This window comes from Mytilus galloprovincialis, chromosome 5 (genome assembly GCF_965363235.1).
Source record: "Mytilus galloprovincialis chromosome 5, xbMytGall1.hap1.1, whole genome shotgun sequence".
NCBI lineage: Eukaryota > Metazoa > Mollusca > Bivalvia > Mytilida > Mytilidae > Mytilus > Mytilus galloprovincialis.
Window position 1 is genome coordinate 16958432 of NC_134842.1, and position 72089 is coordinate 17030520.

The following is a 72089-nucleotide window of genomic DNA, read 5'->3' on the forward strand; positions in this document are numbered from 1 at the left end:
AACTTCGCTTCGTTTTTTCGTAAATGTCTTGTTACTACACTTCGGATCGGTTTCTAATGGATTTCAGCTTATTCAAATCCATTTGGCATGGCACCAAAATGTCGGGAGTACGTGAATTCAGTTAGAAACGTTGCATGTTCTAAATATGTGTAATCAATCTATAGATGTCCAAGTATACAAGTGACACGTCACAAATTTTTGACGTTACAATATAAGACATTAGTGACTTTCCCGTTGTGTTCGCGCCGTATTTACAACATATATATCTTCCAATTGATACAATATTCCCAGGCTTGTATGTCCTATCATGATTTCCGTGATAGAGAGTTTCTGCTCACAGGAAAGATTTAAAAAAAAATTCTAAATAGTGAAGTTGATATCATCCCTTCGTAATTGTTTTATGGATGCGATCACGAGTAAGTTAACCGTTAGAGAATATCCGTTTCACATATAATGTTTGATAAGTTTCTTAAATCGCAAATACAATCCATTTATTTTCTGGCATGTGACCTACTGAATTAGACTGATTATCGTGTTTGTAAAATATGAGTAACAGGACAGATGCCACATGTAGAGCAGAATCTGTTTAACCTTACGGAGCCACTGAATTCATGTTTTTGGTGGAGTTCGTGTTGATAAGATTTTATTATTTTTATGTTTAGTTTGGTTAACTATTATTTATCTAGGTTTTTTGACAAAGCGTTGTCAGTTTATTTTTGAACTATGAGTTCCTCTGGTATCATGTTTTTATTTATTGATTGAAGTTCTGGTTAAAAAAAATTGGCCTGAATTGAAGAAAAGATAGTAATCAAATGCAATATATTTTTTGTTTTGTTTTTGATTAATTAAATCATAGATTTTTTTATGTTTTTCAAAATTTAATAAAACTATTTATTGTCTTATTTTATAAAAAACGAACTTGATACTGCCTTTTATCTATTCAAAGGAATGTCAAAAAGGGGTACAGCAGTCAACATTGTGTACTCTTAATCCCCATAAAACAAAGAAATATGTAAAAAAGAAAAACGAAAAGGCATATAGACAAAGTATACATGTAACAATAAGAGACAAAATACAAAACATTAACCATAGCGCAATAATACAAAGACGGGATGTCGTTTCCACGTCCAACGAATAGTATCAAAAGTTGTCTTAACAGTAAAATTAATACTTTATAGACACATCAACGACCACCTTAATGTAGATGATAAACAACGTCAGTTCCCAGACAATAAACTTCAAGACCGTATTTTTAAAATATAACATGGTCTTTTTATCTTCCGATGAACTTTTTTGGAGTTAGAACGAGACTTTCATTGACATAACCCTGATTCATTTTCTTTCTGCTCAGACTCTGATGACGTTTTACAATGTTTATAAAATCGATGTGCAATCTTTCAAACTCATGCCCTATAATCATACAAATGTATTTATATGAGTATTTGTTTTCTTTTCGGTTTTCATATTTACCTTTTTACATCCGATTTTATATATTTCAGACAGTAAAAATCCCAACACATCAATAGCACTGTATCGTTATCTTTGTCAAAATATAGTAGGAACAGAAGATCATGTTAAACAAATCAGGACAATGAACGCTGTTAGAGACAATGTACAAAGTAACGAGAATGGAACATTTATAACAAGTGGAAGCTTTGGGGAAGGACTTGAGATGCGAGGCAGTGACTTAGATATAATGATTGTTCTAAAGCAGCATGACGTTTGTGAAGAATTAAAATCCCGTTATCAACCCAAAATAACATATTTGTTAATGGAAAGAGATGATGTGAAACCTTGTTATACTCTGCTGAGACTTGTATATGGTAGAATTCCTGGAGTTTATAAACATAATGGTCAACAATATCTTTCAAGTACATTGCATAAACAAGGTTTATTAAATAATGATTTTAATATAATTCATGGTCCGTGTGTATCAGACAAACAAGGAGATATTGACTCTGCAGCGTGTTTACATTGTAAAACGTGGGTATCACCTGCAATTCAGTGGATAACAAGATCACGTTATTCGTGGCCGAGTGATGATGTCAAACAAAGTATTGTAAAACACGGAGTACTTTTTGTACCTATCGGAGTTAAAGGATCACCAAAAGAAGATCTAGAATGGCGAGTATCTTTTTCGGTTGGAGAAAAACTTCTTATCAATACCTTTACACATACTCAAGGTTTTACAGACCATTAAAAAACAAAATATGTAGTCAAGTAATCAAAAAAGGAATATAACGAATGTATAACAATACATATTTCTGTCTGATGTTGCTCCCTTTTAAAGCCGTGCCAATGGTATTTTGCTTCTTTCTATAAATGACTGCTAAGGCAAAGTTTTGATTTCAAAGGGTTAAACTATTTTCATGATAATGTTTTCTTTCTTTCCTTTACGTGGCAATATAATTAACTATTCAATAAGAAAATAAAGTTGAAATGTGTTTGAACCACGAAAGGACCCCTCCCCGGGCCATACCAATTGTCTCCCCTTTTGCATGTTTCCTTTCGATTAAGACCTTTAAATGGACTTGGCTTACATAAGCACCATGAAGGATGCCACGAATAGAATAGGATCTGCTTACCCTTTCGGATTAAGGAGTTCATTCCGTTTTGGTAGGTTTGGATGCTCAATCTACAGTAGTATCCTGTGTTGTGTTTTGTATACTGTTGTTTGTCTTTTTTTTTCTTTGCCATGGCGTTGTCAGTTTGTTTTCGATTTATGAGATGGAATGTTCCTTTTGGTATTTTTAGAATCTCTTTTACACCATACAATCGACCTTTGTAATTTTTCAAAACTCGATTACCACGATCACGCACCGCTGTATACTTACAGAAAGTCAGTTTGAATTTCATTTGATTTTCTCCTACTCAATTTCTTTAATTGATTAGAGTTCTTGTTTACTTGACTCTAAATAGAAGTATGGATAGCGCTTCAATGAAATATACTTTTGTTTTTGATTTTAAATTATATTATCTTTCGTAAAAAAAAGGTATTTTGTTTCAATTAATATTAGGTTAACATCATTGTATTTTTATGTAGTAGACAGAAAGTTAGTTACTACCTTACAAATATTCAATTAAAAAGCATTCCCCAAAATGAAACTGCTTCAATTTTGTATATTATTTATGCAAGTCTTTTTCTTCTAAATTATCAACAGACTTTATTTGTTGTCAAATTAAAACTTTATTGAGCTTAGCAAATTGAAAACAAGCAAACATCATGAAACCCAAAATACACAGTAAAAGTTACTTATTGATATGATATTTTTCGTTACTAATCGTGTAATTCCTCAAATGAAAACTTCTTTTCTTCGAAGAAAAGTGCGAGACAAAGTGCGATATATGACAACAACAGTATATTAATGTTTTCGTCGAGTTTCAAACAAAACGATAAGGATTGGTTGTTCGTTGGAAGCTTAAAGTAATGTTCTAATATAACCCATGTGACTGTTAAATAGATAATATGACTAATCACATCAAACAATGATCAATCAAAGTGAATACTAGTTTGATAATTTTTCATTCATGCTTTACATCTTCTTATCTTTATATTGTCTATCAAAAACTATTTACAAAATTTGTAATCAGCAAGTAATAATATGAATGTAATCTTAAAATAATCTAAAAGTAATCATGATTGCACCTGTATTTCACAATGTAATTGACTGCATTACGATTACTTGTTATCAGATATTGCATGATTACATTGCAAAATGTAATCGATTACTGATTATGATTACCCCATGACTGACAAGAAAAGATCAAATGGTGATTGAGGGTCTCAAAAAATTAAAATTTGGTTGAAATCGTGTCCAAATTACCTGGACGCACTTTAAACAATATACATTTAAAAAACAAATTTACTTAATTACTTAACCCAAGACATATGCATTATGTATCTTTACCATCCATTCAGGATTCCTGTTACTGAATAAAGTATTGTTTTATGGCATGAAAATAGAATATATAATGTGAAAAAATAATGGAAATCGCCTCTCTGAACATAATTCGAGTGCATTACAGTGTATATAAAAAAAATGAGAATGGAAATGATGAAAGTGTCAAAGAGACAACAACCCGACCAAAAATGAGAATGGAAATGATGAAAGTGTCAAAGAGACAACAACCCGACCAAAGAGCAGAAAACAGCCGAAGCCACCAATGGGTCTTCAACAAAGCGAGAAAATCCCACACCTGGAGCCGGCCGTCAGCTGTTTCCTAAACAAAATGTGTACTAGTTCAATTAAAATGGCCGTCACACTAAACTCCATAACATATAAATGAACTAAAAATTAAAAAAAAAAAACACACCAGACTAACAAAGGCACCTGACTTGGGACAGTCGCAAAAATGCAGCGGGGTAAAACATGTTTTGTGAGATCTCAACCCTCCCCTATACCCTTAGCCAACGTAGAATAAACAAACACACATCAATACGCACAGTAAAACTCAGTTTAAAAGAAGCCCGATTCCGATGTCAGAATAGGTAACAAAGAAACTAAGCATGATGACAATGATACATAAATTAACAAGGGACTACTAGCAGCTACTGACATTTGTTTGTGCTTTGTACATGTTGTATATAATATTGCCATAAAAGATTGAATGTGAAATACCTAAACGTATATCAGACAAAGAAGGAAATTTTGACTATGCTATTTATTTACATTGTAAAACGTGGGTAACACCTGCACTTCAGTGGATAAAAAGATCAAGTAACTCGTGGCCGAGTCATGATGCCAAACAAAGTATTTTAAATCATGGAGTACTTTTTGTACCGATCGGAGTAGTTAAAGGATCACAAAAAGAAGATATGGAATGGCGAGGAAAAACTTCTGATTAATACCTTTACACACACTCGATTAGTTTGCAATGCTCTATTTAAAATTATTTTGAAAGATGTAATATATACTTATTCCGAATGTAAAGATTTACTCTGTTCATATTTCCTGAAAAGAGTTAGTTTGCGGATATCTGAAGAACTGCCACAATCCATATGGAAACCTGATAATATTATAGTTTGTTTCATGAGATGTTATAAACGGCTTATTTATTGTATTCAACACTCAGTTTGTTTGCATTACTTCATTCCAGAGAACAACATGTTTGAGAACAAAATAGAGGGTCGTGCACGTAAAATACCTTTGTAAAAACTATATACATTGTATAGCTATGGATGTTTACTATTTTCAGATCAAATATCTAACGTTTGTGTATCAATGTGGAATTTCTACATCGAACCACATACTGTATATGCAGATGACGTAAAGAAAATACTAAACTCAAGGGTTTTTTTTATTTTTGCAAATAATAACTTTACATATCGTTCTGTAGACATGGAATCGATGCTCAACAATTGATTATTACAGACCGTGTTGCGTCAGCAATCTTCAATAAAAGACATATATAAGTACTACATGTCAATGTGTTGTAGTGCATTTTCGCAACTTATATCACTGGACAGTACAAAGAATAATAATAAATACCGATACAAACAGTACAAACACTGTCTTAGTACCCTGCTACAGAATGTATATCATGACGCTCTAACGGGATGGCTGATGGTAGCATCGCTTTTCTATAAGACAGAGCAATACAGTAAAGCTTTATACATCGTAAGGTATTCTATATCGAAATGTACTCCAGAAAAATTGTGCCACTTCATGACTATGTTGGATTACCATTTCAGAAGAAGAGTTTTGTTCATCTGGAAAAAAATAATGCTAGCAGATGATATACATTTCATGAGAAATTCTTGTGTAACACCCAATGAACTTCAAATGGTAGATTCAATTTCGAATGATTCACTTTGGTTTCCATCTACTGCGTATGCTGATGTCCTCGATTTACTTTATCACTATCATCTCAATAATGTCAGACAATGTCAGGATTCCCTTCAAGGTTTTCAACTGGTTAAAGAAGAAAATTATTTCACTTATTGGTTAAAAGAAATTAAAGATCAGAATGCTGTGAAGGATACGATGGCCATTGTTTTTATTGACACATGTAACATGTAATTTACGTTATATGAATGGTTACAAAATAGCCAATCCCGGATAAAAGTGTATGAACAATGTACTTAGGCCTATTGTGTTTTATTTTTGTACTATAAATTCCAAGTTTACTTTCCACAGCAGAGTGAGAGAAGGTATTTCACTTCGTATCTTAATTATCACCTATTGTCCTACGTAGGGGGAACCCCATTCCTAACTCTATAAATGTTTAATTTCCTTTGGGTCAGTTGTCATGACTGTGATGAAGTGATGTTTGATTGTCATGAATTATGAATGAACAACTATCTTTGAAAACTTTTTTATAAAATGTTAATGTTACATAAATAATATATGCATAGATCAAAAACGGACAAAAACATGTAAGACAAATAATTGTTAAAAGTAGACAACACTGTTAATTGGAGACTATCAATAATTATAATGGTTAAACTGCCAATTTTGTGTGACCACCTGGATGTTACATGCTCGCATTATTGGACCTTGACCATCATGATCTAGACACAATCCACTTTTGATATGTTTGAGATGTCCACTCTAAAAAAAAATTAAAAAAACCAATAAAGTAGAATTTATAGCTTTATAATGTGTACTCTAAAATATTTCAAATTTATAAAGAATGACTGTTCGACAAAATAAGTATTTTGATTGCTTAATTTTTTTTTTAAAATTGGATGACAGCGAGCAATTCGTACTAATGATACACTCCCCCTCTTTCCCGCTATACTAAAATATTCAGTAAACACGAAGCTAATAAGCGATGGATGTAAAAACGCCATGCGCAATCCCAGTCAGACAAAATATCACAATCGGGAACAGGACACTATCGCCAAACCCCAGACAAGGACTACAGTTCTATCTAAAGGGCCTGGACCGTAATACATGTCGCTTGTGCACCAGTCCATACACCGAAACATGTCAAATCAGTATAACAACTCCTTCATTCGAAGCTAGCCATACATATTGAGATACAAATTTAAGGACTGTTTGAGCTCTAAAAAGCATACATAACACGCCACATTCTGTGTATGGCTGTCCTAAGCCAGGAGCATGTAGTCCAGGGGTTGTCGCTTTTTGCCGTTTGTCATAACTGTTTCCGTTTTATTTGTTAAGCTTAAATAATGCTAATAGTTGTTTGTATATGATACATAACCGTATTAACAATCGTATAAACCCGACAATGCTTAAGAGTGTATGTTGACCTTTTCCGAGGTAGATGCTAACATCTACGTCATTCGGTCTCTACTGGATGGTTGTCTAATTAGCAATCATACTTTTATATTTAACATTTTCTCATTAACACACAAGTTTGGCATTTTCGTCTTATACAACAAAGAAACTAGTTAATTCATTCTTATACTATACAATTTAAGACCTTGTAATCATCGTCATTTTGGGAAATGTATCTCAAAGGACGTTCCCTAATTACGTATTTTACATTACAGTTAGTCCTGTAAATTACGAACAAGATAAATCAAGTGATGCATACCATGTACTAGGTAATTTTTTATTTATTTTTAGCACCTCATTTTTCTTTATTCTTTACATTTTTGTCCATTATTCTCTATTCGGTAAACCCCATCCACACCCTCATGAATCAAATATAATGCCAGAATGACAAAGCAGAGCAAAATGCCTTAACAAGTTCAATGTAATGATCAAACTATATATTTCTTTGTCATTTGGTCTCTTGTGGAGAGTTGTCTCATTGACAATCATACGACATCTTCTGATTGTTATATATAACCTTTAGCCTGATAGGTGTCTCAAGCTCTGGAAACCAGGCAAGCCATGATTAAACATATAGTACAGTCTTTTAACATTAAAACACAGACCTTTTTATGGTCCCATTTATCACGAGGACCTATAATACAGCCTTCTAACACCGGTCTGGTACCTTCATGCATGTCTTTTACAACCACACACTGTAAAGTTGTTCGAAGTAGCTTCTCTTTGGTCCATGAAAAACCCTTGATTTTAAATAAGAGGAGGACGTATTAAATATATATATATATATATATTTATATTGTATAACTCAATGAAACAGTAACCTAACGGCAAAAAAAAAAATAACTCAGGAGGTCAATGTATGGGTTTAAACAACAGGAAAGGGTCTTATATGTCAAGTGTTAACAATTTTAATACTTGACATATAAGTAGAAAATATATATATCCCGTAGCCATATGTGACATATGATATATAGATATTTCATCAAGGTCAATCAAACGGACGGCGTCCGTGATTGACCACACTCAACTCAAACGGTATTTCACGACAAGTACAATGTATAAGAATTTGAGAATAAATAGTCATTTAATAGATATGTAATTATCAATGGCGGATAAAACTGAGAATGTTTGTATTTGCCGATTTTGTTTTTCTGGAGGGAGTGTTCAAAATTAAATTGAACTTTTTATCTGCAAGCACGCACAACTATTGGCAAGGAACAAACATTGAATGAACCTTATCTAACTTCACTTTTCTGTTAAAACATCTCGCATATAGCATGGTGGGATGCACACTGTCGATATGTATTTTCAAATTCTTATAACCATTATTTTTTATCGTATCCCAGCCTATCTACGATGGTCTGAATGGAGGTCCTTCATTTCTGTATTCTTGGACTATAAGTCATTTTCTCTTTTCTTTATATTTGTTCTTTATGTTATTGTCCTATTTTCCTCTATTTTTTATATTTCATGTCTGTTAATATCTATTCTATAAAACCCATCCAGAACTTCATATAAGTTGATATATTTTTTTTCGATCTGGTATTGTCAAATCAAAACGTTAAGAAAACATTACATTGAAACCAAATTATTGATAACCTGTATTTACTGCATATAATGGTTTGTTCTGATAAAACACGATTCAGGAATATCCATGCAAGTTAAGGGATGAATTAGTTGAATATCTATTCAACATGATTACCTGAGTTTCCAGTTTGTAATGACATATTTCCAGATAAAGTGCTTTTGGGGCTGGATATAGATAACTATGAGTGTCTAAACATTGATTGTTTTGTATATTCCGTGCCTACAAAAGAAGTAAGTGACACTAACTAATTCTAGTTATATATTTATTTAAACAAAAACATTAATAACATAGTACACTAGGCTATTCAAATGTTGTTTTTTTTTTTATTTTCAATTTTAAAATATGAATCAGATCATATTATAACTAATGTTTTTGACTTTGTTTTTACAAAATTCAATTTATTTTCTAGGAAGAACAAAAATATTTGAGTAAGAAGGAATTTACTAAATAATGACAATATTCGACATTTTCATATTTCAATTTAGGTGTGATAAGTCTAGTACTTATATATATATATTTTATTCTGAAGAACCTATGTTGATACAATGGTATACAGAAATACATAGACATACATAATAATACTATAAAACAGTAAAATGTTTGATAATAACGGGTAAAAGGGTTGTCATTCCTTTATATTATTAAAGCAGTATGTATCTGATGTGTAGATTGTGCATCCACGCATGTAGAATTATTCTTTGATCGAGTCCAATAAATACGGCTAGTAAAATACTGAAACAACAATGTGAGACCAGTGCTGATATGCACAAGAGTGCACACGCTGAAATGTCTCGCCTTCTATACTAATCATTGATATTATGTTGATAGTCCTAAGTATAAAGCTAAGCTTTAATACAACTGTCACATAAACTTAACATTAACCAAGATAACTAAACAAAGACCAATGAACCTTGAAAATGAGGTCAAGGTCAGATGAACCATGCCAGGCAGACATGTACAGCTAACAATGCTTCTATACAACATATATAGTTGACCTAGTACTTATAGTTTAAGAAAAATAGACCAAAACACAAAAACTTAACACTGTGCAATGAACCGTGAAAATGAGGTCACGGTCAAATAAAACCTGCGCGACTGACATAAAGATCATAAAATATTTCCATACACCAAATATAGATGACCTATGGCATATAATTTAGATAAAAAGACCAAAACTCAAAAACTTAACTTTGACCACTGAACCATGAAAATGAGGTCAAGGTCACATGACATCTGCCCGCTAGATAGGTACACCTTACAAGCATTCCATACAACAAACATAGTAGACCTATTGCATATAGTATGAGAAAAACAGACCAAAACACAAAAATTTAACTATAACCACTGAACCATGAAAATGAGGTCAAGATCAGATGACACCTGCCAGTTGGACATGTACACCTTACAGTCCTTCCATACACCGAATATACTAGCCCTATTGCTTGTAGTATCTGAGATATGGACTTGACCATCAAAACTTAACCTTGTTCACTGATCCATGAAATGAGGTCGAGGTCAAGTGAAAACTGTCTGACAGACATGAGGACCTTTCAAGGTACGCACATATCAAATATAGTTATCCTATTACTTATAATAAGAGAGAATTCAACATTACAAAAAATCTGAACTTTTTTTTCAAGTGGTCACTGAACCATGAAAATGAGGTCAAGGACATTGGACATGTGACTGACGGAAACTTCGTAACATGAGGCATCTATATACAAAGTATGAAGCATCCAGGTCTTCCACCTTCTAAAATATAAGGCTTTTAAGAAGTTAGCTAACACCGCCGCCGCCGCCGGATCACTATCCCTATGTCGAGCTTTCTGCAACAAAAGTTGCAGGCTCGACAATAAAAACCACTTAAATTAAGATATACATTCGTAGTACTAATTTATCATAGGACATGTAGAAGTAACCGTCCGTTCTGAACAAATCTTAACTTATTAAGTAGCTTTATGCAAACGGTCCCAGGACTCTCAAATATTTGGAACAGAGACAGAGCAAACAAGGTTAAGGGCTCGTTTTATAATGTTCTTAATGAATAAACAATATCTTATATATTAAAAGTTTCTTTTGGTATGATTTACTGAATTTAACAAATAATTTTAAATACATTTTATATATTAAACAAGAACATCAGTTCAGCGATACAGGCCTTATTTATGTGTATGTTTATGTGTTTCGTGTCAACCCCTATAACAAATTGAAAGTTTTCAAATAAAACGCTTCCGCCCTCCATGATCCAGTAAATATATATTTTGTTATAAGAGTAGTTAATGAATGCATTCCGATACAGAGTTCTAAATCTAATTGGGTTTTTGTCGACAAGTTGGTAATGGTAAGGAACATTCTGCTATTACTAAAATCTGCTGACGGTCGGTGTTTCTCTTGAGGGCACTCCGTCTTCCTAAACCTATAAAAACTGACCGTAACAAAATAACCGAAAGTGCTGAAAGTGCCGTTAAACACCAATCAATCAATCAATTAATCAAAAATCAGAAGGTAGATTAACTGCAGTGTTAGACAAGGGTACTACAGTTTGTTTGTTTGGTTTTTTTTTTTTTTTGGGGGGGGGGGGGGTTGCGTTTATCAATCTTTTCTGTGTAATGTTTTGTTGTTTTCGATTGTCTTTTCCTTTTGTGTCATTGTGTCATTGTAAAAGATTCGTATTTCTTTCTGAAGGGTTCTGATTGTTTAAAAAAAAATATCTGTCATCTGGCCAATACTTACTGATCCCCAAGCAAAAACATTATCATCAAAGATGAATAATTCCTGCCAGATATTTGTCAAAAACCAAGTAAAATTTTTACACTGCAATTTCTCCTTCAGCTTGAATCGTTCTGATAAATCCCCAGCGTCAATAGTCTGTAGCGATAAATAAAGAAATACTTAAGGTCAAGTTACTGTAAACGGGGTGTGAATGCACAGATTTTGGCTCGTTTACATAAATTCATGTATCAACATATTCTTTTGTAAGAAAAATCTATATATGGACTTGAAATTGGAGATTTGATGATTTTCGACAAATTTAAGAACGTTTTACGCCGATTTTATGTGCTTTCGATACAAATGTGTACCTATGAAAGAATTCAATTAGTTATATTTCAGAGAATAAAAACAATAAATGCATATTTTTTTCGATTTTCAATTACAGTTCAACGAGTCGACTTTGTATGCTAAATTTTACCAACATTTGTGGCAAAGCTCATTTACTATTTCTTGACCTTAAAGAATAGAAGATCAATAAAAATGGAAGAAGGAAGTTTCATAATAAACGCAACATTTCGTGTTTCACCGAGCAATGTTAAGTAAGGACTGATTGTACTTTAACAGAATGCAGTATGTCTAATTTCAACATGAGCCTCGTTTTTTTGTTGTTGTAAAACACAATGTAATATCTTTGTATGTAGATAAGATTAAATAAAATAATTCTAATATGACTCGTTGATTTTTAGATCGTATATTGATTTTGTAAATATTTTGTGAATCTGTAATTTTACCGTCAACTTATACGAATTATAGAAATATGTGTGCACGATAAGTTAACTATACAGCTGCAATAGTTTAAACTGTATCATACCGCCATTTCTGGGTAATTATCATAAACAAATCGTCTGTGTTTCGGTTCCATCCACACTTCTACTGCCCGTTTATAATTGTAAACCTCGACATACCTTCTACCACCGGGAAAACTGTATGGCTGTGAACGTGGTATGTGTCCTATATGAGAGCAGGGAATATGAATAAGACGTCCACCACACATCCAAACCTTAGTTAAAAACCAGAATGAAATTTAAAAAAAGGTAAAGACAATAATTAAATTTAACAGGTGTAAAAAAATAAATTGTTACAGTAATTGTATTTTAATCTGATATTGATCAGAAGAAAAAGAAATGTATCTAATGCGTAAATGAGACGGGAATTCATCAACATGATACAACAAAAAATGCCTCGGGGAATACTTAATTTGTAATGAGTGGTAGAGATAAGCCGCTGGAATAGGTCACTATGTTGAGATCGACAGGGAACTTAGTTGAAATTTATGGAAAGGTTGTTGATTGAATCATGGGTAGCTGAAACTAATCATATGTCGATTTTTTAAAATTTTGTTTACAAATTTAAATAATTTAAAACCTTAGTCCATATTTGTCGAATCTAATATACCAATTTCGAGGTCGTTGCATTTCCATATAGGCGAGGATAATTGACGAACTTTTCCGGTGAAGGACATAACTCGAAAGTGGTCTATGATACTGGCTTGAATTGTCATAATCATGGTAGTTATTGGTATATGTTTGTCATAAATATGATATGGTATACATTTTCATTATTCAAAATATATGAAAAGTGTGAGGTATTGGATATTTTAGCTTCTCGCCCATACCACAAAAGGAGTTAGTTCCCCCTTTCCCGCGGTGAGCATATAAGGATGTATACATCGTCCAAAACTACTTTCTGTTCAATTGTTTAAGTCATGTTGTCCTGTGATGTCCATTAAGCTATTTTTTTCTGACATTCTGTGTAATTTACCTAAAAGATATCAGCGAACAATAATTTTGGAAAATGAACCCTTTCCATCAACTTCTTTTTTAATAGTTCATGTATGTATACACAATTCACATTAATAAGTACATACCCTCCAAGACATTTCTAGATTTTCACCACCCCATATATACATGCCTTCATCGTAAGTACCTATCTCACTAAAATATTTACTGTCCACGGCATACGCAGCACCAACCATTACCGTACCACTGAAATATCAATATCAGAAAACAATTGTAAATAAAGGATAATGGTTTTACTCCTGGGGTTTTAATAATGCGATATACTAAGAATTGGAAATTTATGGGGGGGGGGGAGGGGGGCAGGGACAGGAAGATTTATGACTCGTATGAACTGAAAATAAACAATTTTGTTCAGGACAAGATGAAAAAGAATATGCTGCCTACAGCAACGCCAAAATTAATTGTGCACAGAATTGGGATAATACAATAAGCCGTGCGAAATTATTAAACCGGCCTGGAAATAGAAAAAGAAATTAATAATTAATCTGTCTGTAATCCAAAAAATCATATAGTCGTCCCTTAACTTCATACCAAAGAATGTACTTTTTATATATTTATATGGGATTACAGCACTGACACGATACCGCTGCTGGTTGGTTTGGCTATCATTTTTAGGGTCCATTTTGGTCATATAGCTCTTCAACTGTTTCGGTTCTTATACATTCTTGGCTTTCAAATATTTGAAGCTTCGAGCGTTCCTGATTAAGAGAAAATTCATGAACGCATGAAATTTAAAGTGTTATTTTCAATATTATTTTCTATTCTAGATATAGTTCTAGTTTTATTCTAATAATACTTGTTATGTTTCTTATGAATGAAACATACGGTCTTGCGTCTTCCTCTGTAGCTCCAATCTGATCTTTTCTGAAGAAAGTTTCAAAAAACCCAAGTTTCCATTCAAACCCATAGCGAGGCAAATGACCCTCGTAGAAATAATATTCAAAGTTTTCTGCATTTACATAGTCAAGTACTGCCATAGCTATTGTTTTTCTGTCCTTTTTAACCTCTGTAAGCAAGGGTTGTAACCTGAAAGTCAATCAATACACTTTTTAACACAAAATAAGCATTCTTCCTAACTCAAAATAAAACATTGACTATATGCATACAGATTTTATAGATTATATATGTAGTGGGGGTTTGGGGGGGGGGGGGGGGGGGTTAACGTTTCATTATTTTATAATCATATTTCACTACCAGTAAATGTAACAATGCGTCCTTGTGTAGTTGAATAGCCTTTGAACTAGTACCCATGTAAGTTGATATTGACTAAGTATTTTATTATTATTGAGGTATAGCAAGTAGAGGTGTACTTTAGTCTCAAAAAAGGACAAGGGTTAAAAAATAATCAAATTTGTTCTATGTGTGTAATCACAAATTACCAATCATTCCAGTTTCGTACTGTATATATATTTTTTACAATAATGTTACTCATTCTTAAATCCTAGAATTTAAACGAATAAAACGAAGGATCTAGGTCATATTTATAAACTAAGCAAACATTTCATTAAATACTAATAAATGACCAATACACTAAGGAAGCAACACTGTCACTGATATTTCTGCTCTTGAAAAATTATTGATTGGAGGTTTTCAGCTATGAAATTAAACTTTACCCCCATTTCAAAGCTTTAACCTAAACAGTACTTCACACCATCTTATCTCACAACGATAACTTAAACGATACTACACACCAGCAAAAATAGTGAAAGAATACAAAATATATATTGGAAAAAACGTGACCAAATAACCCAGTGAGAAACAAGAAAAATAAAATCATATGTGATACCAGTCTATATTGATTTGCATGTGACTGTCATTCACCGTTATAATAAAGCTAGTAACATACCAGTCAATATTACATATGGTGTAGCATTCTCCTGTTTTCATTGGATATAACGATCACGCGTTTCAAAGGTTATTTTTATGTATCCGAAGCCTTGTCTCTATTTTTAAGTTTATTGACGCTATGTTTCTAGTTATAGGTACATGTATATTGACGGTCAATATAAAAAATCTTACTAAATTTAGATTTATGACGGCATGACGTCACACATAACAACCATGGAGGAAGCACCGCAGCATACGAAAAGAAAATGTGTTTTTTAGAAGGAAATATCAGGAATTTTATTTTAAATGCAGTCGCTTAGAATACAAGAAAGCTAACGCAACAAGCAATGAAGTTATTCAAAGAATATTGATATTTTCAATAACATGTTAAAATTTTTGCAAAATACAATTCAAAAGTACACAGAAAAAACATTGAACGCCATTTTCCTAATACATTATTACATATGTAATATATAAATTAAGGACTTTCACTCAGTCAATACGTTATATATGGACCTGTTAGATTATATTGACACTCGGACTTCATCCTCGGTCAATATAATCTGAGCAGGTCCATATATAACGCATTGACCCAGGTAGCACAAAAACATTTTATTGATATTTTTAAAATATATTGCAAAATGTCACCAAAATATCATTCAAAAACATATTTTGAGGTGATATGTCTGGCTTTACTCATTTGAATAGCATATTTTCTGGAAATATTTGTTCTGAATGTTTAAAGAGCATTATTTTTAAATATCTTGATTTTATATTGAAATAACATCATTTTGATACTATTCAGTGTCAATTGAAAATATCCAGACAACATCTTTCAAACATCTGGACAAAATATTCTTTTTATGTCTAGGATGTTTTATGGATGTCTACCAAATGTTTTTTTTTTAAGTACAGTCTACAACTATATACCCATTTTAATGAAAAGTTGATGCATTGAATTGAATGTTAATAAGTCAACTCATAAAATCTACTGGTAGATATTATATTATATATATTTTCAGTAGTTTCACAACTGTCAATTGGAGAGCAATTAAATCACTCGTGTCAATGATCTGTTGATTTGAAATAAGATGAAAAAAATAAAATATATTCAAATTGTATTTGTTGTTTTGGGCTGATTTTAAATATTTTTTGTTTGTGCATAAAACTATTCAATCATTTAGGTAAATACATTTAAATGACTACACAGATTTAAAAATGTTAGATAAACAGAATGAAGAGCACATATTTTTGTTAGAACGTTGGAATAATATAAAAAATAAATTTTTAAAATGGTATAAAGGGTGGAGATAAGTACCTAATACGTTGGCATCTTGTTGGCATCAAATATCAATGATATTTTTTTATAAACACTGTTTTAAAATCTTTGAATTAGTCAAAATACAAAGAATTTTCTAGTTCTATGCACAGATTATCGTAGTCCTATTTGGTATGAATTTATCATTTGATTTTTTACTGAGTCCTCAATGCTCTTAAAACACAATCGTTATTCGCTAGATAAATTTTCTTTTGACTTGATTGGAATTTTCATCTAAGTTAGATTAGAATTGTTAAATTTTTCTATCAAAAAAGAGGAGACATTCATGTTAATCTGATTAAAAAATTATATAAAAAATATTTCTATCATACATCTTACAAATATCTATTAAACATATTATCTTAAAACGTTTATGTAACAGTCTTTAACTAATATTTTCTAAATAAAATCGAAAAAATATATTGTTATGATGTTATTGAAATATTCATTAGATATTACGATTTTTATATTTTTGATAAGAACAAGAAAATTATATTGATGTTACATCAGAAAGATATTTTATTATACATCAAACCTATGCTTTACATAGATATTAATCAAAAATGTTTTATAAATATTTCTTTTACACATCTAAAAAATATATATATTAAATGTAATATAAATAAAGGCAACAGTAGTATACCGCTGCTCAAAACTCATAAATCCATCGACAAAAAACAAAATCGGGATAATAAACTAAAACCGAGGGAAACGCATTAAATATAAGAGGAGAACAACGACATAACACTAAAATGTAACACATATAGACAAAATCCCACGAGAATAACAAATATAACATATATATATAACATCAAAACCAAATACATGAATTTGGGATAGACAAGTACCGTGACACGTCTTATCGCAATGTGAATTTACACTCAAAAATAAGAGAAAACAAACGACACAACGTTATAATGTAATACACACAGAAACGAACTATAATATAACAATGACCATATTCCTGACTTGGTACAGGGCATTTTTAAAGGAAAAAATGGTGGGTTGAACCTGGTTTTGTGGCATGCCAAACCTCGCACTTTTATGGCCATGTGAAATATAACATCAAAATGACAACACAGGACTACAATATAAATAAATTGGAGAACACAATTGACAAAGAATCACACGAACAACAGCCAACAAAAGGCAACAAGTTCAAAATTTTAATACGCCAGAAGTGTATTTTGTCCACACAAGACCTATGTGTGACGCACAGATACAAAAGTTTGAAAGCCGAAACGAGTACAAAGTTGAACAGCATCGAGGACCAAAAGATCAAAAAGGTTGTGCCAAAAACGGCAAGGGTTTTCTGTTAAGTTACCAGAAAATCCCTATAATTTAGAGTAATTTATACTTTTGCAAACAGTAAATTTAATAAAATGAATATTCAAAAGATGTACATGATAAAGCTGAAGTATTAACTAATTACAGGAAAAATGTCCATCAGATATTGATTGAATATTGCAAAGAAATATCTTCTCAACATACAATTGTTCTCATTTATAAAACTGTCTATTTAACATTTTAAAAACATCAGCAAAGAATATTTATTTATTTATTATAAAAAAATATTTACAAAACATGTTTTTATATTAGTAATGAAACATTGGGATGAAATATTATTGTTAAAATATCATTCATGCATAATTTCTGATGTAACAAAAATGTCTATAAAATATTTTTGAGAAATACTTTTGACAAACATATATATAACCAGTCAATAATATCATGAAAATATTATGTGTTAGCAAAAGTCCATAGTTGATAATTATTTCATATCGGTCAAGAATTAGCTTCTTTTATTGGATAAAAAGGGGCCACATAACATTCTTTATTCTTTAGTACTAAATTCCATCGGTCATTAACAGAACAAAACGGACCAGAAAACCGGTCGTTAACGGACTTGTACATGTAAATGACCGGTGGGGCGTGGTTTCTCTGTTAATGACAGATGTCCCTTGAAAAAACTTTTTCCTATTTTCAGTTTTATATTTAAGTTGTTGAATTGTTTAACATATGTTTTCGTAAATTATAAAACTATAGAAAACTTTATATAGTATTCATATACTGAAAAATTGCACATAAATGAATGGCAGTGACTTATAGCTACATGTATTACTACGACTGGTCTTCACTCTTTGCTATAGAAATCGTACAATAACTCGAGTTTGCTTTGAACATTTTCAATTGATGAGAAGTTATAAAAACATGGTTCCTCAATGAAATAAACACAATAGCTATTGAAGAACTGGTCATTATCGTGTTACATGGACTGTCGTAGGACAATCACGATGATGACCATTTTTTCAATAACTATTATGTAAATATTGACTTCCATGTGACTGTCTTTCACCTTTATAGTTAAGCTAGTAATATACCAGTTTATATTGACCTACATGTGACTGTTTAACACCGTTATAGTAAAGCTACTAACATACCAGTCTATATTGACTTCCATTTGACTGTCAAAGAACACAGCAACTTGTCCAGTTGAGGCTCGCCATCCGTTTACTCGAGACGTAGCTGCGCCTACACGTTTAGGAATACGTACAATCTTTATCATATCTTTAGGAAAATTGTCATTGATATACTCGTCTAGTGACCTTTTCAGTTCAACTGCAATAAATCATAATGTTAAATAGTTATTCCGCATGTCTATTACTCTAAAATTACAATGAAACAGCAAACAAACGCAATCGACAATCCTCGGGTGAATCTGCTACTCTTCTATTTAGAGGAAGGAACGGAATCGGATGAGTAATGACGAATGCAAACAAATTACACAAAGAAAAGACCATGTGCAGATCAACATATTATATTGAATATTATGTAAACCCAATCGAGACCCAGTCATAGCAAAGCCCTCAATAATCCAATTGACCCTTGTAACAATCCTTAATGATATTTTTAGTCGATGTGTAACTTGCCAATTTGACTGTTGTTTTAACCAAAAAGTAACCTACTCATTTGACTATTGTCGTCAACTAATATAATTTCTTGAAGTAAATGTCTAGGAGTTCTGTTAATTATGCTGTATACAGTTCGAATTAAAACCGATGGCCATTCTTCATAAAATGGAATAATGACACTTGTAGTTGGGAGATCATGTGCGTACGTCCGGTATTTACACCTGAAATTATAGAAAATAAAGTCTTAAATTTGTTACAAATACTACCAAAATAGTTTAGAAAAACAAAGGAAATAGGGTATCCACCCATGACACAAAATCAGTACATGCACAGCAACAACAAGAAAACCAACAAACAAAACAAACAAAAAACGAACGAACGAACGAAAAACCACACACACAAAAGCAAAGAAACAGCGCTTTTATTTCGATGGTGCAGATGGTTGTTACTGCAGATAAATGGGAAGTGATAATTCAAAAATTGAAATCATCATGTTTGTCATAGATTCTAATTTGAAGACGTCCATCTGTGTCAATATCAAAGATCAAAATATAAAGCAGACCTTCTAGTTTTTTTATTATCCTTAATTTCACTGCAATATGCATTTTTGACCAATGACAGGACATCACCAATATATCTGAAAGTGAAAATTATAATACAAAAAATCAAGATGTTTATTTTGTCTTTTAAGAAGGTTTTGTATGACGTTCAGTTCACTTGAGTACAAAAACAAGTTGGCCAGAATGGTGCACAATTAGGACCCATTGGATTATCGACTGTTGATATATCAATCCATCAAACTCAACACATGATTATGTTGTCGATCAAAAATTTCGTAACTTTTTTTTTCTTACAGTATATCAGTTAATAATTGCTTCCTGTCTAAATGGGCTTGTTATGTTGAATGTCTTAACGTTTGTTTAAATACATCTTTGTTCTATGAAAAACTCATGGTATTATATCATAATGGCTTTATGTTGTGTTTATTCATATGTATCTTCTGAGAACAATATTATATGTCATGGTATTACAGCTTATATGCGTTATGCCAAGCAATGAACTATTTCAGTTTACAACCAATATGTTATGTCAATCTACCGGTACGTTATGTGCAAACACGTATAACATTATTTGCAAACACCTATTACATTGTGTGCAAACAACTATCACATTATGTGCAAACACCTATTACATTATGTGCAAACACCTATTATATTATGTGCAAACACCTATTACATTATGTGCAAACACCTATTAAGTTATGTGCAAATACCTATAACGTTATGTGCAAATATCTATTACGTTATGTGCAAATATCTATTACGTTATTTGCAAACACATATTACATATTATGGAAATATCTATAATGTTATGTGCAAACATCTATAACGTTTTGTGCAAACACCTGCTACATTGTGTGCAAACGTACACACAACATAAAGAAGAAATGACAGGACGGAAAGACGAACCGGGAAAAATATTAGATAATTACACTATGAGATAGTTACAGCTTTCCATACACAATATTTGTTCCGTTTATTCAAATACTTAAGTCTACGTACAAGAATTCGCAATGAAATGTCTCTTTGCGGTAAATGACAGTTCCTCCGAAGAATGTTTCATTAATAAAACTGTTTATGTTAAACCAACCAATAAGAGAGAGGCACATATCAGTTCTTGTACGTCTATGCAATCCTTGAATAAACTTGCACACATAGTGATGTGTTCGCTCTAACATAAGTGTTTCTGTTTTAGTCAGCTTGCCCAGGATCTCGCCTCCGTAAAGAGCTTTCGAGTAGCATACTTGACGAATAATCTTTGCACTCATAAAAGGATTACAGCGTTATGAATACCGAAGTGTTATGACAGACGCAGTGGTTGCTCTGAAGGTCCAAACACGCTTTTAATGTACGCTCCTTGATTTTTATTGAAGTATCCAATGAAATATTAACATGTGTTGCACTTTTAAAGTCATATGAAAAGAGTGAGTGGTGAAAAATAATGTTTATCCAATTCTTGAACCAATGCATGTACAATGTATATATCATAAACTTAGTCCTCTGTACAAGATTTTTAATTTTTTACGCAAATATATCGTATAATCGGCAATCTTTTTTCTCTCTGTCTGGTATGATTTAACAAATATGTCTTTTAATTAAATGCCGTGTTTTAAAGCCGAAGTTTACCGATCGTCACCTTATAGTAAACAAATAACAAAAAGCATGGGCATTGCGCACGTGTTTAACATGTAGAACCAGATAATTGTTTATTTCAAGACAGATCATCGGATTTTTTACGAGTAGGGTTACGCTTAGGTCACTATGCATACGGAAAATGTGTCGGCGAATTGCTTCCTGGAAGCAAGCAAATTAAAAATTAGTAAAATTCTTCTAAATGTGATTAAATTGAAGAAATTTCCTCAGAAAAAAAGTTTATGTATGAACATAAGTTGTATAGTGAAAACTATTCATTTGCTTATAAAAAAACATGTGCATATCTTTTTTTGATTTGAGGTTTCTTATGACTTTAACTGATACAATAGGTTAGTTGTATAAGAATATATCTGACCCTGTCAGGTTTTCTGCCGAATTGAAGAAGTTTTCATGTCGAGGGTGAAAACCAGAAGCCTCATGAATCGCTCTATCGGTCACATATTGATACCATTTTTTGGCGGATTCGTGATTTGTGGTATTTTACTTCACTTTTGTTTTTAGATGCAGAACATGATTGGTAAAGAAATACATTAATGGGGGTCTGGATGGGGGCCCTTCTGTATTCTTAACACTTTTATCCCTTTATTCTCTATTCTTTTATTTTCGGGTCCATTTTCTCTATTCATTATATTTTTTGCCCTTTATTCTCTACTCTGTAAATCCCCATCCACACTTCCCTGCATTTAAACCCGCTGCATTTGTTTGCACCTGTCCTAAGTCAGGAACCTGATGTTCAGTGGTTGTCGTTTGTTGATGTGGTCCATAAGTGTTTCTCGTTTCTCGTTTTTAATATAGATTAGACCGTTGGTTTTCCCGTTTGAATGGTTTTACACTAGTCATGTTAAAATATATATATATAGCCCAGGTGGACGTGTGGTCTAGCGGGACGGCTGCAGTGCAGGCGATTTGGTGTCACGATATCACAATAGCATGGGTTCCAATCCCGGCGAGGGAAGAACCCAAAAATTGCGAAAGCAAATTTACAGAACTAACATTGTTGGGTTGATGTTTAGACGAGTTGTATATATATATATAGCTATATATATAGCGAAAGCAAATTTACAAATCTAACATTGTTGGGTTGATGTTTAGACGAGTTGTATATATATATATATATATATATATATATATATAGCCATTCTAAAACTTTGAGGAGTTTGTTAGATTGAAAGATTGTTCGAAAATTGCTTTTGAAATAATGTAGCTTCATCTCCACCATGGCCTTGATATACATCATTAAAACCATCATCTATTTTTTTCAAATTTTATAATATGTGGATTACGTTATTTTTTAGATTTCCCTCATGATGATTGCTTGTTGTTTGCTATTTGTTATTTGGCAAATATTTCTTGCATGTTCATCACGAGAACAAATTATCAACAAATATAAAAGGTAGGTACTGTTAAAGAGTCCGTACAGGATGAAGATCGGAGAAATGTTGACTGCCGCTGGAAAATAAGGGTATATTGGTTAGGATAGACATTTTACATTTTCACAGCAGGCCACCTATTGACCCATCAAAAGTTGTTACAAGAGTTCTTTACGTGCAGAGATGGTGACAATCTATCAGCACGAGTAATTGGATTTAACGTCCCTTATCTGACAAGACGTGGCTGCAAATGTGTATATCCCGCACAGCAAAACGAACGCACCACTTTGGAAAGGGTTTCACTGACGGCCAGAAAAAGAACAAAGAACAAGAGTGACCATATTTCTATTCACCAGTCACTTTGGGGGATTTCCCTAATCAATTAAGTCTTACCTTGGAGGTCTTGAATCCGGAACGAGTCTATTCAAAGGAATCAAATCACTAGCTAGAACATTAATTCTGTATTTAGGTAACAACTCCTTTACTTTTTTCTTTTCTTCACCGACAAACGTAATCCCTCGTCCGTTTTCTCCGTTATTCATATGATCATTACTTCCATATTTATCTATTAGAATATTTCCTGTTTCAATATCCCTAGTTTCCCTAAATTCTTCAGCAGATATTATGACCTTTTTAAATTTTTCTTTATTTGAATTCTGATTCGAAGAATTAAAGTTTTGAATAAACTCTGATTTTGTTATGGTACGTAAATCTTGCTCTCTCAAGTTCAATTTCATTTTGAAAAAAAAAAAAAACATATTACAACTGTCAACGAAATGATACAAATTCCTACGGCACGACCTTTTAATTTCATTTTAGAAATTTTTGCGAATCTTTAAATTGAAACTTTTAAAAATAGTGTTATGATCTTAATGTTAATCGTTTGTTATATTTAGCAAGCTGTCACTCGATGTCTATCGGTACAAAAATAAAACAAAGTGAAACAAATTTTTAGAATCAATGTAGAATAAAAAAAAGTAAGATGTAAAATTCATTATTTGACGACATCAATACGTTAACTTAAGATATTAAATAAAACAGACTTTGATGTGTTTTTATTTGAAAAGCTGTTGTTGAAGGCCGTATGGTGACCCACAGTTATTAATTTGCGTGTCATTTGGTCTCTTGTGGAGAGGTGTCTGATTGGAAATTATACCACATCTTCTAATTTTTATATATAAAAAAGCAGGGACCGATTCATTAGTTTCGATTGGGTGGTGGGACGCGTACACGTACATTATTTCACGTTTGGAATCAATCTAAAGCATTCGATCGCTTATTGCACAAAAAAAAATCTGTGGTTAAGAAAATCAAATAAAATAGTCTTATTATTAATAGTTACACGTTAATTGTAAAAACAAAGATCAATCCTTAATCACGATAAATCGTTAAATAAAGGGGTGTCATAATTATAGCAACAGCACTTTGTCAAATTACTAGATCTTCACGAAGGACAATCCAACAGCATTTATCATAAACTGTTAAATCCGACATATTTTAACTAAGTAATATCAGTACATTTCCCCCAGTTTATTGATGGTCCTTATATATCTTTTAGATACAAAACTAAAAGTAACTTTCCAAATTTTTTTTAGATAAAGTATGTTGAGCGCTGTATAGCAAATAATTTAGCAAATGTATTTGCCCACATCTTTTTCTTCTCATTTACCTAATTGTCTGTATTGTTTTTGCAGACCGATGTCACACGAGACAGGGGTCACTGGACGTTTGTGCTTTTTTACCTGTAATAAGATAGGATATTTGCGCTCCAAACATTTACGGCAAATATTTCCCCTAATCTAGAGCGCTTTGATCCAAAATTATTGCCGTCTTCGTCCTTTTCGAATAGAAATAGTTCTTGGACTTAAATTTTGTATCTATTTTACCACGGGTGGACCTGTATAAAGCATCAGAATATATTCATATTTAGGTCATGTAAAGAACCTGGTCATCTACATAACACAGGTGGTATGCGAAACTATAGCTAGGATAACTCGTACAAGGACATCTAAGAAACCAGAACAATAAACGAAGAAGAGCGAACTAGAACATCTTCACAAGAGTAAGATTATCGGAGGATACAAAGCATGACAAGAAGCAGATCATGGCACGAAGCAAGTCATGGCAGATGTAGATCATGGCGGGAAGCAGATCATGGCAGAAAGCAGATCTTGTAAAGAACCGTGCTTTCTAAACCACAAAATATATAGGACTAGAGCATGTGTTGGAACAGAACATCTAAGGAATCAGAACATCTTACGAACAAAGGCAAAACACAACATTCACAATTAATATCACACGAAGAACTAGACAATGTGAAGAACACTAGAACTTCAATTAAAATAAGAGCATGAAATCAACCAGATCATGTGATGAATCATACCAACTAAAGAATCAGATCATGAAAAAAAAAACATATCATGTAAAACACCAGTACATTTAGAGAACCAGAGCATGGGACGAACAATGTTTTCTAAAGAAAATCATATAATGAATCAGACCAAATGAAAGATGCAGACCATATTAGATGAAAATAACAATACAATTGTATGCGTCCGAAGCGCTATTCTGGATTTACCTTCATTAGGAACGCTCAAAGCCAAATGAAAAAAGAAATCATGATGTAAAGAACTAGGTCATGTAAAACACGAGAAAGTCTAAAGAACAGAATCAAGTTATTCTTAGGAAGAACAGGATCTTGTAACAAACCAGGTCATCAAAGAGTCTGAACATATAACGAACTATAAGATCATGTATTTCTCTCACTGTTCAAGACGTCTTTGCACTAAATCAATTTGATGTTGATTGTAAATTGATTGAAATTTTAGTCTAAAATAAATGATTTTATTATTAGTTGTTATTGGCTTTGAACTAGCCGTACAACTGCGAGTACTCTCGGATATGTTCTTATTGTCGTTTTTGTTCATAGGGATGAGGGATGAATATATACCCTGCCACGTCTTGATTGTGTTTTTTTTTTTAATTTTCTTTGTATCAATCTGATGAAAATAAGTCTTTTTCAACACATTTTTATAGTTGGTTCTTATGTTGTGCTGTTATACCTCTGTTCCAGCATAGGATTGGATTGAGCACTCTCAAACATACTTAACCTCGCCACATTCTTTATGTGCCTGACCAAGTCAAACGCCTGTAGTTCAATGGTTGTCGTTGGTTTATGTCTGTCATATTTTATTGGTAAACTATTTTGTTATAAATTAGGCTGTTAGTTTTCTCAATTGAATTGTGTTATATTTTTTCTGTTTGGGGCCTTTTATAGCCTAGCCGACCATACGGTATTGGGGTTTCACACGGTAGAAGACCGTACGTTTGCCTATCAATTTTTATAAATCTTGTTGACATTTTTTTTTTCATTTCAAAACAGGCAAGCCAGGACAATGGTCATTAATGTAATCACGAATCCGCATAAATGGGTTTTACATCAATATATACCATTACCACTGTGTTCGTAAATAATAAAAATATTTTAACAGTTGACTTAAAAACCTGATTCTTCTATTGTTTAAAGTTTATGATGTGTAAAGATGTAACATGTTGCTGATGAAATCATCAATAAATATAACATTGGAGGTAGGGCATGTTATTTACCACGAAGATATGAACAGATATTGGAAAAATACACTCCTGCAAAACTAAGATTTATTTTGACATCATGAAATCAGAAAATATACAGTTAGATACAAAGTTTCAAGAAATTAAACATTTTAAGAACTTATTTTTTTTTATATAAAAATGTAAAATAGCAAAACATTTGCAGCAAAATGAATTGATTGTATATCGACGAGAGACAACAGATAATACCGAATAAAGCCTAGTTAGCTTCCTAAGCTTTATTTCATTTGTTCAAATTATTATTATGTGTTGTTTCTTTATTCATTTATGTCTTCAAATTTTGAAAATAAAACTGATGATAATTAATTAATGTACTCTATCTAATAAAGGTGTGCATGGGCATGCACGTGTGTATTGTCTGTTCTGTCACCGATACCATCGATTTACTCTATCCAATAAAGGTGTGCAGGGGTATACACGTGTGTATTGTCTGTTCTGTCACCGATACCATCGATGTACTCTATCCAATAAAGGTGTGCATGGTGAAGCACGTGTGTATTGTCTGTTCTGTCACCGATACCATCGATGTACTCTATCCAATAAAGGTGTGCAGGGGTATGCACGTGTGTATTGTCTGTTCTGTCACCGATACCATCGATGTACTCTATCCAATAAACGTGTTCAGGGGTATGCACGTGTGTATTGTCTGTTCTGTCACCGATACCATCGATGTACTCTATCCAATAAAGGTGTGCATGGGTATGCACGTGTGTATTGTCTGTTCTGTCACCGATACCATCGATGACCTTTATTCGATAGAGTACATTAACTAATTATCATCAGTTTCATTTTCAAAATTTGAAGACATAAATGAATAAAGAAACAATACATAATAATGATTTGAACAAATCAAATAAAGCTTAGGAAGCAAACTAGGCTTTATTCGGTATTATCTGTTGTCTCTCGTCGATACACAACCAATTCATTTTGCAAATGTTTTGCTATTTTACATTTTTATATAAGAAAAATTAAGTTCTTAAAACGTTTAATTTCTTGAAATATTGTAACTAACTGTATATTTTCTGATTTCATGATGTCAAAATAAATCTTAGTTTTGCAGGAGTGTATTTTTCCACCATCTGTTCATATCTTAGTGGTAAATTACATGCCCTACATTTTGTACCCCCAGTGTTATATTTATTGATGATTTCATCAGCAACATGTTACATCTTTACACATCATAAACTTTAAACAATAGAAGAATCAGGTTTTTAAGTCAACTGTTAAAATTATTTTATAATATACAAACACAGTGGTAATGGTTTTTTATTGATGTAAAAATCCATTTATGCGGATTCGTGATTTGTGGTAATAAGATTGATTATTTTACTTCACTTTTGTTTTTAGATGCAGAACATGATTGATAAAGCAATACATTAATGAGGGACTGGAGATGGGGGGCCTTTCTTTATTCTTAAAGCTTTATTCCCGTTATTCTCTATTCTTTTATTTTCCGGTCCATTTTTCTCTATTCCTTATATCTTTTTCCTTTATTCTCTACTCTGTAAATCCCAATCCACACTTCAATGCATTTAAACCCGCTTCATTTGTTTGCACCTGTCATAAATCAGGAACCTGATGTTCAGTGGTTGTTGGTTGTTGATGTGGCCCATAAGTGTTTCTCGTTTCTCGTTTTTTATATACATTAGAACGTTAGTTTTCCCGTTTGAATGGTTTAACATTAGTCATTTTTGGGGCCCTTTATAGCTTTCTGTTCGGTGTGAGCCAAGGCTCCGTGTTGACGACCGTACTTTGACCTATAAAGGTTTACTTTTACAAATTGTGACTTGGATGGAGAGTTGCCTCATTTATTGTACTTTTTCAATTTTTGTTTTGTCTCGCTCCAAAAATAAAAAATGTCAGGACAATGAGAAGAACTTTAAATTTGACATAATGAAGGATTGATATATTGCTAGTTTTCCAAGTCGTTTTAAGACATTTAGTTGTCTGGGTGCTTTTTTTAGCAGATGTTTGACATATTTATGTTGAAATAAGCATCCCATAACTCTAGCATGGATGACAAAAATACGTTCAATATCGGAAAGGAACTTTCTTTGGTCAATCATTATGTTACGTTACAATTCATGAGAATTAGTAAAGCACATTTGAGTTATCGTACAAAGATTTGACGGTCGGGTGGACGGAAAGCCTGACTTTGACGAAAGCTGGAATTTGGTATACCCTAATACGGGACGTCTTTGACGGCAAATAAAAACCTGATTATTTCTCTAGAATTAAAAAAAATACCACAATCTCAACCGGACTATAACATGGGATGTGACCTTGGTCATTGCCATCTATTTTGATATATTAGGAATGATAATCTAATGTCACTCTATTAAATCCGGTAAAGCAATGATGAGCAACATACGATTATTTCCATTGTTAAAATAGTCATATGCGATTGGGATTTCCCCATAACAATTTCCTTTACAATGACGACAAAGGGAAATGACATCAGGAAACTGTGTACTTAATGACAATTTAAAACATATAAAGATACGAATATGAATACTACTTTGTATTGGGTTCATGTTACTAAAGTTTTTAAAGGGAAACACAACCAGTGGTTTCTTCGGAAAACACATTACGCATTTATATTCTCCTTATCTGGCTAACACGATGGCAGGTAAGCAAGACTATTAAAAAATTTAACTTATATATAGATATCATTAAACAGCATTACACGTGGCACGAGACAATTTTATATTTCATTATTAGCATTATTTTGCCGTCACATCTATATTAAATAATTCAATTCAATTCATCGCAACATTATCAATGAATGTAGATTAAAGAGATATTCAGAATCACAAAATGAAAACTAATTGACATTACTATTTGGTAAACAAAAAATAACCAAAAATAGACGACTTATCCACATAATGGAAAACTAAGGCCATGGTGTTGTCTGTTTATTTTCGATTAATGAGTTTGACTGTCCCTCTGGTATCTTTCGTTCCTCAAAGTTTGGCAATTTTTTGCTCGTAATAAGGAAACTGTTTAAAAACACATCATTGTAAAACGAGTAAATTTTTTAAGTATTGTGATTCATGCAAACTTAAGTCAGTGTATGACCTTTAAAAAATGGCTATTATCAACCCGACCACTACTCTGGAATCATTTTTAAGTAAAATCACAAAATGACTAAACTGCGAGGAAATTTCAAAACGGAAAGTCCGCAATCAAATGGCAAAATCAAATGACAAAACACATCAAACGAATGGACAACAACTGTCATATTCCTGAATTGGTACAGTGTATTGTGTATGAATTGCAACGAGTAGGGTAGTTTTCATTTAAACAATCCATGTAGACTCAAAGCAAAATGTATGATATTAACTGAAATCCAAAGTCACGTAACTCTGGAATGACAGCTCAGAAAATCTAAAGGGAGAGTAAAATTCAATTAATTTCAATTCGAAGCTTTATTTATAGTCAGCATGTTACATAATAAAAAAGACATAAGCTTTCTGAGCGTATATTACCGACAAATACATACATTTACATAATAATTATACATACTAACTAATATTAAAAAATAAAAGACATAGAACATACATTCCATGCAAATTTTGGCTGAACTCATTTAAATACTATATATTATATAAATGCATGAGCACTAAGCTGAAAGCAACATAAAAACTAGAGTACAGCAATCACAAATTATAAAAAGCTAAGCAAACAAACGCAAAAAAGCAGCGCTAATATGTTTGAAAAATGTAGCATAAAACATAAAATAAATACTAAGTTCATGCATTGCAATGAGTTAATTAGTTTCTTGAAATGGGTAAAAGATTTTCGGTTCTAAAGTGGTTTGAAAAGTCATTCCATAGTTTGGCAGCGGATATCTGAAACACTTATGGACCACATCAACAAACGACAACCACTGAACATCAGGTTCCTGACTTAGGACAAGTGCAAACAAATGAAGCGGGTTTAAAGGCATGGAAGTGTGGATGCGGATTTACAGAATAGAGAATAGTAGTAGAGAGAGGGACGTTTGATGCTACCCAAAAACGCAAGGCGCTAAGGCGCTGACGTCATATGATGTGGTCCATAAGTGTTTCTCGGTTCTCGTTTTTTATATAGATTAGAACGTTAGTTTTCCCGTGTGAATGGTTTAACACTAGTCATTTTTTGGGCCCTTTATAGCTTTCTGTTCGGTGTGTGCCAATGCTCCGTGTTGAAGACCGTACTTTGACCTATAAAGGTTTACTTTTACAAATTGTGACTTGGATGGAGAGTGGTCTCATCTATTGCACTTTTTCCATTTTTGTTGTGTCTCGCTTCAAAAATAAAAATGGCAGGACAATGTGCAGAACTTTAAATTTGACATAATGAAGGAGTGATATATTGCTAGTTTTCCAAGTCTTTTTAAGACATTTAGTTGTCTGGATGCTTTTTTTAGCAGATGTTTGACATATGTGTGTTGAAATAAACGTCCCATAACTCTATATGGACCACTTCAACAAACGACAACCACTGAACATCAGGTTCCTGACTTAGGACAGGTGCAAACAAATGAAGCGGGTTTAAAGGCATGGATGACAAAAATACGTTCAATATCGAAAGGAACTTTCTTTGGTCAATCATTATGTTACGTTACAATTCATGAGAATTAGTAAAGCGCATGAGTAATCGTACAAAGAATTGCGGTCGGGTGGACGGAAATCCCGACTTTGACGAAAGCTGGACTGTGGTATACCCTAATACGGGACGTCTTTGACGGCAAATAAAAACCTGATTATTTCTCTAGAATTAAAAAAAACACAATCTCAACCGGCCTATAACATGGGATGTGACCTTGGTCATTGCCATCTATTTTGATATATTAGGAATGATGATCTAATGTCACTCTACTAAATGAATCCGGTAAAGCAATGATGAGCAACATACGATTATTTTCATTGTTAAAATAGTCATATGCGATTGGGATTCCCTAGTAACATATTCCTTTACAATGACGACAAAGGGAAATGAAATCAGGAAATTGCGTACCTTATGACAATTGATACACATAAAGATACGAATATGAATATTACCTTGTAATGGGTTCATGTTACTAAAGTTTTTAAAGGGAAAGAAAACCAGTGTTTTCTTCGGAAAACACATTAAGCACTTATATACTCCTTATCTGGATAACAAGATGGCAGGTAAGCAAGACTATTAAATAAATTTTAACTTATATATATCATTAAACAGAATTACACGTGGCATGGGACAATTTTATATTTCATTATTAGCATTATTTTGCCGTCACATCGATATTAAATAATTAAATTCAATCCCTCGCAATATTATCAATGAATGTAGAATAAAAGAGAAGCGGACAAGAGATATTCAGAATCACAAAATGAAAACTAATTGATATTACTATGGTAAACAAAAATAACCAAAAATAGAAGACCTTTAAACAACACAATAGAAAACTAAAGATTGAGTGAACAACATGAATATACTTTAACACTGAAAACGAAAGCACATAGCTTAGTTATTTCTATTTCGACAATCCCTGTAAAGAACCAACTTATTTGAATAGATAATAATAATATGGTAATGACGTTAAAAGGTATTGCAGAACTACTTTTCTGCAGTCAATATAATGAGAGTGTAATATTTGATCTTTCTGTTATACTTTGTCTATTGTAAGACATGAAACAAGAGAGGTTTTATTTCCTTATATTTATAATTGCTAAGTCAAATTTTCAATTTCGAAAGGATCAAATATGTTCATGAATGATTTTCCTTTATTTTCTTGACGTGGTAATATAGTTCCTAATCCAATGGGAAAGAACGTTGAACTGTTGTTGAAATAAGGAAAAGAACCCCGACAATTACGATTGGCTCCTCCTTACGAACTACACTTATCACCGGGTTTTTATTTAAAAAAGCAACACGATAGGTTCAACATGCAGTCGTAGAGCAGAATCTGCTTACCCTTTCGGAGCAAATGAGTTAACCTCCAGTTTTGACGGGATGGGGTTTATGTTGCTCAGTCTTGAATTAACTATGTGGTATTTCTATACTGTTGTTTGTCTTTTGGTTTTCAAATAATATAAGGATAATTGTCTTATTTTGTATAAAGCAAGTTAGATTCTACCTTCTGCAGTCATATTCAATTAATAAGTTTTTAATATACATGTCCAAAATCACTACAATTCACCGCCTGTTGCCGCTTGATCTAAAATTTTTACGGAAATATTATCGAAGTCATAGACGACCCTTTATTGGTCTTTAATGGAATATGAGGCGACTGTCATACATGTGAGAGGTTTATATAGCTATACAACCAGGGTCAATCCACCCTTTTACTGCCATTTATACAAAAGCCGTTAGTTATTCATCACATTCGCACGAAACTTTACTCATTACCCTTTAAAACTTCATTCTCTGTTCAATTTATGTTTGGAAACCACTGTTACAAACCCTCATTCAAACCAATACAAACTTACAGCTACAATTTCGAATATTGCAAGTCACAGACTTTTCATACCCATCCGCATTGGAAAAGATGAAAAAGAGAAAAAGAAATTTTCTTAATCTTTCCTTTGCCAACAAAGGTCTCGATGGCGTCAACTTAGGCAACATCCTTCATCATAAATTAGTTCAATCGAAAATAGCTCCGTATTTCAAAGATTAGTCTGTTGCAATCATTTCTTATACCTGTACCAAACCTATTGCAACTAAAATTTTCAATTACAAACACGATTTGCAGGATCTCAATATTGATAACTTTACGTCTAAATCTCCTAATTGCACTTGTGCTAGTTTCCAATTCACATATAATCCGGCTGGTCACGTTATTACCGGTGACTTCAACATTGTCAATAACACTTCCCTGCGAAATATGTTGTCGAAAGGTCCGAAATATCGTTAGCCTTAATCCATCAATTGGAAAAATAACTTCAAAATTTTGATGGATTCAGTCGAGGAATATGCCAGGCTATGGGATAAGCGTGAGAAGGAAGACATAAACACTCTTTCCGAATGGATAAAGGCAGTGAGGTCGTTGATACAAATCAGAATTAAGAATCTAAATGGGTATATCAATGCCCATGCTACGTCAATCTTAAAGGCCCAAATGTTGTAAAACACTTATCCTACCTCCATGACAAAAATGTTGTTGTCTCCGCAGATAAAGCCAAACAACATCGTTTTTGTGTGAAAAACTCATTACATCAACTGCTTGATAAACGAACTAGGTATTGACAATTCACTTGGAAACTAAACATATACCCTCACGACACTTACCAAAGACGAAATCCTGAATAATCATAGGTCTGTTCTTGTTGCGAAAGTACGAAATTATAAATAAAATTGAGAAGGAAATGGTGAATATGTCAAAGCGACAACCACCCGACCATAGAGCAAACAACAGCCGAAGGCAACCAATGGGTCTTCAATGTAGCGAGAATTCCCGCACCCGTAGGTGTCCTTCAGCTGGCCCCTAAAATATGCATAATAGTACAGTGATAATGGACGTCATACTAAACTCCGAATTATACACAAGAAACTAAAATTTAAAATCATACAAGACTAACAAAGGCCAGAGGCTCCTGACTTGGGACAGGCGCAAAATTGCGGCGGGGTTAAACATGTTTATGAGATCTCAACCCTCCCCCTATACCTCTAGCCAATGTAGAAAAGTAAAAGAATAACAATACGCACATTAAAATTCAGTTCAAGAGAAGTCCGAGTCTGATATCAAAAGATGTAACAAAAGAAAATAAATAAAATGACAATAATACATAAATAACAACAGACTACTAGCAGTTAACTGACATGCCAGCTCCAGACCTCAATTAAACTGATTGAAAGATTATGTCTTCATCATATGAATATCAGGTACAATCCCTCCCGTTAGGGGTTTAGTATCATACTATCATAAAATATATGAGAAGAACATAACCCGTGTCATGCCAACAACTGTTTTTTTAGAAATAAATGTGTTTAGTTTCGATGCAAAGACCCTATCAGTGAATCAATGTTAAAGCCAAAATATGCAATCTTTAATGACCTGACAACAGTATCGTAACTATATCCCCTTTTAATAAGTCTATTTAAAGGTTTTGTTAGTTTCTGAGGAGAATACTGACATTTTTGTGCTTTATAAAGAATATTTCCATAAAATTTTGGATGTGAAATACCTGAACGTATAAGATGTCTGCATGTTGAGTTATATTTACGAATTATTTCCTTATACCGGTGATAAAATTTAGTAAATGTTTTGACCAGTTTGTGATATCGAAAACCCTGGTGTAATAATTTTTCAGTAATACATAAATTTCTCTCGCTAAAATCTAATACATTGTTACATACACGAGCGAATCGTACAAGTTGAGATATATAAACACCATAAGATGGTGACAAGGGAACGTCACCATCTAAAAATGGATAATTAACAATAGGAAATGAAAAATCATCTCTTTTATCATAAATTTTTGTATTAAGCTTCCCGTTTATGATATAGATATCAAGATCGAGGAAAGGGCAGTGGTCATCGTTATCATTAGCTTTATTTAAAGTAAGTTCTACAGGATAAATTTCTTTAGTATACATACTGAAGTCGTCATTATTTAGAGCCAATATATCATCCAAATATCTAAAAGTATTGTTAAATTTTTGTATCAAATGTTGTTTTGATGGGTCTTTGCTAATTTTAGTCATAAATTGTAACTCATAACAATACAAAAACAGGTCCGCAATAAGTGGTGCACAGTTAGTCCCCATTGGAATTCCAATAACTTGACGATATACGGAATCTCCAAAGCGAACAAAAATGTTATCAAGTAAAAATTCAAGTGCATAAATAGTATCAAAGCATGTCCAATTGACATAGTTCTTTTGTTTATTGCTACTAAAAAATGATCTAAAAGAGTTTGAACATATGTACTCGCATTCCGACTTTTTAAATGCCCAGTTAATTAGGGATGTGAATTTTTTCTTAATAAGAATATGAGGCAAAGTGGTATATAGGGTAGAAAAATCAAAACTTTGAACAGATTCAAAATCACCAATATATGCATGCAATTTATCAAGTACTTCCAACGAGTTTTTGACACTCCAAAAGTAATTAATTCCACTATTTTCAAAGGCCTTATTTGAACAATTTATTATCAGGTTTTTTATTGTACCAAGTGTACTAGTAAGTAAAACAGACAATTTAGTAGTTGAACAATGGCTGGAAGATGAAATAAATCTATATTTGTAAGGTTTTTTGTGCAGCTTCGGAAGCCAGTACATACTTGGGACTTTCATTGTGTTTGGTTCTGCTTGTAAAGAAGTAGCTAAAAGTTTATGTTTGTTACAGATGTCGTTTTCTGAAAATGAAGTCAGTTGGAATGTTGGTGAATTCGTGATTTCCTTTTGCAGAACCTCTATATAAAATTTACGTCAAACAATAATGATATTATTCGCAGCTTTATCAGCCGGGACAAAAACAAATTCCTTGGCTAGTTCTGTTAGTTTATTTTTAGAAAACATTGGACTTTTATTTTGACATTGTGTATATAAAATTACATTGTTATTTTAATTATAGTAAATGAATCATACTAGAATATTCTAGATGGATAGTGAAAGTACTTGTATATATTTATGTTCAAGAAAGCTTTGGCAATTTCCGGAATTTACCTTGTTACTAAAATAGATTATTTCCCATTTCTCTAGTTAATTAAAGTTTGTTCTAGATTTAGAATGTTCTTATGATTTTGATATATAAGTTAAGGGTTTTCATGGATAATTATCATTGTAAAAATAGTAGTAACAGAAGTATAGAAGTTTTATCAGTTGAACTAGAAAGAAAAAGACGGATTATTCCAATGTATTTATTAACATTTACAAACTGTACATACTGTAAAAAACTGTTAGTTATTGGATTAAAGATCTTTAAAGGATTCCGTATTAGTCTGATTTCGCCACATTGTATGGTGCCGGAACCCGGGAATTACAGAAAAAGAAAATTATAAAGAACACGGAAAAGAAGTAACCACAGAAAAGATGGCAGTCTCATATTTGATAGCACTATGTACAAGGTACAATAATTTGTTAGCTAAAGAATTAGATAAAAGTGGAGATATAATAGCACAAGGGATTCAAGATGAAAGTGTGTCAGCACAATTAAGGCAAGTTTTATCAGCAGAGAGACGATTAAAGGATTTTGCAGCAAAACTTGAAGATAGTATGAAAGAAATTTCACTTATATTAAGAGGAGAAAGAAGATAACGAAGGTGAAATTCTGAAACTTAAAAAGGGAAGTGAAATATATTTTAGATTGCTTGGCGGTGTAACACAGCGCTTAGACGAATTAAAAATATTCGAGGAAGAAATCAGGATAAAATTACACATATTAAGAAAACAGAATCGGCCATGGACCAGAAGGTGAGGCATTTATTACAATTACAGACACAAATGCAAGAACAGATATTACAGTTTCAACAGTTACAACTCCAAGAATTACAGAGGAAAAGTCAACCTTCAACAGTAAGTGCAGTTAAACTTCCTAAATTAGACCTAGTTTCGTACAATGGAGATAAGTTAAAATGGACAGAATTTTGGGATTCATTTGAAGCAGCAGTGCACACAAATCAAAGCTTGACAAAAAAAGAGAAATTGAATTACTTGAAATGCAAACTGTTTGGAACAGCTAATTCTGCTATATCTGGCTTTCCGCTCTCCCATGAAAATTACGATGTAGCAATTTCAATACTAAAGGAAAGATTTGGAAATGTTCAATCTGTTGTCAACAAGCACTATTCAGATTTAATAAACCTTCAGTCAGCTTCAAATCAAACTACACATCTACGTAGACTTTATGATGACTTGGAGCGACACTTACGTAGTTTGGACACAATGCATCAAGATGTAAACCAAGACGTTTTCATTTCGATGATAACATCTAAGCTACAAAAGGAAGTCCTTATTCAACTAAAAATACAGAAAGGTAACAATGAAAGATGGACAGTATGGAAGTTAAGGCAGTTTTTCAATACTTACATAACTGCCAGGGAAGCTGCAGAAAGTCAGTCGAAGGAAACACATACTGGTCCCAGTTCTGAAGAAAAACAGCAGTCTAAAATCCAGTCAAACAACAGTAATTTTCAACCAAGAAAACACTTATCTGCAGAAGCTCTGATGACAATAAATGCATTTGGAAAAAACTCAGTCAGTGGAATTTCAATGGTTTGCCTATATTGTGATGGACACCATTGGAGTGATGAGTGCAGAAAGTTTAGTACTATTGAAGACAGAAAGCAGAAAATCAAAGGTAGTTGTTATACATGCTTGAAACCAGGACATGTTAATAGAGACTGTAAATTTGAAAAAGCATGCTATCATTGCAAACAGATAAAGGGTCATCATAGAAGTCTATGCCCAAAGAAGATTCCCTCTCAACAGAAAGAAGTTTCACATCTAGCTGATGAAATGTGTGAAATAGCTCCAAGTGAAGAGAACATACCAGAGAATAGTTTGTTGTCCTCCGGAGATATAGTTTTGATGCAGACAGTTCAAACAACTGTATCAAATATAGAAGTTAATGAAACATAAGTAGTAAGACTTTTAATGGACTCCGATTCTCAGCGAACATATATAACAGAAAATTTGGCAAAGAGATTAAACTTGAAGAAAAAATTGGCCGTAAATGTCAATCAGTAGTCAGCCGTGATGTTCAAATAAGATCTAGTAAAGTTATGCTACCTAATAAGAAGAAATTTAAACCGAGCTCTGAATATGCTATATCCTATAGAATATGAAGAGTCAAATGAGGGCTTAAAAAACTCGGATATGGAAAGGAATACGGAGTTGATAAATGACAAAACTAGTACTACACGAGAGAGAACACAAAGACAAGCAGCCCGAACAGCAATGAAGAAGATACAAGAACAGTTGGAATCATGATAGACTTTCTTTGGCCTCTGGAGTGTTGCGAAAGTACGCAATTATAAAGACACTGGACTTTTATTTTGACATTGTGTATATAAAATTACATTGTTATTTTATTTATAGTAAATGAATCATACTAGAATATTCAAGATGGATAGTGAAAGTACTTGTATATATTTATGTTCAAGAAAGCTTTGGCAATTTACGGAATTTACCCTGTTACTAAAAATAGATTATTTCCCATTTCTCTAGTTAATTATAGTTTGTTCTAGATTTAGAATGTTCTAATGATTTTAGTATATAAGTTAAGGGTTTTATGGATAATTATCATTGTAAAAATAGTAGTAACAGAAGTATAGAAGTTTTATCAGTTGAACTAGAAAGAAAAAGACGGATTATTCCAATGTGGTATTTATTAACATTTACAAACTGTACATACTGTAAATAACTGTTAGTTATTGGATTAAAGATATTTAAAGGATTCTGTGTTAGTCTGATTTCGCCACAGTTCTATGTTCCGTTGAAATTTTAACCAAATATGAAGAACTGAATCTTCCATCAGTGTATTGGATACCCAAACTGCATAAGTGTCATTACAAACAAGGGAATATTGTTTGGTCTTCCAAGTGCTCCACGAAACATCTTTCTAAATTATTAACATCTATTTTATTAGCAATCAAAGACGGGCCTCAAAGTTATTGTGAAACTGTCTATTCTAGAGGTGGAGTGAATAAGATGTGCATACTTTGTTACGTTCGGAGGACGTGTTTTTCAACAGACTGTCGGCATTCAAATGGGAACAAAAATGCCCCTCTTCTTTCCGACTTGTTCCTTTATCATTATGAGGCTGACTTCATACAGGAACTTCTTAGGAGGAAAGATAAGAAGTTAGCACTATTCCTTAACTCTTCTTTCTGCTATATAGATGATGTTTTTCACTAAATAATTCAAAATGTGGTTACTATGTTGGACGCATCTGTTCCATCGAACTAGAGATAAAGGATACAACAGATACAGTCGGCCTCATATCTTGACTTTCATCTAGAAATTGACAATGAAGGTCGATTAAAAACAAATATTTTTGACATAAGAGATGATTTCATCTTTCCAATTGTCAACTTTACATTTCTAAGTAGCAACATTCCAGCAGCACCTGCATACGGGGTATATATCGGCCAATTTATATGATATTCCCGTCCTTGCATTTCCTATCATGATTTTCTTAATAGATGGTTGCTACTCACAAAGAAGCTGTTAAACCTAGAGTTCCAAAGGGTGAAGTTAAAATCATCCCTCCGTGAATTTTACGGACGCCATCACGAGTTGGTTGACCGTTATGGAATAATTAATTATCAAAGGTACCATAATTATAATTTAGTACGCCAGACGCGTGTTTCGTCTTCATAAGACTCATCAGTGACGCTCATATCAAAATATTTATAAAGCCAAACAAGTACAAAGTTTCATAAATGATTCCTGGTGTCTGAGTAGAAAGTTAATAAACCAGGGGTATGTCAAAGAATGTCTCGTCCTTTTTCTGAAAAAGTTCATCGGAAGGTACCAAGACCTTTTTGATAAATATTCCGTATCAACTTCTCAAATAATACACGATGGTCTTGATTTATAGATTCTGCGTCCTGATGTTGTTTATCATCTTAACAACGTGTTTTATTGTTCTTTCATTTGTCTTTGTTATATTATTACTATTACTTTTCCTGTTGAATGGTTTTATGTGATATCCGTTTGACGTGGCTGAGATAATTATACACCTCGTCAATGTGTTTGTATTGGTTTTCATTTTTTATTGGTTTGTTTTGTGTAAGCGACTTTTTGTATTTCTTTTGTTCTTATTACGTGACTCTGTACGTTAAAAGATCCCGTCAGTATGATATTGTTCTATTATATGTCATTATGATATATTTCTATTATAAATAACTATATACGATAAACCACAAACGTCAAAAACATTCAATCGCGTAGTGGAATCAACTATTTTTTGATTCTTATAAATTCTATATATAACTTTTGGACTAGTTTAATCTCGGTCTATTTCTGAAGTTTATTCTTACATACTTTTGATTTTTTAACCCTGTATGCTAACATTGCCTATGTAAATTTTAAAATTGTTTTTATGCACATTGAACGACAAATTCATATGATGTATTAAAAAACAATTCTGACGTCAGACGCTCAAATCAATCAATGTATTCGTAGATAGTAGATGTTTTTGTGTTCTGTTAAATTGTTCCTTTAAAAATTGTTATACAAACATTACTGATGTACCCATATTTTGACTATTTTATTGTTTATTTAACGCATCCATGTAATTAAAACGGAATTTGATAAGACTGTCATTAAAGTGAGAGGGTTATAGCGCTATAGAACCAGGTTTAATCCACCATTTTCTACATTTGAAAATGCCTGTACTAAGTCAGGAATATGACATTTCTTGTCCATTCGTTTTTGATGCGTTTTGTTATGTGGTTTTGCCATGTGATTATGGACTTTCCGAATTAACCTCAATCCGAGAAATATACAGTGACCTTAACAAAATAATATACACACTCTGCTCACACCTTAGTTGCATTTAAATGATTATCAAAACAATAACGGTAAATAGAACTGAAATATTTTCAGTTCAATATCAGTAAAAATGTTCAATGAATATTTTATGAAAAAAATCTCAACAATAATTAATGAAATTTATTCGAAAACATTTACTAGAGATAATTTTATAGGAGTTCAATTCTTCAATACAAAACGGTATATGCATATTCATTTTCGTTCATTTTTATATTGTGATTAATAACTACGACCATTCGTCAGCTGTGCGCTTTTAATTACGTATATTGTCGATAAGCTATAGGAGTTAAACAGATTTTATTTTTTCCCAGAATTCAACACATCGGGCTAAAACGTCACGACCCACTCGAGAATTCAACCAAAAAAGTTACAGATACTTGATTTTCTCCGTTATTAGAAGGAATATAAATTTAAAACTTTGCAAATGTGTTTTTTTATATTAATATATAATATTATAATATTATGAACATAATTAGATCATAAGTAAAAAATCGCGGAATTTCCCTTTAAGAAAAAAATGCCTATGATCAAATATGTTTTTTTCTAATGTCTAACTAATATATAGATGTTATCCAATTGCAAATGTTCAACCAAAGTACTTTTAATGCACAAACACAAACCATTTAATAAGTTGATGACAATGTTTTAAGTCATGCTATAAAAATAGAGAAATGAGCTAGGAATAAACCAATCTAGTTATACTTACGTTTTTTGTTAACGTCTTAAAGACAACATCAATTATTTTCAATATTGAAAAGGAGTTTGCTGCATTCAATCTTAAAACGTATAAGCATTGATCAAAGCAAATTCAAATAATCGTACAAAGTGTTGACAGACAAAGAAACGAACTGACAACAGCTGGACTATATATACCCTTATACGCAAATCTTTATGAGATATTTTATGTGGTAATTAACCGATGTCATGGCTTTTGATTTGTATTTTAGGAACTTATTGTGTGGATACTGAGGTCTGATGGTAACATAACTAAATTTTCATTATTTGTTTGTTTATAATAATAAAAAAAAGTTTGTTATTTTTATAGGACGAAATCATCTCGTTCAGTAACAAAATACAGCGTGACGAACTATAAATAGGATTGATCAAACTTTTTAACCTACAATTTACTTCCTGATATTGCGTGTATGTTATTGTGGTTTAAAAGGAAAACGAAAGAAGATTTGTTTTCGGAAAACACATTACACATAATATATCCCCCAGCAGACTTAAATCATGGCAGGTAAATAATAACTCTGAAGGTTGTTTATTTTCCATCCTTATAAGAGGATTGGGAAAGGTTTTAATTTATGATAGCATTATCACATATATACGAAAGAGATATGCAAACAAAACATGCAAAATATGAAACGAAATGAGAATAAAATGGAAGAAAAAGAAAGATTACAAACAAACAGGCTGTCTTTAAACCTAAATATGGCATTTAAAAAAAAACAAATGAGTAAGCCGCACTGAAATAAAGGTACACTGCGCGTAAATTTTTAAGTTTGCTTAATTCATCATTATCTGTATACATGGTAAAGTGGCATTCTTTGCATAATAAAACAAAAAGTACAATATAATACAGAATGTACAGAAATAAAGTTACATATGTACAGACAGTTGAATACGATTACAACATTTTTTTTTACAATTTACATGTTTTAAAAAAAATAACATGGGCTTGGATGATCAAGTAGTCCATAAAGGAATAAACCGAGAGTGTAACAATCAATCTTTCCGTCATTTTTTATTTCATTTTAAGGCAGTGAATAGTTTCTAATGTACCAGGCTTATAATGTTTAAACTACGCCAGAAGCACGGTATATTTTCAGTAACCAACTCTCCAATTGACAGTTGATTGTATATTATCTATATACAATACAGTATAGTCCATAATATACTGATTACTAGTAAAAAATAATATGGAAATCATAACAAAACGTTGTTAAAGACGTTTGCAAATTGTAGTACAACAATGGCCCAACATAATTTTAAAACTAGACTACGTTGGTAGACTGTTGGCAAACAGTTAACATTGTAGGCAGATTGTTGGTAAATAGTTAACTTTGTTGGCATACTGATGTTGGCCCAACAAAGACCCAACATGTTGGGCCAACGAAGGGCCGATGAGCAAAATGACGGTGGCCCAACATAGTTTTCCAACGTTGGCCCAACAATGTTGCCAACAGAATTCCAACGTGGGCCCAACACATGTTTGACATCTGGGACGCTCCGCTGTATACTAACTCCTTCATACGGAGTATATTGTCGGGAATACATGAATTAAGTAAGAAAACGTCGCATGTTCTAAATACGTGTAATCAATCTATAGATGCCCAAGTATACAAGTGACACTTTGCAAAGTCTTTACGTTACAATATAAGACATAAGTGACATTCCCGCGTTGTGTTCGCATTCTAGGGGCCACAACAAGATAAAATACTTTATATAATACAATCTCAAATTTGAATGAGAAATCTTAAATTAAAAATATCTACGCTTGAAAATTAAAGTCTCTATGTATAGAAAATGATAACTGTATATGTATATGGTTTTGATTTTACTGCTGTAAGTCCATCTCTGGATGATATAGTCTTCAACAAACTGCCAATAGTAATCTGCTCCTACTTCCCTACTTTCATCTGTGATCGGATGAGTAATATTTAATCCTTGTAGATACATGTACGACCAGTACATCAATTGATATGTTCTGTCTCGTGTCCGTCTCGGTTAGTAATGTACCTAGGTGTCGTGTATCATGATTTGTGTTTCCGAAGCATGGCAGTTGTGTGGATTATGTGTTGTCCATTGAATGTTCTAGTTTTTTGGCTATATCTTCTGCAATGAATGAGCGTCGTGCACCTTCATCAAAAGGTTATTTGCGTCAATACTACTGGACCAAAGGGTGCAACTGTGGTTTTCAATAGAATGTGTCATATGTAATGTGTGGAGATCTTTTGTTTCGTCTTCTATTTTCTGCTTTTTATCATTAACAATATTAATATTTAGGTCTATTTTGTTTCTAAGTCTAATATATACTCACCTGTATTAAGAATATCTTCTTCAATATCCCCCGCATCGATTGCACTTATAATTTTGTTTTTATATAAATCTTCCAAAATTTTTTTCTTCTGTTCCACACTTTCGAATGTTGTTGAAAGATCTATCATGGCTAACTCCGCTTCGTTTTTCAAATCGTCGATTTTCCGTCAATGTCTTGTTACTACACTTCAGATCAATTTGTAATCGATTTCAGCTTATTCAAATGCATTGGGCATGGTACCAAAATGTCGGGAATACGTGAATTAAGTTAGAAACGTTGCATGTTCTAAATATGTGTAATCAATCTATAGATGCCCAAGTATACAAGTGACACGTCACAAAGTTTTCACGTTACAATATAAGACATAAGTGACTTTCCCGCGTTGTGATCGCGCCGTATTTTCAACATATATATCTTCCAATTGATACAATATTTCCAGGCTTGTATGTCCTATCATGATTTCCTTGATAAAGAGTTTCTAGTCACAGGGAAGATTTTTTTTTAAAAGTTCTTAATATTGAAGTTGATATCATCCTTTAGAAATTGTTTTCTGGACACGAGCACGAGTAAGTTAACCGTTAGAGAATATCCGTTTCACATATAATGTTTGATATGTTTCTTATATCGTAAAGACAATCCATTGTCTTTACTGGAATGTGACCTTCCGAATTAGACTGCTTATCGTGTGTGTAATAATATGAATAACAAGACGGATGCCACATGTGGAGCAGAATCTGTTTAACCTCACGGAACCACTGAATTCATGTTTTTGGTGGAGGTGGTGTTGATTAGATTTAAGTTTTTCATGTTTAGTTTGGTTAACTATTATTTGTCTGTGTTTTTTTAGACAAAGCGTTGTCAGTTTATTATTTATGATCTATGAGTTCCTCTGGTATCATGTTTCCCTTTATTGATTTAAGTTCCGGAGCACCTGAGATCACCCCTAGTTTTTGGTGGGGTTCTAGTTTTTATTCTTTAATTTTCTATGTTGTGTCATGTGTACTATTGTTTTTCTGTTTGTCTTTTTCGTTTTTAGCTATGACGTTGTCAGTTTGTTTTAGATTTATGAAATTAACTGTCCCTTTGGTATCTTTCGTCCCTCTTTTCTCGTTAAAAAAATGGCCTGAATTGAAGAAAGGATTGTATTCAAATGCAATATATTTTTTGTTTGTGTTTGATTAATTAAATCATGTATTCTTTTATGTTTTTCAAAATATAATAGAATTATTTATTGTCTTATTTTGTAAAAAACGAACTTGATACTGCCTTTTATCTATTCAAATGAATGTCAAAAAGGGGTACAGCAGTCAACATTGTGTTGTTCTCTTGATCACAATAAATAAAGAAATATGTCAAAAAAGAAAAACGAAATGGCATATAGACAAAGCATTTATGTAACAACAAGAGACACAATATCAAGCTTTTATCATAGCACAATAATACAAAGACGGGATGTCGTTTCTACGTCCAACGAATAGTATCAAAACTTGTCTCAACAGTAAAATTAATACTTTATAGACACATTAACTATAACTTTCGTTTAGATGATAAACAATGTCAGTTCCCAGACATTTACCTTCAAGACCGTAATTTCAAAATATACAAACATGGTCTTTTTATCTTTCGATGAACCTTTTTTGAGAAAGGACGAGACGTTTATTGACATAATCCTGATTCATTTCCTGTTCTACTAAGACTCCGATGACGTTTCAAAGTTTATAAAATCAATGTGCAATCTTTCAAGCACAGTCCCTTAATCATATAAATGTATTTGAATGATTATTTGTTTTCCTTTTTTTTCATATTTACCTTTTTACATACGATTTTCTATATTTCAGACCGTATAAATCTAAACACATCAAAAGCACTGTATCGTTATCTGTGTCAACATATAGTAGGAACAGAAAACCACGTTATAGAAATCCGATACATGAACGCTTTAAGGGACTGTATACAAAGTAACAAGGATGTAACATTTATAACAAGTGGTAGCTTTGGGGAAGGTCTTCAGATGCGAGGCAGCGACTTCGATTTAATGATGTCCCACTTTCATTGTGTGAGGTTTGTGAAGGTATAAAAACCTGTAAAATCCCAGAAGTGTCACGTGTGTTAATTGAAAGAGACGATGTCAAACCTTGTTATGCTCATTTGAGACTAGACCATTACATCTATCCGGAAGTTTTGAAATACAGTGAAGAACATAATGGTAAACAATATTTTTCAAGTGCATTGTATAAACAAGGTCTAGTATCTGATGATAATACAATTCATGGTCCGTGTATATCAGACAAAGACGGAGATTGTGACTATGCTATTAGTTTCCATTGTAAAACGTGGATTTCCCCTGCAATACGGTGGATTACAAGATCAAGTAACTCTTGGCCAAGTGATGGTGTGAAACAAAGTATTATAAAACATGGAGTTCTGTTTGTACCAATCGGAGTTAAGGGATCACCAACAGAGGATATAGAATGGCGAGTATCTTTTTCGGTTGGAGAAAAGCTTCTTATCAATACTTTTACACACACTCAATTACTGTGCTATGCTCTATTTAAAATTGTTTTGAAAGATGTAATAGCAACTTATTCCGAATGTAAAGATTTACTCTGTTCTTATTTCCTGAAAACTATTATGTTTTGGATATCTGAAGAACTTCCACAATCCGTATGGAAACCTTATAATATGATACCTTGCTTTATGCGATGTTTCAGCAGGCTGATTTATTGTGTTGAACACTCAGTTTGTTTGCATTACTTCATTCCAGAGAACAACATGTTTGAGAACAAAATAGAGGGTCACAGTCGTGAAATACTTTTGGAAAAACTCTCTACGTTATATAGTTATGGATGGCAATGCATCTTTTTGTCGGATCAAATATCTAACTTTTCTTTATCAATTTGGAATTTCCGCATCGAACCACACACTTTATATGTAGATGATTTACACAAAAAAATAAACTCAAGGTTTTTGATTTTTTTAAGGTTTTCCATTGAAATTCGTTCCAAATACAAGGAGACGATATTTAAGAATGCAGTCACTAGTAACCCGAATTTAGCTTGAACGGACAAAAACGTGTTAACGCTATTTAAATGAGATTAATTTTTATTTGATAAAGATTGACAAAAATTAAAAAATATTTTTACTTCATTTCAATTCATTTCAATTCATTTTAACGCCAGTCAAATAGATTTCTTTGCGGTGAATCAATTGAAATCAAGTTGCTGGTAATGTACGTCCAACTATTAGGCCACGCCCCCGTTAAACTATTTCAAACAGGCATCAATTCGTTTTAAACATCGTTGAGACCCGAGCTTTGTACAGGTAAATCACTCAAGCAAGACAAACTTTATTTATTTATCGGGTTTTTTTTCATCCAATTTTATCGAATTCAGTTAAATGTGTGTATTCTTAGTAAAGTCGCATGCTTCACAATTGTTAACAAATGAATGAACAATAGATGTGACATTTTTAAAAGAAATTTAAATAAAAACATTAAAATATTGATGCACGGTTTAAAAAATGTGATTCTGTTGAAAATAAAATAGTAAACTTGCAAACTTTGAATCCATTTGTTCTCATCGAGGTCCGCGTTCATGTTTCAATGCGATACGTAACATGAAAGTCCAATATGTTACAAATGTATAGACTCTACGATATCCGAGTTCTGTCCGAAATAAATAATTGATAGCACTTATAAGACATAATGTTGGAATATTTGTCTTTTGTTGAAGTCGACACGTCTCCCTTTAGATGGCTTTCGGTTATTTCCGTAGTTCGGTTGCTGTCTCATTGGCGTATATCTTACATCTCCTTTTTTTTCGTGCATCACTTATATATCATGTGCACTGATGGCTGAAAAAAAAATCTGATCATATACCTCGATAGCACTGCCTGTCACGTTTCTTTTGCATCAAATAGAGCGGTTTGATTTGGATTTGAATGGGTTTTACTAAACGTCTAGTGGCAAATATTTCACCCATAATACAGCCATTATGTCAGTGGCACATCTGACGAAAATTCAAACCACAGATTACAAATTGCGTTTTTTTTCTGAAGTTTATTAACGAATGATATGCTGCCTTATACTCTAATATCAGTTACCCATTCGTGAACGTAATGGACGTATGATGAATGAAGTTCCATGTTTTATCTTTTATATAAAATTTAAAAGGTTCAACCGGGTTGAATTATTACATTTACAAAAAAACATCATTTTATTTTTAAAATAAATTCAACAACAATATAAGTATATTTTAAAAATTTAATTGACAGTTTATATTGACCATTATATACATATAAAGACCGATGTCGATAACTCCATTGATCTTTTTTATCGTTATATTTTTAGCACGAAATAAATACAGGAGTTAATCATATCATAGAAAAAATATCAAACAACGTTAGTTAAGACACGATGGATAAAATCTAATGGTTTATATTTCAGTTTCGAATCAGATTTTTTTAGGCACAAGTGTTACTACTCATTTTGATAAACAGTGAGACGCTTACTTGTAATTCGGAATTGACGAATAAACGTAGCGAAATTACCGTACTTATAGATTATACTTTTGTTTTCCATCTTAATTGTATTGTCATTTTAGGGACCGTTATAGCTTGCTGTTCAATGAGGACCAAAGCTCTGTGTTGAGGCCGTACTTTTGACCTCTAATTAAATTATACCATGTGACTTGACGGAGAGTTGTTTCATTGGCACACATACCACATCTTCTTATTTATATTAAACGGGAGCAGTTTATTACATTTTCATTTAGATAAAAAAAAATATAAAAATTCAGTGAATCAAATGAATTTGTAGCATATTGTTACATTCAAAAGTATTTAATTTTGATTGATAGTATACATTATTTTTATTGCATTGGTCCACAAATAATGCCCAGTGTCAAATATTACACATCGATGACCACTTAGATTAGTTACTTTAATTAAACTCATTTCCTTGGCTGGTAGTACACGATTGTATTTTGTCCTTTAAAGTTAGTCTGTCGGTTTAATCATGGAAGTAATATTAAATATTAATGAATCACAGTTTAAGGAGAATTCTTCGTCATTTGCAAATAGATAAAAAAAAAAAGTATGAAAATTTGCTTACGACTGAATTCAGGCCGAGAGAAATATGTTTTGTTTTATTTCAGATTACGATTGAATTCAGGCCGAGAGAAATATGTTTTGTTTTATTTCAGATTATTTAGTACATATACAAAAATATTCTTAATCTTTTACAATTTACAAATAAAATTTGATAGTGCTTTTTATGCACATGGTAGATGAAACCTGTATGATCTAATTTTTTCAGAGGTTTGTGAAATATTGAAAATAGTACGTTCCGGCAGTGTCTCTGGTTCCGGAAAACACAATTCGCTATATAAAATGCTTGTAAAATTCCGTTACATGTGGTACGCTCATATTTGAATACCTTCCTATAAGAAAGTGAAAAAAACAGTTTTTGAAATTCACCTAAAAAAGATTAAACGAATAGTTTAACTTACTTTTCAAATATCGAATACACAAATAAATCTCTAATTTATCCACGCTTGAAATTTGTTTTTACTGACAGGTGTCTGCTGGTATTCGATTGGACATCCGTATCAATGTAGGCGTAACAGCCTATCATATTTATCCAATCAGCTGTCTTGTGTGCGATGACATACGGTCCACTTTTTCCTTGTAATGAATTATAAATTGATTGCAATAAAAATTATTCAATACACTATAAAGCAAACAATGTCTAGCCCAAAAATGACTTACACGACGCTATACTATACATATTATACTTAATAATTATTTACAAATTAAGACAGCGTAAAAATAAAATAATAACATTAATAATAATTACTATTTAACGGTAGAGCTCTGAAATTAACGGGGACTACTATGTTATAAGTATGATAGTCCCAGCAATTTAACAAATTGATCATCAAAAGGACGGTTGTGCAATTGTGGTCCAGGGACTTGCCGGTACGTCTAAAACCCACCCAGGCCGCTTTGGTGCACTAAGCCCTAAGACATTTATGGAACACTACAGCGAACTTTCTAGACAAATTTGATATTGTCAGATAAAAATAGCCAACGCTTATATTGAAGAATAAACAAGTCATGAAAAGAAATATTACTATACATTGTACGGACATTTTGACTAATTCACTAGCTTTGATACAGCGGAAGCAAAAACATCGAGCGTAGCAAAGATAAAAAAAATAATAATGCTAAAATTATGTTTTTTTTAAATCAAAGGACAAAGCGTACGCAATGTCACCCGGAATCCGAATCTGACTGACTAGCAAATTACTACAAAATTAAACCAAAAAAAAAGAGGAACAACGTATGTTAGAATCAGGAAAAAAATGGATTTAGATTAGATTTGTGATCATTGGAATTTATTAAGACTTTTTAAAATATCTATTTCTAGGAACTTTTTTTAGATCGAAATTGATAAAGTTCATATATAAGTCATGATGTGGTACAGCTCACACCGATAAATATATTACGGCATATAATAATGAATTCTTATAAGCTGATGTTAAAGCTCATAATATAAGAGATATGGGATATAATTCAATTTGACGGCAACCAAACGACAAAAACACTATAGATAAATCAAGACCGCATGTTTAGTCTTCAACAAGAAACATGTGTCTACACGAAATGCCAAGCTCTTAATCGTCATGAACTTGTAGATACAATATTCAAAAAACAACAATATTAAAGTCTAAATAATATAAATATTCATTATTCACACATATTCTAGATTTTCTAAATCGTTTGAGACACGTATGCAACGCCCATGTATTTTCCGTTCACATAATGTTTTGACGGTTTTCCTTTTTTATTTATAACGTCCTACAAACATTGCTCAGACTAGACAGCATGAAAGACTAATTTTAAAACACTTTTATAAGTCAGCGTATAGGTTTATTCCTTGAATGCCAACATCCTTTGATCTACCGACAATTTACCTTTAAATAATGTTGGCTTTCGAGGAATAGGTGCAAAAAGTTATCACAACACGAGAGCATGCTTATCAAAAATGGACATTTAGAGGTATAGGGGGAGGGTTGAGATCTCACAAACATGTTTAACCCCGCCGCATTTTTGCGCCTGTCCCAAGTCAGGAGCCTCTGGCCTTTCTTAGTCTTGTATTATTTTATTTTAGTTTCTTGTGTACAATTTGGAAATTAGTATGGCGTTCATTATCACTGAACTAGTATATATTTGTTTAGGAGCCAGCTGAAGGACGCCTCCGGTGCGGGAATTTCTCGCTACATTGAAGACCTGTTGGTGACCTTTTGCTGTTTTTTTATTTGGTCGGGTTGTTGTCTCTTTGACACATTCCCCATTTCCATTCTCAATTTTATTTAATTCGAATTGAATTCGAATCGAATGCGAATCGAATTCGCTAATCGCGTACATACACGCTTCTTTTTTATTCGAATTAAATGTCCGTGTGAACGAGGCATAATTAAACAGATAGTTAAAATCTATTTCATGTTTGTTACGTTGTTGAATTTTTTTTCTGATGATACTACTTGAACGAATATGGATTCTCTTAAAATGAAACTTTGAAAAGTGTTGCATCACATGTGCATATTGTGAGAAATTCCAGTTTACACAAATGTGAAGCCTCTTTGGACTTTGAAGGTTTTTTTCAATATTTCTATAGTTGTGTGTGCTGTAACATCCTACCATATTACTTGATTAAATTTCTTGAAACTTTGTATCACGTGTTAGAATACTATTGATGTATTATGTTCAGTTTGTTCAGGATATTTTTCTTGGTAATAATACTACACACTTTTTTGCAAGTGATTCATAAAATGATACTGGTAAGGGGTTTATCGTGTTCGCAAATCATCGGTGTTCTTATAAAACAAAGTAATGTAGTTTGATTGGAATTGAGACAAATTTCCACAAGAGACCAAATGACACAGAAATTCACAAGTATAGGCCACCGTACAGTCTTCAACTATGAGCAAAGCCCATACCACATAGTGGAACTAACTATACACATCAGATGAAACCGGTTTAACTTATCAGATGTAAATAAATAGAAATACTACACAGAATAGACGTGGTCAGGTTTTTGTATATCCAAACAAACAAAAAACAATTGTAAAGTACATCCTCTGAGAAAACTTGCAGTTACTGGCAGCTAGTTCAAAGCCACAAACAACTAAAAAAATCAATCCGCTATAGACTAAATTCTTGTTACCCTATTTTATGGTTAATTGTTTAATTAAAATATTCATATAATTCATGTATATATACGTAACAAATAAATATTTATAATAGTATGGAACAAAATAAATCTCTAATATCCTCTTTTAGTTTGAAATAATTATATTTAACTAAATATAAATGTTATATTTATATATATGTCTTATGTTAATAAAACTTGTTCATTCCCAAATTTATTTATTTTTTAATAAATAGTAACAAAAATCATTTTCTTTCTATCTTTATATTCATAATTATTTAACCCTTAAATTTTGCTACTTTTCTTATCAAAATGGGATAAAATGTTACAATTTCATCAAGTTCACTAATTATTTTTTAAAGTTAAATACTTATAAAAACAGAAATATTTTTGTTGGCATTCAAGGAATAGGTAACATATAAAATGTTGGCATTCGAGGAAGACACCAACGTAAACACGGTGTTTTTTTTTAACAAATCGATAATTTCGTTGCCCAGGGATATGAATTTGACATTAAAAGTCCCTCAAACCTTTACAATACCCGGTCGTGTCATTTCCGTTTTAATAGAGCTTTCTTACAAATTGACGAAAGGTACGAACGAACGTAAAGGGAGCACGTATTTCATTTCTACAATAACAGTTAAACGACTCTTTGTTTTATCCAGTAAAAAAGCATTCTTTTCTAAATCAAGTTTATTTTAAAAAAAATAATGTCGCAAATAATACACGATTTTAATATAATCAAACAGAGAAAAATGGTGTCAAATACACTTACGTCCGATACGTTACTTACGTAAACCACGAGTACACACATTTCCTTGGGAATTTTTTAAGCACGAGTTTCACGATTAACATTTCAATGACATTATTGAAGTACGTTAGTCTAAATTTAACAAGATTCATATTCATTTTTATTTGTTACAGTACACCTTCAGCAAATTGTCAAAGTGGAATATCGAGATTTGCAAAAAAAGTATGCGACAATTTTTTTTTAAAAAGTAAGGTTGAATAAACCTTGAAAAAAAGACTGTATAAACCAAGAAAATCTACAATTTTGCACCATATATATTGTGGATTTTATAATGACGATTTAACAGTACACATGTTTGGAAGATGCGAAGTTGTCACTTATCGTCCAGTGGCTAATATTTCATGAATGTTCAGGACTATAGGCAAAACGCAGTTATACATGTACTCTAAAATAACCGTCCCATTTCTCCGGTGTATCATATATACACATTTAGGGGGGGGGGGCAATAAATATTACCAGTGGAGAGTCGATGATTCAAAAGTTATGAAACGAGCAGCAGCATATGACATAGTATGAAGATCATCTTTTTTTCTTCATTTTCATTTTATTATTTTCAGCTTTGCAAATTTTGAATCAAGGAAGTAAAAGAGTTTCTGTTAGGGGAGAAGACAAAGTATTTGCTTTGACATTTTCTTAGGTTAAACAGTGCAACATTGTAATATTGAAGAGTGGGTAGGGGTCGGTTTTTAGTCTTCTAGGGGCATTTCTTTCGTGTGACTACTCTATATTTAGAATATTTTGTAGTGTTATCTCCTCCAACCTGGTGGTATCAATAATCATATTTTAACCTATCGGACGTCCCGAACCTAAGAAAAATCCAATTTAATAAGTGTCGTTGCATGCACGATAATTGTCTGAAGTTCTGATTATTTAAATATGTCAAAATAAAGGATCCCTAAAACGAGTCTTACGTATGATTCGTCAAGCATACGTACCTTTCGTCAATTTGTAAGAAAGCTCTATTAGATCGAGAACACGACCTTTTAGGATATGCATGAATTACCATACGTATGTCCGAGCATTTGTTATAATGTATTAACGTGTGACGTAATTTATTTTGAACTCTTTTTTTTGGGCGCTTTTTTTACCAATCCACTAAACAAGAAACAATGCATGATGGGCTACAACATGTTTACAATCAAACGAAAACAAGTGTTATTTACTGAAATACAACACATTTATTCATGCTTTGCGGTATTATCAATTTCGCTTAGATTTTTTTTTGTATCCATATTTATATCTTGTGATATGAAGTATTCTTTCAATGCTCAGATTAACGAAGAATTATTTCTATGCAAAGAACAGAGTATTAAATAACCAAATAACCCGATATAAAGTCATTTCTGTATGATTGCTGATGACACAGAGATTTCGGGTATTCGTCCGCAAGACAGCAACGTAACGACAGTTTTAACACAAAGCCAATTATCTTTAAGACAAACTTACTAGTGTAAAGCTAACAGTCGGTGCTAACTTTCATAAAGACAGTTAAAAAAATTAGGGATCCTTGAATTTTGTGCTCGTAAACACAGGAAAGATTAAGAGGGGTTCAAATTTATATTGGGGTCACTAAATTTCATCGCTTTTCACAAAATTGATTTTATGATATTGTACCCTTTTTTATGATGTAAAAAATAATTTAAATCGATAATTTATTTCTCTATAGGAAACAACAACGTATAATGATCAAGCGGGACAATTTAAAGCCGATTATACGTTATGTTTTCTTCTCATTATTGAAGGCATTGCGGTTGCCTATCATTACTTACATCCATGCACTTCATTTGAAACTTTAAAAAAAATTATTCACACAGAAATCACAGCTTATATTAGTGTGGGTGTAAGGGCAGGAAAGTTATATAAAATACAAAACTATTAAACCGTTGTTTTCCCCGTTTGAATGGTTTTACACTAGTAATCATGGGGCCCTTTATAGCTTGTTGTTCGTTGCTAGCCAAGGCTCCGTGTTGAAGGCTGTACATAAGCCTACCATGGTTTACTTTCATTAATTGTAATTTGGATGGAGAATTGTCTCATTGGCACTCACACCACATCTTCCTATATCTATTTTCTATACACCTTAAGGGCGTTAGCCTGAATGTGTGCGTCTTTCTTACGCCAAAATAATGCAGATCGACAAATTGAATTATTAAGGACAGGGATTGATTGAATGATTGATTGATTGTTTGTTGCTTAACGTCCAGTGGCAAATATTTCATGCATATTCAGGACGAGAACAAGTTCACAATATATACACTAGGTATGTTGATACGATAGAGGCCATCTGGGATGATGGTCAGGGAAATTTGGACTGCCACTGGAAAATGAGGATACCTTGTATAGGGACAGAAATTTTGTCTTGCAACAGGCCACCTACGGACCCCTCAAAAGAGTTGTTGCAAGGATTCTTAACGTGCAAAGAGCAAAGAGCGTTGCAGTCTCTTTACACGAGGCATCAGATTTCACGTCCCCCTTCTGACCGGACGTGACTGCGAACTTGATACATCCCGCACAGCCAAATGGACGCCCCATTTCGGCAAGCGTTTTACTGCCGGTCGGGAGAAGACTGGCCAAGTGACCATATTTCTATACCCCATTCACCCTAAAGGACAGGGGGTTTCAATACTAACGGATTCCCTGTTAAGAAAATGTAGGTGATCTTTCAGCAATTTGATAATATGCTATTGAAATGCATATCCAATTTATTTATCGACAACTTTATGTCAAAAAAGGTAAATCATTTTGACAGAAAACAAAGACACTTTTCCTTGCATAATTTAATCTTAAATATTTAAAAATTGTTATAATAAATGGGTATTTTTTTTTAACATTTTGATCACAGCCAAATTTTGTACGGTGTGTAGAAATACCGCAAAGGACTTCTTAGTGCACTGAAGGACTATACAAATCATTGGTGCATTAAGAACAAAGTTTTTGCACTAAGGACATTAAAACGATGTTATTAGACCACAAACATGGATATGAGAAGATATAAGTATATAACTCATAGATATAAATTTGGGTATCAATATATATCATAATTTTGAAATTGACTTTCTTTTTTATCAGCGCATGCCATGTGACCGAAGGCTTATTGCAAATTCCCAAACATCAATGTTCAGTCAACCTTATCCAATAAACAATTGTCATTTGATCGTTACTAATTGATAAGTTTATGATAGTTGTAGAATAAACTTAATGATTTAGCGTAGTTTATTTTCAACTTGATGAAAGAATAATTTTATTTTATGTCCATCTTAACAACACAGGAGTTTACATTTGTACATACTTTCATAAGAGATTGATAGACATTAAGATGGGAAAATGTGGCATTCGTGGGGATCTTAAAAACCCGATTACATCATTATTATATTGTGTGGGAACGGAACTGTACGGTTTCTACATTTTCGACATTCGAAAATATAACAAGTTGCAACATGGAAAGTTTTCCAATAGTGAATCAAATGATACAATATAACGTTTCTTCTAGACATTCAAAACATTCTATATGTATATATGAACCAATCAAATAATAAACGACGTATGCATACAAACGTTTTTCGTCGAATGGAGGAGCTTTTAATATATCGATCAGAACTGTCACACAACAGCGATAAAAATGTCAATAATCATTGAAATACACATCGTTGAGTCCAGAAATTTTAAAAGTACTATTTCTGATGTATGGTCTTACCTGTCTGAAAGTTTGAAAGCCATTGCACCAGTAGAGATTCACAAATTATATTTTTTACAATATCGGATAAATTAATTGACTGTACAATCGCTTACGAGTTTACTGTACTATCACTTGGGCCTTTCCTGTACAATCGCTTGTCCAACTTATCAAAGCTTATATTCAATAATGATGTGATATAATTTGCAATTATACAACTATCCATCAAATTAATTGGATGTACACATGTAAGCTATATTAGGCGACCATACCTTATAATCGGCTATATATAAATATAAAAGGTCCCAACATAAACAAGTTTTGAACAATTAAATTCGAAAACTAACGGCATTATCTAGAAAAAACAACAATTTACAAAAACCAAAAATAAAATAATATGCCAGACATGAACCAACCTCAACCACTGAACTACAAGCCACTGACTTGGGATTTTCACAGAAAGAAGATGACGTGATAAGCATGCATGTGTGTTGTGTGTACGCTCAACCTCCTAAACTGAAGTGGATGTAAGCAATTATAGGCAACAATCCGGCCTTCAAAAACGAGAAAACCCCTTCCATATAGTCGACCGATCACTAAAAGGCCCCGACTGGAAAAGGTGATTTTTTTAAAACTCTAACCAGAGTGCATGTTTATCAGCTTACAGAACTTGAAAACCAAAAAAATCAGTTATAAATAAAAATACGGATAAACATTTTTTTAAAGCTATCTTAATCATAAACAAGCTTCTGTCCTAGTTTATTAGAAATCCAGGATAGTTAAGAAAGTAATTTAAGTTTCAAACACTTTACCCACAGAGTAATTTTTTGTGGTTTGTAGATAGCTATTGCAACAAAAGTCGGAAGGCTCAACAAAAATGTAATAAACTATTATACTTTGCGAAATATGTGTATCTTCTATTATATCAGTATGTGTTGGTTAAAATAAAATCTCTATACATTTTTTACTATTTCAAAATATCTTTATAAAACATTTCAACAGAACTTAAAAAAGTGAACTTACGGAACAAGCAAACGAACTTAAAAGAAACAAAAATAAGAAGAAAATACACTCTTACATAGAAGTAAAAACTATAACAGTCAGAAAAGCAAAATAGATATGACAGTAATAACTATACCATAAAAAAACCAAGAACAACATGAAATAATATAATATATACATTCTTTATAAGTATACTAGTGTATTCAAAACGGTCAAGGTTGAATGAACATGAATTTCTATATATTACTGTCAACTGAGTGTGGCGCGTGTCGATAAAATATAAAATAACTTTCTAAATGTGATTATAAAATTGTTTATTTTTAAAACGTTGACTTATATATGCAATGCCTTTTGTGTCAATTGTATCATTCCATCAGGTCCTTTAGTGCAATTTTTTGTTCTAAGTGCACTAAGGGGGACTTTTGCGGTATTTTAACGGACACCCCAAAAAAGAATTAAAGGACAAAACGTTATTATGTGGATTTTTTTTCGGAAAATGTTTCATTTGTCAAATATTTGAGAACAAATCTATTCTTTTTCAATTCAATACATTTTAGGTAAACACTTAGAGTTACACATACACGACCCTACATTTTTGATAGAAAAAAATGCATTTTCAATATCGTATAATCTTTTTAACTATATTAAATTTGCGGTTTTGTGATATGTGCATGTAGTTTGAACAACGTCGTCAATAGTGTTTGAAAGAAGCTATAAAACATGATTTAAAACCTTATACACCACATACGGAGGTACATGTATGATACCATTACGAGTGAACGTATGATATAAATGTGAAATAGCCATTGTAATTGCCACGTTATTTTATCGATCGTTCATTTTATTACCTTTAGATTATTAACAAGTGCCATCGAACTTAATCTTTATAGACCGTATATTCAACGCATACATACGCTAATTTTACAGTTTAGAGGTAGAAGACGAAGAAGAATTATTTATAATAGTGCAATCTGAACAAGCAAATAAATATATACATATTTATATTTATATTAAACAAGTTTTTTATTCAAATGAAAGATAGGATAAGCGCATTTACAAACAAATGTACATATACTCAATGCTACACTTAAATTTAGGTCATACATATGTATTGTTTAAATCTATGAGGATCTTGACGGGGTCCTTCATTTCTGTTTTTATTATAGTTTTATCACTCTCACTTCACGGCCTAAGAGCAGTTTCAGAAGCTTAGTTCAAACGGAGACACGGTTCCTTGATGCGGCCTAAAGAGGATAACGAAATTAACTATATAAATGATCTTACATATAAAATATTTGTATTTTGCGTTATTGATCGTTCCTGATGAAGTAAAATCAAGAAACGTGAATTGGACGTATGAAATTTATAAGATAAGATAATTTTATTAACCAATCAAGGTGCCCAAAATTTGAGCTATACAATCAAATGAATGAATTCCTTTTTTTTTTTTTTTTAAATAATATCAACGAATGATTTTATGTTTCATAATTAAAAATAATATACTTTTTTTATTTTAGCATTTATAATACAATGTATCTTCCACATAAAAGGGCGTAACTCCTAATATCATTCTGACACACTAAACGGATCTTGACCCGATCTGAAACTTTTAAACGTTACTTTTTATGATTTGTCTAGGTTTGTCCAAAACAGTCTTAACAGACTGGATTTAACGCTAGAGCATATCAAAAGGCGTAAGAGAATGCCGACTAATAGCCAGTCAAGATCGTTTAACTAAACCTACCCGTTGTTATCGCAAACTAAAATTTATCTCATATATACAGGATACATGTTCATTTATTACAAGAATTTTTGTACGTCAAAGTGTATGATAGCACGATAATATACGAATCGTAACAACGCTTCAATATGCTCGTCTACTATATGCTCTTCCACAATTTACGCCTGTTTTGCTCCAGCGACCGGTATTACAGTTTAACATAGTTTAAAAGCTCATTGATCTGTTACTTTATTTACAATTTTGAGCAAGACTTAACTATTTATTATTAAAATTCAACAAATGTCAACATTATCTTCATCAATTTTATTATTTAACAAAACATTGTTTTTCATTACAAGCAATTTCATATATTAATATACAGCTAGTAAATATTTGTTGTCTACCGAAAATATAAGATTTAAATTATATACGCAATCAATAATTTCTGTGATGTTACTTTTATTTCCGTTACATATCTAATTTACGAGTACAAAATAGTAAAACAGAAAAATAGAAACGATGAATATTCAGGAATACCTAAAGTTTCGTAAGCAATTGCAAGGTATCACACGTTACTTAGATTCCACGAGTTTTCATAGCAATTAGCAATTTTTAAAACGAATATGTGAGATAAAGATCTACTGCATTTTGGCAAATTCAAATTATGTTATACTACTTTTATTTTCAACAGATTCACATTTCTTAAACCGTGCATCAATATTTTAATGTGTTTATCTAAATTTCTTTTATTCATTTGTTAAAAATTGTGAAGCATGCGACTTAACTGAAAATACACGCATATAACTAAATTCGATTAAATTTGATGAAAAAAAAAAGATAAATAAATGAAGTTTGTCTTGCTTGAGTGATTTACCTGTACAAAGCTCGGGTCTCAACGATGTTTAAAACGAATTGATGCCAGTTTGAAATAGTTTAACGGGGGCGTGGCCTAATAGTTTGACGTACATTACCAGCAACTTGATTTTAATTGATTCACCGCAAAGAAATCTATTTGACTGGCGTTAAAATGAATTGAAATGAATTGAAATGAATTAAAAATATTTTTTAATTTTTGTCAATCTGTATCAAATAACAATTAATCTCATTTAAATAGCGTTAACACGTTTTTGTCCGTTCAAGCTAAATTCGGGTTACTAGTGAGTTTATCAGACTGTGTCGTGTCCGAAACCTTCCACAAAAGACATGTATAAATACTTTATGTCTCTGTATTCTAGTAAACTTGCGCAGTTGATAGCGCTGGACAGTACATGCAGTAATAACAAATACAACTACAAACAGTACAAATCCTGTCTTAGTACCCTGCTGCAGAATGTGTATCATGACGCTGTATCTGGATGGCTGATGGTAGCATCACTTTTCTACAAGACAAAACAATATAGTAAAGCTTTACACATCATCAGATATTCTATATCGAAATGTACTCCTGAAAAGTTTTGCCACTTCTCGACTGTATCGGATTATCAATTGTTAAATCTTAACTCATTTCAGAAGACGAGTTTTGTTAATTTTGGAAAATTAATGCTTGTAGATGATATACACGTCACGAGTGATTCTTCAGTATCACCAGATGAACTTACATTGGTAGATTCAAAGTTTCCAGCTATCGCCTATGCCTATTTCCTTGAATTTCTTTGTCAGTATCATCTTAATAACGACAGACAATGTCAGGATGCCATCCAAGGTTTAAAACTGGTCATAGAAGAAAATTATTTAATAACTTTATATAAAGCCAATTCATACGTTTTGTTGGAAATTGCTTTACAGCTATTTGGTAACAAGGAATCCGCACAACAAACATTCTTACAACCACGCTAATCACAATAATATACAATACAGATATTTTCATTAGATAGTAAATTGTGTACTTAGATGAACTGCCGATTACTGATGTTTCATCATTTTGTTTTCTACGAGACAAGTTCAAATTTTAGAAATGGATTCAATTTTTATTGTAAAGCAAATCTGCATATTTTGTATGACGACATGAACTGCTTACGTTTTAATTGAATATAGGAAAGCAATATCATTTTTTGTGTGTTACTGGCATTAGTTTAATTCACTCTATAGACCCGACCAAAATGTAAACAGCCAAGGCCTTCAACGGGTGTTCATCCATATACGGACTTTAACTGGCCTATATATACTTATGCACGCTAGTCAAGTTACAACTGTTGTAAGGCTATACTCCGAAACATATAAATGAACCAAAATTTGAACACAAAATGCGGTTGCTCCCTATTCCCTCAATAGTATTGCTTTACATTTACGATCCAACATTTTGTCGATACCTGTATTTGTGCCCGTTTATGACGTCTTTCCATTAATCAATAGGATGTGTAGGGATTGAAATTTTAGTCTTAGATACATATTTGTATTTTGTATTCATTGTGCAAATAAAAATAAGGAGATGAGGTACGACTGCCAATGAGACAATACTAAATTCAATTACAGGGGTTGTACAAAATGTTGTAAGCAAGTATCACTGAACTAGTATATATTTGTTTAGGGGCCAGCCGAAGGACGCCTTAGGGTACGGGAATTTCTCGCTACATTGAAGACATGTTGGTGACCTTCTGCTGTTGTTTTTAATGGTCCAGTTGTTGTCTCTTTGACACATTCCCCATTTCCCTTCTCAATTTTATAGACATTAATACAGCCTTCAGCAATACAAAAAACTATTACCGTAGTAGGCAGCAGTAAGCTAAATGTCAGTAAAAACGAGTATTCTCATATGTATACTGTAACTCTTAGCTTATTTGTTAGTTGTTTGTTCTGTGTGGATCTGATGAGTTAAGTCTTATTCGTAGTTTGTTCTTATGTTTTTGCTGCTACACTACTGTCTAAGGAAATACAACGGTTGAGTGCCCACTCAAATTTTTAATCCTACCTGTCTTTTAGTGGTTGTCCTTTTTTTTTATTATCTGTGTTGTTTTTACATAAACTTGACCGTTAATCATCTGTTTTGAATTGTTTTCCATTTCTAATTTCGGGGACTTTAAAGATTTCCATGCGGTATGGGTTTTTTTTCTTAAAAGGTCCAACCATTACCTTCTAATTTCTACATCATCTAGTTTCTGGTTGAAAGATGTCACTGGTAATCATGCATAAGTATTCTTTTTTCTGTGTATCAATATATGTCGTAAACTTGAAAAAGGTATAGATGAAAGGAGGGTGGATTACAGCTACAAAATAAAGAAATATGGTAATTACATGATATTAGATATATCATGTATATGTTTGCCGATATATATATATACATGAATTTGCTAAATAGCTAAATTTGTTCAATAAAAGAATAATGTCATACTTAGATTGCAGTCGGAGTTTTTATTGTCTTTGCAAACTCACAATGGTATCATATATTGCATGGATCCTGGTCTTTTTGTGTGAATGTAGATCAGTTTTGTGTTTAGAAAAAAAGTGCCTACTATCAAATATGTTTTTTTTTTTAAGAACTTACTAATATTTAAATAAATGTTATCCCTATGCAAATGTTCAACCAAAGTACTTTTAATGCACAAACACAAACCATTTAATAAGTTCGTGATAATGTATTAAGTCAAGCTATCAGAATAAAGAGATGTGTGCATGCCAATAGACAACTATCTGACTATGCGGTATGGGCTTTGCTCATTGTTGAATGCCTAACGATGACCTATAGTTTTTAATTTCTGGGTCATTTGGTCTCTTTCGAAGATGTGTCTAATTAGCAATCATACCACATCTTCTTTTTCATAGCTAGGAGCAAACCAATCTAGTTATGGCACCCTCAACGGAGTTGGGGTGACATATTGTTATTCTACGTTTCTTTTTGTTTTTATTTTTATGGCACCCTAAACGGAGTTTGAGTGACATATTGTTATTCTACGTTTCTTTTTGTTTTTATTTTTATTATTATTTTTCTTCCACACATTTTTGTCCAGTCTGGAACTCTAATGTGAATGGACCCAAGAAGATGGTACTATACCATAATGTTAACCACCAGTTGAAGATTTGCTTTTTGGGGTTGGCACTTTCAAGATGGCTGCCGTTACCATGGAAACGGAACAAATGTGAAAAAAAACAGTTTTTTGTTTTGGTGAACTATTTGGATACTCTTTAACTCAGAATCATTATATTTTATAACAATGTAGGTGCCCACTATATACAGGTGTTGGATGATTTTGGCACTCATTGGAACTACTATGTTGCCATGGAAACTACTCCAAAAAATTCAAAAATCTCAAAATGTTCCAAACTTAACGAAACTTCACAGTAACGATGAGCAACATTGGATGATGTGGAATTTGGCGTTGGAATTTCCAAAATCGCTGTTGTTACCATGGAAACAATGCAAAAAGGTCAAAACTTTGAATTTTCACAGAACATTCTAGAACATCAATGTTTAATTTATTCTAGAGACATTAAATGGTATATGATTGTGGAGGGAAAAAATTGCAGCGGGGGTTTGACTTTGGAATATTCAAAATGGCCGCCGTTACCATGGAAACAGCAAAAATACAAAAAACTTCAAAATGCTTCAAATTTATTGAAACTTATAACAAATGTTGCTCAGCTAATGTAGACTTGACTTTTGAGTTTGGAATTTCCAAAATGGCCGCCGTAACCATGGCTACCGCTCACCTGGCAATAGGGGAAGGGTGCCATCCGCTATTGCTTGCAATGGCAAATCTAGTTATTATTATTTTTCTTCCACTATTTTTTTTCCGGAGCAGTTCTCGGAATTGAATTGACCAAAGTTGATGGAACTATGCTATAATGTTGACCACCATGTGAAGTTGTCCCTCTGACTTTGGAATGGTTAAGATGGCTGCCGTTGCCATGGAAACGGGTAAAATGTGAAAATTTTCAAAATGCTCCAATCTTTCTCAAACTTTACAAGAATGGTAAATGGCATGTGCTGATGTGCTCTTTGACTTTGGAATTTCAAAAATGGCTGCCGTTTTCCTGGCAATTGGGGAAGGATGCCATCCGTTATTGCTAGCAATTACAAATCTAGTTATACTTACGTTTTGTGTTAACATCTCAAAGTACAAATCTCGTAAATGTACAGATGGGTGCAGTCCTAACCTGTACAGCAAGTAAACTTGATTACCAGTCATTTGGACTGGTCAAAGTTAACCTGTGACCGAACTTAGGACTGCTCTGGCCAGTCCTAGGACCAAAATCTAGTTAACTTGAAAAGCGGACTTGATCCTAGGACTGTTTTTATGTCTGCCAAAAAGTTAACTTGGAAACAGGTCCGCTATTGATATAAGTTAACTTCGGAACCAGTCCTGTCACAAAGTTAACTTCGGAACCAGTCCTGTCATAAAGTTAACATAAGTTAAGGTTCATCATAACAAATGGACAAATATGGCTGTATTTTTACCTAAAAAACTACTCTGTGTACAGACTTACCTGTGCTGTTTGGAAAGTATTAATGCCTAGCATCCACTAGATATATAAAAGTTAAATGCATTTTGTGTTTAAGAAAGATAAAATCTTTCTTGGTTTTTGATGGGCATTTTTTTTCCTTTTTTCAGAATGCGCAAAAATAAACAAACACCTGAATTACTTTGATACTGTCCACTCACTGACTCAGATAAACTCTTGAACTCATCTATAGTTGTGAAGATACCTGATGTGCATGTCAATTAAGGACAATGAAAACAAGACAAACCGTTTTTTTACCTGAGGGAGCATCTCATAGTTGTTCCACAACTTGGTCAATTTTCACACCTTTTGCATGAAGGAAAAAAAATGACCATCAAAATCCAAAAGAGATTGTATCTTTCTGAAACACAAAATGGATTTAACTTTATTATATCTAGTGGATGCTAGGCATTAAAACTTTTCAAACTTTACAGGTAAGTCTGTACTCAGAGTAACTTTTGGCATGTAAATATAGCCATACTTGTCCGTTTGTTATGATGAACCTTAACTTCGAAACCAGTCCTGCCACAAAGTTAACATAAGTTAACTTTTGCTTTGACAAATCCGATCAAAAGCAGACCTGTTCCCAAGTTAACTTCTGACTGGTCTGCTCAACACTAAGTTAACTTGTAACCAGGACCGCTCTATACGATTTTTAAAAAATATTTTCAATATCTTTGTTTCGTAGTGTAAACATCAAAAATAAAGTAAAATTATTACTTCCGTAATATAAACCGTATTAAATACAAAATGAATTAGTTGAAATTAAGTACGCATAAAACTTGCTTGTAACACAAATTTATCTGTGATCTGACTATCTATCAATTATAAAAACAATCTTGGTTACAATGATAACGGGCACTAAATATATATATTCCAATACCCATTCAACCATATTTGCACTTTATTATGTATATCTTTAGAAAGAAGTATATTTGATGTTAGTTGTATACGTCCTGTTAGTAATACATCGTTGAACTATGCAGTCCGAATCTGCAATAGTTTATTTCATTTACACACATGACTACAAATTTATGTTCGCATAAATTTCGGGTGCCAGCATGTCCTCCTTTTATTCAAAACATTGATACGTAACAAAATTTCAGTAGTTTTGATACCTCGTGCTGATTTGTACATAAAAATTATTTGACCGCATTGACCAAAACTGACCATATGTGCACATTAATTTGTAAATATATATACCCGCATAGTAAATCAGCCATATTTTTTATGTCAGGATTCAATGTATGATACAGTGGATAGCAATATTGCAATATCATAAGAACAAATTCTTGTTCGCATAAATTTAGGCTGCCAGCATGTCCTCTTTTTACTCAAAATACTGATACGTAACAAACTTCAGTAGTTTTGATACCTCAAGCTTACTTGTACAACAAAATTATTTGATCGCATTGACCAAAACTGACCATATGTGCACTTTAATTTGTAAATCTATATACCCGCATAGTAAATCAGTCATATTTTTTTATGTCAGAATTTAAGGAATAATACAATGAACAGCAGTATTCCTATATAATAAAAACCAATTTTTGTTCGCATCAATTTAGGGTGCCAGCATGTTCTCTTTTTACTCAAAATACTGATACATAACAAAATATCAGTAGTTTTGATACCTCAAGCTTACTTGTACATCAAAATTATTTGATCGCATTGAACAAAACTGACCATATATGTGCACTTTAATTTATAAATCTATATACCCGCATAGTAAATCAGCCATATTTTTTATGGCAGGATTCAATGTATAATACAATGAACAGCAATATTCCAGTAAAATAAGAACAAATTTTTGTTCGCATAAATTTAGGGTGCCAGCATGTTCTCTTTACTCAAAATACTGATACGTAACTAAATTTCAGTAGTTTTGATACCTCAAGCTTACTTGTACAACAAAATAATTTGACTGCATTGACCAAAACTGACCATTTGTGCACTTTAATTTGTAAATCTATATACCCGCATAGTAAATCAGCCATATTTTTTATGTCAGGATTCAATGTATGATACAATGGATAGCAATATTGCAATATCATAAGAACCAATTCTTGTCCGCATAAATGTAGGGTTACAGCATGTTCTCTTTTTACTCAAAATACTGATTCGTTACAAAATTTCAGTAGTTTTGATACCTCAAGCTTATTTGTACAACTAAATTATTTGATCGCATTGACCTAAACTGACCATATGTGCACTTTAATTTGTAAATCTATATACCCTCATAGTAAATTAGCCATATTTTTTATGTCAGGATTCAATTAATAATACAATGAACAGCAATATCCCAATATAATAAGAACAAATTTTTGTTCACATAAATTTGGGGTGCCAGCATGTTCTCTTTACTCAAAATACTGATACGTAACCAAATTTCAGTAGTTTTGATACCTCAAGCTTACTAGTACAACAAAATTATTTGATGCCAGTGACCAAAACTGACCATATGTGCACTTCAATTTGTAAATCTATATACCCGCAAAGTAAATCAGCCATATTTTTTTATGTCAGGATTCAATGAATAATACAATGAACAGCAATATCCCAATATAATAAAAACAAATTGTTGTTCACATAAATTTGGGGTGCCAGCATGTTCTCTTTTTACTCAAAATACTGATACGTAACAAATTTTCAGTAGTTTTCATACCTCAAGCTTACTTGTACAACACAATAATTGGACTGCATTGACCAAAACTGACCATTTGTGCACTTTAATTTGAAAATCTATATACCCGCATAGTAAATCAGCCATATTTTTTATGTCAGGATTATATGTGTAATACAATGGACAGCAAAATTCCAATATAATAACAACATTTTTTTTTTCGCATAAATTAAGGCTGCCAGCATGTCCTCTTTTTACTCAAAATACTGATACTTAAAAAAATTTCAGTAGTTTTGATACCTCATGCTGACTTGTACAACAAAATTTTTTGACCGCATTGACCAAATGTGCACTTTAATTTGTAAAATTATATACCCGCATAGTAAATCAGCCATATTTTTTATGTCAGGATTCAATGTATAATACAATGAACAGCAATATTCCAATATAATAAGAACACATTTTTGTTCACATAAATTTAGGGTGCCAGCATGTCCATTTTTTACTCAAAATACTGATAGGTAACAAATTTTCAGTAGTTTTCATACTTCAAGCTTACTTGTACAACAATTTTTGTTTAAGGCATTGACCAAAACTGACCATATGTGCACTTTAATTTGTAAATCTATATACCGGCATAGTAAATCAGTCATATTTTTTATGTCAGGATTCAATGTATAATACAATGAACAGCAATATTCCAGAATAATAAGAACAAATTTTTGTTCGCATAAATTTAGGGTGCCAGCATGTCCTCTTTTTACTCAAAATACTGATACGTAACAAATTTTCAGTATTTTTCATACCTCAAGCTTACTTGTACATCAAAATTATTTGACCGCATCGACCAAAACTGACCATATGTAAACTTTAATTTGTAAATCTATATACCCGCATAGTAAATCAGCCATATTTTTAATGTTATGATTCAATGTATAATAATAATAGACAGCAATATTGCAATATAATAACAACAAATTTTTGTTCGCATAAATTTAGGGTGCCAGCAAGCCCTCTTTTTACTCAAAATACTGATACGTAACAAAATTTCAGTAGTTTTGATACCTCAAGCTTACTTGTACAACAAAGTTATTTGATGGCAGTGACCAAAACTGACCATATGTGCACTTTAATTTGTAAATCTATATACCCGCATAGTAAATCAGCCATATTTTTTATGTCAGGATTCAATGAATAATACAATGAACAGCAATATCCCAATATAATAAGAACAAATTTTTGTTCACATAAATTTGGGGTGCCAGCATGTTCTCTTTACTCAAAATACTGATACGTAACCAAATTTCAGTAGTTTTGATACCTCAAGCTTACTTGTACAACAAAATTATTTGATGCCAGTGACCAAAACTGACCATATGTGCACTTCAATTTGTAAATCTATATACCCGCATAGTAAATCAGCCATATTTTTTTATGTCAGGATTCAATGAATAATACAATGAACAGCAATATCCCAATATAATAAAAACAAATTGTTGTTCACATAAATTTGGGGTGCCAGCATGTTCTCTTTTTACTCAAAATACTGATACGTAACAAATTTTCAGTAGTTTTCATACCTCAAGCTTACTTGTACAACACAATAATTGGACTGCATTGACCAAAACTGACCATTTGTGCACTTTAATTTGAAAATCTATATACCCGCATAGTAAATCAGCCATATTTTTTATGTCAGGATTATATGTGTAATACAATGGACAGCAAAATTCCAATATAATAACAACATTTTTTTTCCGCATAAATTAAGGCTGCCAGCATGTCCTGTTTTTACTCAAAATACTGATACTTAAAAAAATTTCAGTAGTTTTGATACCTCATGCTGACTTGTACAACAAAATTTTTTGACCGCATTGACCAAATGTGCACTTTAATTTGTAAAATTATATACCTGCATAGTAAATCAGCCATATTTTTTATGTCAGGATTCAATGTATAATACAATGAACAGCAATATTCCAATATAATAAGAACACATTTTTGTTCGCATAAATTTAGGGTGCCAGCAAGCCCTCTTTTTACTCAAAATACTGATACGTAACATAATTTCAGTAGTTTTGATACCTCAAGCTTACTTGTACAACAAAGTTATTTGATGGCAGTGACCAAAACTGACCATATGTGCACTTTAATTTGTAAATCTATATACCCGCATAGTAAATCAGCCATATTTTTTATGTCAGGATTCAATGAATAATACAATGAACAGCAATATCCCAATATAATAAGAACAAATTTTTGTTCACATAAATTTGGGGTGCCAGCATGTTCTCTTTACTCAAAATACTGATACGTAACCAAATTTCAGTAGTTTTGATACCTCAAGCTTACTTGTACAACAAAATTATTTGATGCCAGTGACCAAAAACTTACCATATGTGCACTTCAATTTGTAAATCTATATACCCGCATAGTAAATCATCCATATTTTTTATGTCAGGATTCAATGTATAATACAATGAACAGCAATATTCCAATATAATAAGAACACATTTTTGTTCACATAAATTTAGGGTGCCAGCATGTCCATTTTTTACTCAAAATACTGATAAGTAACAAATTTTCAGTAGTTTTCATACTTCAAGCTTACTGTTACAACAATTTTTGTTTAGGGCATTGACCAAAACTGACCATATGTGCACTTTAATTTGTAAATCTATATACCTGCATAGTAAATCAGCCATATTTTTTATGTCAGGATTCAATGTATAATACAATGAACAGCAATATTCCAGAATAATAAGAACCAATTTTTGTTCGCATAAATTTAGGGTGCCAGCATGTCCTCTTTTTACTCAAAATACTGATACGTAACAAATTTTCAGTATTTTTCATACCTCAAGCTTACTTGTACATCAAAATTATTTGACCGCATCGACCAAAACTGACCATATGTAAACTTTAATTTGTAAATCTATATACCCGCATAGTAAATCAGCCATATTTTTAATGTTATGATTCAATGTATAATAATAATAGACAGCAATATTGCAAATAATAACAACAAATTTTTGTTTGCATAAATTTAGGGTGCCAGCAAGCCCTCTTTTTTCTCAAAATACTGATACGTAACAAAATTTCAGTAGTTTTGATACCTCAAGCTTACTTGTACAACAAAGTTATTTGATGGCAGTGACCAAAACTGACCATTTGTGCACTTTAATTTGGAAATCTATATACCCGCATAGTAAATCAGCCATATTTTTTATGTCAGGATTCAATGTATGATACAATGGATAGCAATATTGCAATATCATCAGAACCAATTCTTTTCCGCATAAATTTAGGCTGCCAGCATGGCCTCTTTTTACTCAAAATACTGATTCGTTACAAAAAATTCAGTAGTTTTGATACCTCAAGCTTATTTGTACAACTAAATTATTTGATCGCATTGACCTAAACTGACCATATGTGCACTTTAATTTGTAAATCTATATACCCTCATAGTAAATTAGCCATATTTTTTATGTCAGGATTCAATGAATAATTACAATGAACAGCAATATCCCAATATAATAAGAACAAATTTTTGTTCACATAAATTTGGGGTGCCAGCATGTTCTCTTTACTCAAAATACTGAAACGTGACAAAATTTCAGTAGTTTTGATACCTCAAGCTTACTTGTACAACAACATTATTTGATGGCAGTGACCAAAACTGACCATATGTGCACTTTAATTTGTAAATCTATATACCCGCATAGTAAATCAGCCATATTTTTTTATGTCAGGATTCAATGAATAATACAATGAACAGCAATATCCCAATATAATAAAAACAAATTGTTGTACACATAAATTTGGGGTGCCAGCATGTTCTCTTTTTACTCAAAATACTGATATGTAACAAATGTTCAGTAGTTTTCATACCTCAAGCTTACTTGTACAACAAAATTTTTGGACTGCATTGACCAAAACTGACCATTTGTGCACTTTAATTTGGAAATCTATATACCCGCATAGTAAATCAGCCATATTTTTGATGTCAGGATTCAATGTGTAATACAATGGACACAAAATTCCAATATAATAAGAACAAATTTTTGTTCGCATAAATTTAGGCTGCCAGCATGGCCTCTTTTTACTCAAAATACTGATACTTAATCAAATTTCAGTAGTTTTGATACCTCATGCTGACTTGTACAACAAAATTTTTTGACCGCATTGACCAAATGTGCACTTCAATTTGTAAAATTATATACCCGCATAGAGAATCAGCCATATTTTTTATGTCAGGATTCAATGTATAATACAATGAACAGCAATATTCCAATATAATAAGAACACATTTTTGTTCACATAAATTTAGGGTGCCAGCATGTCCTCTTTTTACTCAAATTACTGATAAGTAACAAATTTTCAGAAGTTTTCATACCTCAAGCTTACTTGTACAACAATTTTTTTTTAGG

General features: G+C 32.3%; 1 protein-coding gene across 1 annotated transcript; it reads right to left on the minus strand.

Annotated features, from left to right (window-relative positions):
- Positions 1 to 6425: 6425 nt before the first annotated feature.
- On the minus strand, positions 6426 to 23780 carry LOC143077012 (polypeptide N-acetylgalactosaminyltransferase 13-like). Its single transcript, XM_076252902.1, has 10 exons — positions 23437 to 23780; positions 19515 to 19681; positions 18990 to 19167; positions 14229 to 14429; positions 13472 to 13589; positions 12416 to 12604; positions 11566 to 11700; positions 8947 to 9051; positions 7850 to 7984; positions 6426 to 6551 (listed from the first exon to the last, which is right to left on the minus strand). Exons 1-10 carry the CDS (start codon positions 23778 to 23780, stop codon positions 6426 to 6428), a joined length of 1698 nt encoding a protein of 565 aa, XP_076109017.1.
- Positions 23781 to 72089: the final 48309 nt, after the last annotated feature.

Coding starts and splice junctions, on each gene's coding strand:
- LOC143077012 (XM_076252902.1), bottom strand. CDS start 23,780: ATGAAATTGAACTTGAGAGAGCAAGATTTACGTACCATAACAAAATCA. Junction 14,430..18,989: donor ATGGAAGTCAATATAGACTG/GTATGTTAGTAG, acceptor ATTGACTTTCAG/GTTACAACCCTTGCTTACAG. Junction 12,605..13,471: donor ATCTAGAAATGTCTTGGAGG/GTATGTACTTAT, acceptor TTTTTAACTAAG/GTTTGGATGTGTGGTGGACG.